We start from the raw sequence: 72,089 nt of genomic DNA, 5'->3' as shown, positions 1-72,089 counted from the left end.
CCAGCTTTGTTCTTTTCTCTCAAGATCACTTTACCTCTTCTGGTTATTGTGTGTGTGTGTGTGTAGGTTTCGATTCATAGATCATTTTTTCTATATCTGTAAAAAATGCCATTGGGATTTGGAAGGAAATAGCAGGGAATCCGCAGATCACTTTGGGCAGTATGGACATTTTTACAATATTCAATGAGATTATTTTCTTAATTTCCTTTTTTGATCATTTGCTGTCAGTACACAAAAACACAACTAATATTTGCATGTTGATTTCCTATTCTGTAAATTCACTGAATTTGTTGCTTATTTCTAACAGTTTTTTAGTGGAGACTTTATAGTTTTTTTACATATGATTTTGCAAAGAAGCCTTACAAATGGTCACCCTATATATATATATGAAAAGATGCTCAACATCACTAATCATGAGAGAAATGCAAATTAAAACCACAATTCTATATCACCTCACACCCATTAGGATGGATTCCATAACAACCAAAAGATAACAAGTGTTGGCAAGGATATACAGAAACTAGAACCCTTGTACACTCGTAGACTAGAAACGCCACCCTTGTAGTGGAATGTAAAAAGGTGCAGCCAGTATGAAAACCATAAGGAGGTTTCTCAAAAAATTAAAAATACAGTAATCATATAATGTAGTAATCTCACATCTGGATATCTATCCAAAGGAATTAAAGTCTTGAATAGATATCTGCACTCTCGTATTCACTGCAGCATTATTCACATTATCCAAGACATAAAAATAACCCAAATGTTCACTAATAGATGAATAATTTTTAAAATATGGCAAGTACATGCAATGGAATATTATTTAGCCTATAAAAGGAAGAAAATTCTGCTATAATACAACAATATAGATGAACCTGGGAGACATTATGCTAAGTGAAAAAAGCCACTCACAGAAGTGTCTTTCTGTGCATAGTACATGATTTCACTTAAATGAGGTATCTAAAATAGTCAAACTCCTGGAATCAGGGAATAGAATGGTAGTTGCCAGGGTATGGTGGGATGGGGACATGGAAAGTTGTTTCTCAATGAATATAAAGTTCCAATTATACAAGATGAATAAATTCAAGATATCTGCCATGTAACATAGCACATACCGTTAACAATACAGTATTGTGCACTTTTAAAAATTTGTTAAGAGGCCAAGCCAAGATATGAAATCAACCTAAGTGCCCACTGATAGATGAACAGAAGAAAATGTGGTATTAGCTGGGCTCAATTGCTATTGCCTCTAATCCCAGCACTTTGGGAAGCTGAGGTGGGAGGATTTCTTGAGGCCACAAGTTCAAGATCAGTCTGGGGAACATAGCAAGGCCCCTTCTCTACAATAAATAAATAAATGGAAAGTGTGATATGTAGATATATAATGAAATACTATTTAACCATAAAACAAAATGAAATCCTATCATCTGTGGCAAGATAGATGAACCCGGAGGGTACTATGTTAAGTGAAATAAACTGGACACAGAAAGACAAATACCACATGATCTCACTCACGTGGAATCTAAAAAAAGTTGACCTCATAGAAGTAGAGAGTAGACTAGTGGTTACCAGAGGGTGGGAGAGCATGTGGAAGAAGAGATGGGAAGAGGTTGATCAACAAGTACAAAGTTACAATTAGATAGAATAAATTCTGGTGTTCTAGAAGGGATACTATAGTTAATATTAATGTAGTGTATATCAACATAGTTAGAAGAGAGAATTTTGAATATTATTACCACAAAGAAATAATAAATTTTTTGTTTGTTTGTTGTTTTTTGTTGTTGTTGTTGTTGTTTGTTTGTTTTTTGAGACGGAGTCTCGCTCTGTCACCCAGGCTGGAGTGCAGTGGCGCGATCCTGGTTCACAGCAAGCTCCACCTCCTGGGTTCATGCCATTCTCCTGCCTCAGCCTCCCGAGTAGCTGGGACTACAGGCGCCCGCCACCGTGCCTGGCTAATTTTTTGTATTTTTAGTAGAGACGGGGTTTCACCATAGTCTTGATCTCCTGACCTCATGATCTGCCCACCTTGGCCTCCCAAAGTGGTGGGATTACAGGCGCGAGCCATGGCTTCCGGGCGAAATAATAAATGTTCGAAGTGATAGATACCCAACTACCCTGATTTGATCATTATACAATGTACACATGCATTGAAACATCACACTGTAGCCCACAAATATGTACAATTATAATATTATGTGTCAGTTATAAATAAAATAAAACTTAAAACGTAATTTGTTAAGAGGGTAGATCTCATATTGAGTATTCTTAACACACACCACCACCCCCACAAAAACACAAAGGGACATAAGGAAACTTTTGAAGGTGATACATACATTTTTTATCTTGATTTTGGCAATAGTATCATGGGTATATGCATATGTCCAGACTCCCTAGATTGTATATATGTGCAGTCTCTTTGTAAAATCATATATACCACAAATATGCTATACGTACAATTACATTAATCAGTAGTTTTCATATAATCTTTTTCTTTTTTTGAAACAGAATTTTGCTCTGTCGCCCAAGCTGGAGTGCAGTGGCATGATCTTGGCTTACTGCAAACCCTGCCCCACGGGTTCAAGCGATTCTCCTGCCTCAACCTCCCGAGTAGCTGGGATTATAGGCGCATGCCACCAAGCTTGGCTAATTTTTGTAATTTTAGTAGAGAAGGGGTTTCACCATGTTGGCCAGGCTGGTCTCGAACTCCTGACTTCAGTTGATCCACCCACCTCAGACTCCCAAAGTGCTGGGATTACAGGCATGAGCCACCATGCCCAGGATTTTTTTCAGTTGAAGAATTCAAGGTATATATTAAAAAACTTTGAATCAACAATTATAGAAAAAGGAAAAAAGGGCTGGGTTTGTCAGTTTCAATAGGAGATTCTATGTATTTAGTCTCCAAAGAACCCAGAATTATCTGTGGGGAGTTTTGAAGGAGTGAGCCATTTGTAAAAAACATAATATGTAGGGCATGGCAAACAAGAAGAAAAAGCAAAAAGGAGCATTAGAGTGACAAAAGGACAAACCCAAAACAGGATTTACATGGAAACCCATGCCAGCAACCTGCATCAGAGAAATGTATCTGCAGCCAGCAGTATCTCTGCTGCCATACAGAGGTCTAGAAATTTTGAAAGTTTATAAGGCAAAAAGAGAAAAGACAAATACCAAGCAAGGAATCACAGATGGAACAATCAGAAGGATTACTAAAACAAGAATCCAGTCCAAGGGGAATGTTAAATAAGAATTGTCAGAATTGAGATGCTCATGAGAATGTCAGACTCAGAATAAGAGAGGCCTGATATCAAACCCCAAATATTTGTGATGGAATTTTAACTCTTTCCTGCCTTAGTTTAGAGTAAGTATATTCTAGTGAATCTCAAACCTGCATGATTATCAAAATGACTGGGTGTTTCATATAATACAAATCCTAAATCCCACTTTTAGAGTCTTAGGACCAGTAACCTTGTATTACAACAAACAAAAACCAAACCAGCGAACAAACAAACAGAAACCAGCAGCATGGGCAACATTGTGAGACTCCATCTCTAAGAAAAAAAATACAAAAAAAATTAGCTGGATGTGGTGGCAAACACCTGTAGTCCCAGCTGCTTGGGAGGCTGAAGTGGGAAGATCACTTGAACCCAGGAGGTCAAGGCTTCAGTGAACAAAGTTCACACCACTACACTCCAGCCTAGGCACTACAGTGAGACCTTGTTCAACCAACCAACCAAACAACAACAAACAGATAAAGAAAGGTCATTCTAATGTTCAGTATGTTTGTTTTAGGGTGGAAACATGGTACAGGTAGAGTCAGCCTATGCTTGACTCAATTTTTTCCTCTTCATCTAGAGCTTTTAATTTCATTTTATCTGTTTTCTTATTAAAAACTTTTCTTATTTGTAGTGTCTCACCCTAATTCTTGTCACAATTCTGCCCCCTTGGATATCTTGCTTTGTGTGGTGGTTAATTTTGTTTCTGTTTCAAGGAAAGATCCCAGCTGTCTGTTGATGAGCTTTCTTCCACTCCCCCGGCAGGTCTCAGCCCTGAATCCCTACTGATAAATAAGCAAGCATCTTTGATTTTCCTTGCACTAATGTCAACAAGACCTATCTTGACTTAACAGCTTCTATCTGCACGTATCTGTCAACAGATTCATCAAGAATGTCTGTAATTAATATGCTTATCCTAGTGTTAATGGTACAATTGCAAACCTATAATTAACACTTCAGTATACAATTAATACTAACATTTCAACCATATATTACAGCTGACACATTTCTGATTAAATGAACAAACTGAATTCATCAAATATTTATCTGCAACTACAGTAATTAGATGAAGATTGTGGGACAATGACAAATCAATTCCAAAGACAAATTTGCAATCTCTTGAACAATGAAAAAAGCCCACAATTGAACCATGCTATGATTTTAATAATGTCAAAACACTAACAGGTATTTTCACACAAACCATGGATAATGAAATTTTTTTTTTAATATTCAATTATAGTTCAATACAAGAGTTGGAAATTTCCTTTCTACAAAGAGCAAGTTCATAATTATTTTCAGTTTTGTGGGCCATTCCATCTCTTCCACAGCCATTCAACTTTTTCAGAGTAGGTGTGCCTGTGTTCCAACAAACTTTATTTACAAAAAATAAAAAATAGCAGGTGGTTCAATTTTCCCCCCAGGTTGTACTTTACCAATTCCTGTTTTAGTGGACATAATTGGATCTGTGGTATATTATACATTAGGGCAATGTGATATGAAAAGATTGCTTTCATTTTCAAAATCCTTTGTATAACACATCTTGAAGACATGATAAACTTTGTATTATTTTCACAATATGAGAGTTCTAGAATTCACATTATCAAATATTTATTCCATACTCTGTGTTGTATGATACACGAGGGATAGGAAGAGGAAAACATGTATTGGTATGAAATTCTTTCTGACAAGCTTTGTTTCAAAGTGGCTGCACTATTTCCTAGGATTGCTGTAACAAATTACCATAAATCTGATGCCTTAACATAACAGACATGTATTTGCTCACAGTTCTGAAGACTAAAACCCTGAAATCAAGGTATCAGCAGTGCCAAGGTCCCTCAAAAAGCTCTAAGGAAGAATCTTGCCTTGCTTTTTTCTACTGCTGTTGGCTCTCAGCAATCCTTAGTGTCCCTGAGTTTGTAGCTGCATTACTTCAATCATCTTCAAATCGCCCTCTCCTTTTCTTTTAAGAACACCAGTCACCATAAACCTAGGTCGATTTTATCTTGAGATAAAATCTATCTTAACTATTAACATATGCAAAGACACTATATCCAAATAAGATCATATGCTGTGGTTCCAGATGGATATGAATTTTGGGAGGGGGCAGTATTTAATCCACTACACTAGTCACTATTTTTAAATTAAATATGATTTCATGACTCCTTTAATTTCTTTCAAGTAGTGCTATTTTGTTTTAACTCCTCAAAGAGCAGAGTTCAAAGCCTTTGTCAATTTGGTTTTGTTGAGCAATACACAACCACTACAGATTTTAGCAGAATCAGGGAATTAATTAAAAATTAGAGCTTAAATAAATGTGAAAGGGTTGATATGAATTTTCTGGAAGGCTGTAGCTGAAAAATAGGAGAAAAATTCATGGGAGTGACTGTAGAAGCCAAGACTGATGGAGAAGTCTGAGATGCCTCTACTCTGTTTCATTAAAACTACAAAATGAGAGCTAATGGAAACATCTCCAAACTGTCAAGTATGTCCACCATGACTGCAAAATGAGAACTTATGGAAGGTCTACAGAACGGCTGTTCATGACTTTCATAACCTTCTGAGAATAATAGCTTCTACTTCATATACACCTTTACAGAATTTCCTCTTATTGGCAACGTCAAACCCAAAACCGTACAAAGAAAGGGATTCTGGGCATATATTTTCCAGCCTTCATAGGGAGTGGTGGTAAATATATATATATATCCATCCAAGTGCCTTTATCAGCTTGGATATATACATATATCCAAGTGCCTAATCAACCATATATATATATATATATATATATATATATATATATATATATATCCAAGTGCCTTTATCAACTTGGCATCCATAATCACCATTTTAACCATATTTACTTTACATATAATATGTAAAGTGCCATCAGATTCTACAGTCAGTGCAGTATCCCTGCTATTTGCAGAGTAGTTCATTGGTATCAGGAGCCAAAATTGACATTGTAGACATCTCAGCTTTCATAGTTTTGAACTACGATGGAAAACATTACAAATCAGTAATGTTTTTGGGTTTTGTGGGGGGTTTTTGAGTGAAGTGGGGGTAAGGGAGTCAGTTTATGAGTACACAATTGCCTGACTCAGTCTGGTGGGCAGTGGTATGGTATGGTATGGTATGGTATGGTATGGTATGGTATGGTATCATATCATATCACAAAAATCAGCATTAGTATGTAACTGTTATCCAATAAAACCCTCAACTACTGAATATCATTGTTTCTTCAATACGCAATCACCAAAAAAAAATGCCACCATAGTGCATTTAGAGAGAGTTAGAAAAGCAATTGGCAGAATAAACTGTTGGCACAGTAAAAGAGTCCTTCATTAAGGGCCTAAACTTTCTTTCTATTAAAGATTCCTGGGCCTGTGAATTGACTCAATTTTGGGAATTACATGTGGGGCCATGAGTAATATAAAACCTCATTTATATAAATCCTTAAGAAGGCTACTGTATTAGTCCATTTTCATAGTGCTATAAAGAACTGCCCGAGACTGGGTAATTTATAAAGAAAAGAGATTGAATTGACTCACAATTCCACATGGCTGGGAAGGCCTCAGGAAACTTACAATCAAGGCAGAAGGTGAAGGGGCAGCAAGGCAATCCTGAGAATTTCATGATATGCTAGCAAAAGATTGTTCAAGATCTTTGTAGGTCAAACCATTCTTGGTACTGCTCTGGTCCTGCTACGGATTAGGCTTACTCTACATAGGCTGTCTATAGTGATTAAGTGGCACTGCATGGCCCCACCATTATAAAATTCCATCGTTTCATTATATTTAATAATCCCATTTTAATAGCACCATTTCCCACTACTATGCTTTGCTTGCAGAGAAAAAACACTACCATGCCTTTTGAAAGTGCTATTGCTTCTCTCATTGTGTGGGTTGAATTCCAAAAAATATGCTGAAGAGCTGTAAATGTGGCATTATTTGGAAATATAGACTTTGTAGACATTATTGAGTTAAGTTGAGGTCATAGTGGATTAGAGAGGGCCTTAAATTCAATGACTGGGGTACTTAGAGGAGAGAGATTTAGGGAAAAAATGACACAGAGGAGACATGCAGAGAAAAGAGCCATGTAAGACGGAGGCAGAGATTGGACTTACAATGCCAAAAATCAAGGAATGCCAGGGATTGACAGCAAACAGCAGAAAGAAGAGGAAAGAAAAAACTATTCCTTAGAGCCTTCGGAGGGAGCACAGTGCTACGATTGGCTTGATTTGGGGGTTTCTAGCCTCTAGAATTGTGAGAAATAAATTTCTGTTATTTAAGCAACCAAGTTTATGGTAACTTATTAAGGTAAAACTAAGAAACAAACTCACTCGCTAATATATCTCACAAGGCTGTGCTGAAGATGTTGTCCTCTGGATTATCTCAGGGGAACTAGTTAGGAATAAGAGAAAAAGTTATATAAAATAAATCCACTCAAGCTTTCCTACCTTCTTAAACTTTGAACACCAAAGATTTTCTAGCTTGTCAAGTGTACATATTTTTAAGATATTGGCCTTCATTGTATCCTAATTATCAGACAATTAGATTATTTATCCCTTTAAATCTAATCAGATCAGATGATCAATTCTAATTTCACAACCTAAGTCTGTACTCACCAAAGCACTTTTGGTACCAAAAATTTTATTAATCCTGGTGTATTCAAGGAAATAGAGCCACTACAATTTTTCAGGGAAGAATTTAATCAAGAAATTTGAGCTTAAACAAATGTAGAAGGACATGTTAGAGGGAAAGTCTGGGGTACCTTAGCCAAAGGCATGGAGAGACAGTTGCTAATGGCTTCAAACAGGAGCAGGTAGAGAAGGCAGAGCTTGCGGAGAAGACTAAGAAGTCATTACATTCATCTTCTAGTTTCAAAAAGGAGTTAGCTGGAGAGTGGCATGACTGCCATGTCTTGGTTGCCAAGAGTAATGGCTTCTAAATCTCACCTAAGCTCCTCTCATTGGCAAACCTTAAACCAACACCACATACTTAAGAGGATTCTAGGAAACCTAGTTCCCAGCTTTGACAGTGAGTGTTGTGTAGAAGAGTGTGGTGGCTCTGACACAGGGCCCCTCCACTCCAGACTAAAAATTTTTCTGTAATATTTCTATCTATATATTTCCATCTAAATATTTCTATATATGAGTTCTTCCTTAGAAATGGAGGTAAGACTATTCCTTGACAAATTACCTTAAATTCTAGTTCTACTTAAATGCTATGGACCCAATTCAGTTTCCAAGCCTTATTGTCTAGAAGTACGTAAGAAAATATTCTAATTTTCTCTAGAGTTTAATTTCAGTATAAAGACCAAAGACATTTTTAGCAACATCTTGATGAGATTTCAGTGAAACTGTCTGCCTGCATCATTAAAGCATCTGTCTTAAACTCTGTGACAAAGACAGGTAATATGTTTCAACTAAGATGTGTCATACTTGGAAGTATTACTAGTCCACATTCAATTTCTGACATCATATGAAAAGATGCTTTGAGTTTAAATACAGATTCTATTGAATTGTAGCCACTTACATTTCTAATATCATACTGAACTACACAGTGAGGTAATAGAGTGATGCTGTATTTTTACTTATACCATGAAAGGCAATACATTGCTTAGTCATTCTCATATTCACAAGACAATATCATAATGGCATAAGAAACAGATTGATGATTTCAAAAGTCTCTCTGAAACCATTCATTATTTTTTAGATGAATGAGATTATTTCATAAGGCAAGAGTGTTTAATATTTCTAAATTATCAGTGATGAAATTTTGTTGTTGTCATTCTTCTTCTTTATTATAACAAATATAACCCTGTATATGTGCTTGTACAAGCAAATTCCACTGAGCGAAATTCAGTTTGCTCAATTATTCATAAATAGTCCTTCCTTTCCTATTTCCCTCAAAAAAGATAAACAGACACCAAACAAATCTGGAATTTTAACTATAAGGAGTCATGTGGTCTCAGAAAACAGAAGCCAATATATTGAAAAAAAAAAGAAAAAAGAAAAACCCAAATCAGACTGCATAGACTTTGATTCTATGTTTGAAAGAATATGCACATTTGTAGATACCTATCTAACCTCTTCTGCTGATCCTTAGGGGTTATTGACACCTTTTCTGCAATATGTACCTTGTCTGCATTGTTAGTGGCAAAATAAAGAATAAAAGAATCAAGAGAAAATATTCTCTTAGGCTTGCATATTCTAAGTATATTTTGAGGGTACAAGCATGAAGCTAGAATTTAGGTTGCATAACTAAAAGTTTTTCAAATCCATTTATTTAATAACTATTATTTCATAAGTACTTGTGAGTCAGGACATTCTATTTGGCATCAAATTGATAATAGTTAAACTTAAATGCTATAATCATTTTGGAGAGCTAAATATCTGCCATGACATTATAGTGAAGTATATTCAGGATAATTTGGTGTGTAATGTTTTCAACACATCAGCTATTAGACTATCATTTATAGAAAAAGTAATTACACTTAAATTTTATCAAATTCTGAGTAGGTCATTGGTATATAGAGATACAGAGGTTACACGTGTGTGCCTAGAATAATGAGATATCAAAGTTGAAGATTTCAAATGAGCTTTTTAAGCTAAAAGGAACATATTTCTAAAATAATATCATAGTGGTAAAGAGCAGGACTATTGGAGTTAGACTACCCAGTTTGAAACCAGCTTCTAGCAAGCATCTAAAATTCCTCAGTAAGAACTTTGGGAAGTGATTTAATTTTGCTGAGATTGAGTTTCATTTTTGTGAAAATGAGGGTAAAAAATAATCCCAAGCTCTCACATAAAACACGTAAACATCTAAAGTGGTTGCAAACACATGGAAAAGGTGCAACAAGAGTAATGATTATTACTTATTAAAATGTCAAATGTATTTTGTCCAATTACATTGAAACATGGAATATATATTTTGGCCTGTAGATATCCAGCTCCACTCAAATGCAGAGTCAATTGCTATATGATTTATCTTTAGACGTTCCTGCAGTTGTAACCAAGATGTGCCATATTTTTTCACCATTTAAAACTAACACTTCCTTTAATGGCTTATCACAGGAAGTGTAGTTTTCAGTTATTTGAGTGGTTCATTTTATTCCTTTTATTCTTCCCTCCTTCTGTCCTGCCTTCTTTTCCTTCCTTTCTCTTTAAACCAGGTTTTCCTATCCAAGTATTTCTGAAAATTCTCAGGGAAGATCACGTAACCTCTACAGGCAGCTGATTTTAGACCTTAGCCTCAGTCTGAAGTTGTTAAAGGTGATAGTTATTAAAGCACTCCCATATTGATTCATTCTAAATGTAGATACAAGCTGCTCACTGAGAGGAGACAAGTATAGTTAGTAAAAATATCACTGTAACAAAAGAAAAGATAAAACCAAATTCTATTAATGGCTGCAAGCCTGAAGTAGATATGCCTTCCCTGACCCAACTCCCCAGGACTTGAAATTTCTGTGAAATGTAAAAACGAGTGAAGAAACAAAAAGTCTTCTGCAGAAGGTAATTTTGGCCTTCATGAATACATCTCTGGTGTCATGACTTTTTTCTTATATTCTGGTCATTCCAAAAAATTATATACATAGTTTAATGGATAAATTATTTTTGAAGATATTAATCTTTAAATTTCAAACGTCAAATTAACACTAAAGATATAACAACATAATAGGTAAAGACATGCTAATTTATTCATTTCTATTAAAGCACCAAAAATAAATGTGTTTTTTTTTAAATTTTTGAAACCAAAATTATACATGGCAAAAATGTTTGAAACATCTTACTGGCAGGTTTTAATGCTTTAAAAATTGAATAATATATCTTAAAAACAAAAATTACAAATAACACTAGAAATAAACAAATTAAATAGGTAAAAATGTACACTTTTCAATTTGATTGCACACACACTACCAATCTATTTGGGCTAAATAATTCTGATATATTAGATGTCTATGCAATGGTGTTTGAGGTTTGACCACAATGGGAGGTTGGCTTGACACCTGTATATTGGCATCATTAGTCCTGCCTGTTTCAGTGCTATTTTTACCCATGTCAAGTTGTGTGTTTACTTATTTATTCATTTGAACTGTTGATGCATGAAGCTAAGTAAATTCTATTTCTTAGTTTATGACATATCACCTTCATTACAAGATGTGACTCCTGTTTTAATTTATTTGATTGTGTTTCTCCTTCATCTTTTACCGTCGCTGACTTTCTTTTCCTTCTACAGGCACGCAGTCTTAAGATTTTGGTAAAATGTTGTTGATCTATTACTACTACTGCCTCTGGAGAAAATGTCTAGAACAAGATGCTAAAATAAAAATGATACCCAGTGAAAGACCTGTCACTATATTTTACAAAAGGCCCCGTGTTTTCAGCGTTTGAAACTAAAAACAACTAAATACAGAACTAAAAACAACAATAATAATATAGTCACATTGAAAGAAAACCACTCCTTTTGAATGTTTTGTATTTACCATTCTAGGACAATAGAAAAAAGTTTTATTTATTTATTTATTTCTAGAAATAACTATGTTCAAAACGAATACTTCCTACAAGGTTGACATTAACTAAACTTTCTTAATAGATTCTATAGTCATAAACTTTTATTTGTTTAAATGCCAATATAGATATGCAGAACTTATCTTTACTATACATGGGCTGTTGAGGATCTGAATCATAATTGTCTATTTTAAGAGGCACAGAGAAATAATATTGCTACTGATTTACAGCAGCTGCCTCCATAAGCCTCAATTTTTAATGAGATAGTAATCACACAAGGGGTAGAGAGGAATGTAGAGTAAGAAGTATTGATATTCTATATCAACTGTATTTGGTTGTATAAAACCATAGAGACCCTCTAAGTTTTCTGACATAACAAGATAGTGTCGGTTTTCTTAAAACAGTAGAGGGTGGGTAGGGGAAGGCAGCCTCAGAAACACACACTAACATTTACTACAAATTGTTGCCTTTTAATCAAATGACAAATGAGATCTATGACAACTTTATAGAATAACAGTTCTGTTTATCTAATAAGTACAGCATATTAACTATGCTATCCAAAGTACTTTTAAAAATCCTAATGATTGCATTGATGTTGATTGCTCTAGTGTTTAAATATCAGTAACACTGCAAATCTGACAGAGGATAGTAGAAACAATTGATCTAGTTTTTCCAACTTTTTGAAAGCAAACATCCAGCTTTTAGTTTGTTTTATATTCATAATGGCCTTTTGCATGATATTAGGCAAATTGAAGAGAAGTACATCACTATTATGCAATTATTTTTTTATTTTATTTTATTTTTTTTGTGTGTGATGGAGTCTTTCTCTGTCGCCCAGGCTGGAGTGCAGTGGCATGATCTGGGCTCACTGCAAGCTCCACCTCCTGGGTTCACGCCATTCTCCTGCCTCAGCCTCCCGAGTAGCAGGACTATAGGCGCCCGCCACCACGCCCTGCTAATTTTTTATATGCAGTTGTTGATAACCAAATCAATTTTCATGTTTTAATTTTAGGAAAAACTTTCTCTCATATATGACCACAACTCACTAGTTATAAGATAACCTGATGGGAGTTGGAGGCTGGACTTAGTGAATATCCATTTTCACCAGGAAGCAATAAAGAGAACATGCAAATGTACTGTACTGTACTAAAAAATAGGGCACTAAAATTTGAAATTAAAGAAGACAGAAAGTGAGGGCACAATGTAAATTTACAAGTATTTTCTTCCAGAGTTGCCTAAGTCCTCTTAAGAAAGGCAGTACGTGGACATTCATCTACTTTCATAAGGAGTCTACAAGCCAGAAAAGTATGTGTGACAATGAGATAGAGAAAGCAAAACAGCTACAAGTTGAAGAAGAAAAATCAGTGACTATTTTATAAGACGATTAAAAAGATAATATTTTAAAATAAAAATGATAGTGTATTAAAGTCAAATGGACAGAAACATTTGTTATAGATGTAGTGTTATTAGATATCTATGATACTAATCATCATCATCAATATCATAGCTAAAAATTACCAAGTACTTACTATTGGTCTAACACCATAATGTGTCTATCTACTTCTTCAGGCAGCTATTTTCTCCAATTTACAGATAAGTAAATTAAGACTCTCAGAGTTTCCTACAGCCTTACAATGAAATCAAATAATTTATCTTGAAGTCAGATGAAATTAGAAGTTAGACTAGAATCCTGGGTGATTTTTTTTTTTTTTTCCTAATCCATTAGTAGAATTTAATCCTTTTTTTTTTTTTTTTTTTTTTTTGAGACAGTCTTGCTCTGTTGCCAGGCTGGAGTGCAGCCGTGGGATCTTGGCTCACTGCAGTCTCCACCTCCTCCTAGTTTCAAGTGATTCTCCTGCCTCAGCCTCCCAAGTAGCTGGGATTACAGGCACGTGCCACCACGCCCGGCTAATTTTTGTGTTTTCAGTAGAGACAGGGTTTCATCACGTTGGCCAGGCTGATCTTGAACTCCTGACCTCAAGTGATCTGCCCGCCTCGGCCTCCCAGAGTGTTAGGGTTACAGGTATGAGCCACCGAGCCTGGCATTATCTTTTTAATCTCCTGTTTAACTGTGACTTATTTTATTAAATCAGTTTTGATTGTCTGAAAAAATGCACTGTATTTACAGTAGATCATTTCTAGCATTAATAACATATAGTAGTTCAAACCCTCAAATAAAAGAACATTGTTTTTGCTTATAAAACTTAAAAATATAATGTCTTTGAGTTAATTCTTTCTAGACATGTTCTTTATAAAATGGCACTAAGTTTATAGCTTCCATACAAAAATAGTTTTTCGTTCCTTCCTAAATACTAAATAATCTACCTCAAATTTAAACTAGCACATAAATTTCACTAAGAGATGTCTGTATACCAATCTATTGGCTTAAGTATAGGACAGAGTTGTTGGATTTTCTCTATGATGATTTCTAAAAATATTTTGGTGGCATAGCAATAATTTGGTGAGATGGCAGATTATACAACCCTGCCAAAAGTATAATTATATATTTTATTTGTCCATGCTAAAGACTGAAGTCCAGCATATCTTAGAGAAATGATAAGAACACAGAAAATATAATCAGGCTTCCATTGTAGCTTTACATTTCACTCCAAGGATTATGCTTGAATTTATAAAATACTCTCAGACTAGACTATATATTTTTTTAAATAGAGACAGTGATATGGAGAATTTAAAATTGTAAACAATTTTAAAATAGTTTCGTTGGTCTGTAGTATAAATTATTTTATTTTGGAGCTGATTTATCTTCCCAGGTGTGCTTGTCTTAGGCTAAAATTTTATTCCTATTTTTGAATATGTGATTGTTGAATAATCAATTAGGTCACAGGATGACCTAAAAGTGCATGGGAACAGGAAAAAAAATAAATCCTACCCTAGAACTCCATGGGATAGAATTGGAACAAAAGAAACGTCCTTAAATGTGGACATATATGTTAGATATTAACAAAGAGAAAACTTAGGCTATAGGGCATAAAAACCTTTATGTCGGTCAAGTAACTTTCATGAATACTGATGTTTTTTCCTTTCATTCCTGCCTTTCTTTACATATGAAAGGAATGATACATGGAAGCAAACAGGTTCCCCTGGTCTATTTGCCATGAACAACTTGATATTCTTCTAGGTGGTATTTACAATGAGGAAAGGAGGGAAAGATAAATTAGAGCTCTCATTTTGGTGAAATTTCATTTTAGTAATCATCCTAATTTTATAGCAAATTTCTTTTTTCACCTCGCATATGTTCCATTCAGCACATATATTTCAAAAATGTATGTTGATCCCCAATTTTGAATTTTGGTTGTCATTCTGATGAATAGAAAGATGCATTTTTAAAAGCTGTCATCTGGGAATGAGTCAATGTTCTGCAGATCATTGGCAGGTAGGCCAAAGAGTTATTCCACCAAATTATATTCCCAGCAGGAGAGGATGTAGACACTCTAACAAACTCTGGGCACGGTGACATCTGTATCTTTGGAAAGAGACCAATTTGCATACCATCTGGCACCAGACAGTTGAGCTCCTTGAAGTGGTAATGGAGAGACATTTTGGTTCTGGCAATCAGGGTTACAGCTATGTGGTGAGTTAAATGCTCCACACAGAGATGCTGACAGGAGTATTACAGCCCTGAAAAAGACAAACTGGGTGATGTCAATGGGCTGACTAGAATTATTGCAACAAAAGGAAGCCATCTAAATTGGAGATTTTTGTTATTTTGGAGAATTCAGAAAGGCTTATATTTCATATTAATTCACAGTATTGAAGTTAAGTTCATCCTTTGAACATAAGTTAGTTTTTAAGACATTATTCTTGAGACTCAATAAAAAAGCATAGGGATGTTCTTTCCTAGGTGCAGCATACTGTGTGTGTAAGTAACAGCTTGAGAGAAAATTACAGTCATTAGGGTGCAATGGTAAAGAGTTTTTATTTCTATTTAATTCAAATTAAATCTGATTCAAAATACATGGGGAACAGGGATGGTTGTTGCCAGGAATGCTATTAAAGCTTCTGTTCAGCATTTCTGAGGACGCTTTATTAAAATGGGAGTGACAGTATCATCCTATCCAGCGCTGTTCTGTTTGCTATCCCTTCACAACAGCCCTAAATACAATTACTTCTGGTTTAAAATCGGGGATCAGAGACAGCAGGCAAGGGAGTAGAGGCATGAATAGAAACATTTACATATTAGAGTTTATAAAAAAATTAAAACTTTTACTCACCATTTACAATATTTTGCTTATAAAATATTGTATAAACTCTGCACTTGGTTTGTGACACCTGCGTTTTTATAATGAATTAATTTTATTTCATTAATTTTATTGTTTCTTTATATAATGAATTGATTTTATTTTATTGCGTTGCCACGCTCATACTAAAGTAATTTTTATATAAACTTCTACTAACTTCTAGTAAAAAATACTTTATGTGCTTGTTTTAAATTGTTGTTTGCAACAATTCGTGCTATTTCCTGCCCATCATCAGTTGTGATAATTAATTCTGTCTTACAATTTATGGCACCTTTATTAACACCAACCAGAGATGTTACTTATAGCAAAGCACCCTATTTCTTCCAATCTTCTTTCTTTCTTTCTTTTCTTTCTTATTATCTTTTTGTTTTCATTTTCTTTTATTCCAGAAGCAGATTTTATAAATTTCCAATTGCTGCCGTAGAAACTTGCTATAAATTTAGTGGTGTGAAATAACACAAACGTAGCATACTAACGTTCTGGAGGTCAAAGATCTTAGAATCAGTGTGTGAGCAGGGGTGGGTTTTTTATGGAGATTCTAAGAGAGAATTTATTCCATTTTTTTTTTTTCCAGTCTATAGAGGCTGCCTGCATTCCCTGGCACATGTTCCTCATCAGCAATAGCACCTCTCTGACCCCTGCTTCCAATGTCTCCCTCTTATAAGGACCCTTATGATTATACTGGGCTCATATGGATAATCCGGGATGATCTCCCATCTCAAGGTTCTTAACTTAATCACATTTGCAAAGTCCTCTTTGTCATGTAAGGTAACATATCCATTGGTTCTAAAGATTAGGACACAGACAACTTTGTAGGCATATTATGTCACCTACCATATACATAGAAAGAACTAAATGATTATATCAGAAGGTATCAATTTCCACCAATGTTAACTGCCACTGTATTCTGACAGATGGTGTAAAACTGTCACAGTTAGCAATGTTCCCTCCCAGGAAAGGAAACAGAAGTCACACTCCTGCCTCTAGAGAGTCATTGATTCCCTTATGCATGAGTCTTATTGAGCAATATTCTGAGACTGTAGGAAAAAAAAAATACTCTCTCTTCTCAAGAAGCTTAAAACCTACCATAACAAAAAGGTATGTAAATAAGTAATTAAAAGGAAGGGTAATGTGGTAACGTCCATGAGTTTACTCCAATATATCAGAACACAGAAGACAGAGAGACTACTTCCACTCCGGGTCATCAGTGAAGACTTTATTTTTATTTATTTATTTAGCAAATATTTGTATCGCTCTTACTTTGTTCCAGACATAATTCCACATATTTTTCAGACATTACCATTTAATTATTCTACCAATCATCTGTGAAACTTTATTATTATCATCCCAATTTTACAGATGAAAATATCTGGGGTATAAATAGAAGAGTTAAACAAGGTCACATACCTATAAGGAGGTTTGAACCTAGGCAGTTTAGCTTAATAATTTTTTATAACTACTGCACTAAGCAGCCACGTTCAGGTGAATATCTGTGTCTCTAGAGTATCCATTTTACACCAACATGTTTATAGATGACCAAAACTCCAAATCACTGGGCCATGTCATCCAAGAGCTTCTTAAACTTTCAAATACTCTTAACATGAATCTTTGAATTTAGTACAAATGTACAGCTCAGAAAACCTTGATTTGAGGAATTTTAGCTTATTAACAATTACCTGTCAGGGTATTCAGTTAGTTTCATGTCTAGAACTTCCTCTCTCAGTTCTTGGAATATGTTTTGATTTGGTGATGTTTTGTTGTTTGTTTGTTTGTTTTGAGACAGGGTCTCACTCTGTTGCCCACACTACAGTGCAGTAGCATAATCATGGCCCACTGCAGCCTCGGCCTTCTGAGCCCAGATGATCCTTTGGTCTCAGTCTCCTAGGTAGCTGGGACTACAGGCACAGGCCACCATGCCTGGCTAATTTTTGTAGTTTTTGCAACCATGGAGTTTAGCCATATTGCCCAGGCTTGTCTTGAACTCCTGGGTTCAAGTGATCCACCTGCCTCAGCCTCCAAAAGGGAATATGTTTTTCTCTTTGTGAGAATTATTAAGCTATATATAACTTCACAATACCAACAGGCAAGAAAATAAAGTGGTAAATACTTACAGTCAGAAAGCTCTGGATATAAATCATATCTCTGCCGTTTGCTAGCCATGAATAATACATTCCCATCTTGAGGCTCAGTTTTTTCATCTGTAAAATGTGGATAAAAACCACTACCTACTTCTTCAAATGGTAATTAAAAGTATTAAGTTTTAAGAGTGCATATTAAATCACATAGTACAGAATCTGATACCTATTAATTATACAGTAAGTGGTAGATATTAGTACTGTTATTTTTATATTGAAATCATACGGTAAGAACTGAATTTTGAAGTATTAATAATACAGCACACTGAAGAGGTTCAATATTTTTAAAAGCTTATTTTTGAACACTGTTAAAGGGGGCATCAAGGCATAGTAGTTAGCATAATCGAGTTTTGAATAAAACAGAGCAGGTTGGAATTCTAGCTCCATGACTTACCATCACTTACCAACAACTGTGTGACTTTTAGCATGTCAGATAAAACACTGAGCCTATTCTCAGCATCTGAATAAAAATAATATGAATGATAATATGAACAATAATGTGGTTTGGCTATGTGTCCCCACCCAAATCTCATTTTGTAGCTCCCATGATTCCCACATGTTGTTAGAGGGACCTGGTGGGAGATGATTGAATCATGGGGGTGGGTCTTTCCCATGCTGTTCTCGTGATAGTGTATGGGCCTCATGAGATCTGATGGTTTTAAAAACAGGAGTTTCTCTGCACAAGTTCTCTCTTTGCCTTCTGCCACCCACGTAAGATGTGACTTTCTCCTCCTTGCTTTCTGCCATGATTGTGAGGCCTCCCCAGCCATATGGAACTATAAGTCAAATAAATCTCTTTGTTTTGTAAATTGCCCTGTCTCGGGTATATCTTTATCAGCAGCATGAAAACAGACTAGTACAGCAAATTGATACCAGGAGTGGGGTCTGTTTTTATGTTGCTGATAAAGACATACCCAAGACTGGGCAATTTACAAAAGAAAGAGTTGTATTGGACTTACAGCTCCACATGGCTGTGGAGGCCTCCCAATCATGAATCAGAAGGCAAGGAGGAGCAAGTCACATCTCACATGGATGGCAGCAGGCAAAGAGAGAGGTTGTGCAGAGAAACTCCTGTTTTTAAAACCAGATTTCATGATACCCATACACTATCATGAGAACAGCATGGGAAAGACCTTCCCCATGATTCCATCATCTCCCACCAGGTCCCTCCCACAATACATGGGAATTATGGGAGCTACAAGATGAGATTTGGGTGGGGACACAGAGCCAAACCACATCATTGTACCCCTGGCCCCTCCCAAATCTCATATATTCACATTTCAAAACCAATCATGCCTTCCCAACAGTCCCCCAAAGTCTCAACTCATTTCAGCGTTAACTCAAAAGTCTAAAGTTCAAAGTCTTATCTGAGTCACAGCACCATCTAATCAGCTGCCAGCATGGCCAGGATATAAAGCAGGCAGAAAAATGTGAAAAGGCTAAACTGGCTTAGCTTTCCAGCCTACATCTTTCTCCCATGTGGAATGCTTCCTGACCTTATACATCAGATTCCAAGTTCTTTAGCTTTGAGACTTGGACTGGCTTCCTTGCTCCTCAGCTTATAGATGGCCTATTGTGGGACCTTGTGATTCTGTGAATTAACACTACTTAATAAACTCCCCTTTATACATATATCTATCCTATTAGCTCCATCCCTCTAGAGAACCCTAATAAAGACAATATAATATATTCAAAATTATACACATAGAAATCTGCATTGCCAGAAACATAGTAGATAATAAATGCAATGTTTGGTTTAACACTTTAATTGAACTCCTATTATTCCCTACTAAAATGTTATTTGTGGTAAAACTTCAACAATGGTAACAGAAAGGTAGAAGATAACAAATTATTGGCATATCAGTGTTTGATCAAGAATTCTAACTGTTTCAAGATAACATCTAGTTATTTTACACTGGGCCACAATAATTATTTGACAAAAAAAGTTATAATTCATGAATTATTTTTTATTAGATAGGTTTGTGCCTTAATTTGCCCACTGGTTGTGATGAAAGCAGTTAAATTGATCGTTCTTTAGGGACAATTGTATCTTCAACAAAATATAAACTGAAAGTAGTATAATACCCAATTTCATTGAAATTACAGTTTTAGAATTTATATACATAATCTAATGAATAGTTGCTGGCTGAATCAAAGAAATTACTTTAGAAAATTTAAAACAGTTCCTGACATCTGCTCTTGGGCCATTATTTAATTAACTTTACAGCAGGAGGGGTAATTATTATAAAGTTAATTGATCAACTAGGCCTTTCTACCAGCAGGTAAGAGCTGATTTTCCAACTGCAAATAGGTATGAAAAATGTAAAGCACATGTTCAGACAGTCCCAGAATTATATACATAGCCTTTCTAATACCAATCATTTCATCTAGTATTTGTTTTTGAACTTTTAATGCAAAACACTTTACAAAAAGGACCACATTCAATTGACAGATTAAAATCTATGTTTGGCTTTTTAAAAATATTTCCCCTTTGCCTCATTTTCCAGATGAGTAAACTGAGGTTTAGATAAGTTTTTTTTTTTTTTAATTGCTCAATCATATAGTTAGATATTGGCAGATCCAGGACTTGAATTCAGGTATGGCCATTTCTAAAACTCATTTAAGGCTATTCAGTTTTTAATGTTTTTATGAATAAGCACAAAAAACATTATCTCTATAGATAATCACAGGAAATGTCTTTTCTGGTCTGCTATCTATAGGTGTTACTTTTGTCTCCCAAAGCTATCATACTGTGTCTGGAATTGGTTCCTTCCAGTGTGTTCTTGGTCTTGCTGACTTCAGGAGTGAAGCCGCAGACCTTCACAGTGAGTGTTACAGCTCTTAAAGGTGGCGTGTACGGAGTTGTTTGTTCCTTCTGGTGGGTTCATGGTCTCACTGACTTCAGGAGTGAAGCTGCAGATCTTCGCAGTGAGTGTTACAGCTCTTAAAAGTAGTGCAGATGCAAACAGTGAGCAGCAGCAAGATTTTATTGTGAAGAGTGAAAGAACAAAGCTTCCACAGTGTGGAAGGGGACCCAAGCAGGTTGCCACTGCTGGCTCGGGTGGCCAGCTTTTATTCCCTTATTTGGCCCCACCCACATCCTGCTGATTGGTCTATTTTACAGAGACCTAATTTGTCCATTTTACAGAGAGCTGATTGGTCCATTTTACAATCCTTTAGCTAGACACAGAGTGCTGACTGGTGCATTTTTACAGAGTGCTGATTGGTGCATTTACAATCCTTTAGCTAGACATAGAGCGCTGATTGGTGCATTTTTACAGAGTGCTGATTGGTGCGTTTACAATCCTCTAGCTAGACAGAAAAGTTCTCCAAGTCCCCACTCGACCCAGGGAGTCCAGCTGGCTTCACCTCTCATAATTAAACCTAAGATTTTTCTCAAAATACTATTACTAAAGTCAACCTCAAAATTAATTTCAAACTAATCTCAAAAGTATATTAGCTCCACAAATAAAAAAATAAGTATTTTGAATCAGATTTTTTAGATTGTAGTAGGAACACTATACATGAAATACACTCTCCTAACAAATTTTTAAGTGTGTAACACAGTTTTGTTAATTAAAGGTACAATGTTGTGCAGCAGATCTCTAGAATTTAACCACCTTAACTGAAATTTTATATCCATTGAATAGCAACTTCCCATAAACTGCATGATTGGATTTACCACAAAGATTACTTACGTTAGACTTCAGCACAGTCTAAAATGAGGTATCTAAAATAATCAAATAGACGGTGTATTATCATTTTGATGTGCCATTGAATTATTTTACTAGTATTTGGTCAAGGATTTTGTGTCTATATTCATCCAGGATATTGGTCTGCAGTTTGTTGTTGTGTCCTCATCTAGTTTTGGTATCGGGGTGATAACAGAACTCATAGAATGAGTTATGGAGAATTCCCTCCTCCTGTGTTTTTTTTTGGAACAATTCTGGGAGGATTGGTATCAGTTGTTTGTATATTTGGAAAAACTCAACTTTGAATCCATCTGCTCCTGGGCTTTTATTATTGTGTTGGAAGAATATTTATGATGGATTTAATCTAGTTACTTATTATTGGTCTGTTCAGGAGTTCTATTTCTTCGTGGTTCATGCTTAGAAAGTTGTGTTTTTCCAGTAACTTATTAATTTCCCCTACATTTTCTAGTTTGTGAGCCTGTAGTTGCTCATAGTAGTCTGTAATGTCTCCTTTTTCATTTTTGATTTTGTTTATTTGGATCTTCTATTCTTTTCTTGGTTGGTCTAGCTAGCAGTTAATCAATTTTATGTTTTTGAAAACCGACTTTTTGTTTTGTTGATCACTTGTACTCTATTTTTGGTCTCAATTTCATTTAGCTCTGCTCATTTTTGTTATTTCTTTTCTTCTGCCAACCTTGAGTTTAGTTTGTTCTTGTTTTACTAATTCCTTGAGGTGTGAGGTTAGGTTGATGACTTGTGATTTTTTTTCTTTTTTGATGTAAGCATTTAATGGTATAAACTTTTATCTTAGCGCTGCTTTTGCTATATCCCAGACATTTTGGTATGTTGTGTTTCCATTTTCATTCATTTCAAAAAAATTCTAAATTTTGTCTTAATTTTTTCATTGACTCAAAAATTGTTCAGAAGCATGTTATTTAATTTCCATGTATTTTTATAGTTTCTAACGTTCCTCTTGGTATTAATTTCTAGTATATTCTGCTGTGATCTGAAAAGATACTTAACATAATTTTGATTTTTTAACTTGTTGAGACTGATTTTGTATCCTTACCTATGATGTATCTTGGAGAATGTTACATGTTCGGATGATAAAAATTTATATTTTTCAGTTGCTGGATAAAATGAAATGTCTACCAGATACATTTGGTTTACAGCCAAAGAAATAGTCAATAGAGTGAACAGACAGCTCGCAGAATGAAAGAAAATGTTTGAAAAACTGTACCTTAGACAAGGGATTGATAGTCAAAATTGACGAGAAAAATCACACAACTCAACCAAATAAATAAATAAATAAATAATCCCATTAAAAAGTGGGTAAAGGACATGAACAGACATTTTGCTAAAAAAGATGTACAAATGGCCAACAAGCACAGGAAAAACAGGTCATCAACCCTAGTCATTAGAGAAATGCAAATTAAAACCATAATGAGATAACATTTTATACCAATCATAATTATTAAAAAAAAATTAACAGAGGTTTGCAAGAATGAAGATAAAAGGGAATACTTGTACACTGTTGGTGAGAATGTAAATTAGTACAACCTTTGAAAAAAACAGTGAGGTGATTTCTCAAAGAACTAAAGATAGGACTACTATATGATCCAGCAATCCCACTACTGGGTAATTACCCAAAGGGAAAGAAATTGTTACCTCAAAAGGATACATGAACTCATGTTTATTGCTGCACTATTCACAATAGCAAAAATATGAAATCACTGTATGTTTACATCAATGGATTACTAGATTTTAAAAAATATGTTGTACATATGCACAATAGAATGCTATTCAGCCATGAAAAAGAATGAAATCATGTCTTTTGCAGCAACATGGATGGAACTGGAGGCTATAAGAGAAATAACACAGAAGCAGCAAGTCAATTACCACATACGTGGAAACTAAATAATGGGTATTCATGGGCATAGAGTGTGGAACGATAACAATGTAGACTTGGAAGGGTTGGGGGCTGGGAACCGTATAAAACAAGAAACTACTTAACAGGTACAATGTGTGTTATTCTGATGATAGACACACTAAAATCTCTGAATTCACCATTATACAATATATCCATGTAACAGAATTACACTTCACTTCATAAATTCATACAAATAAAATAAAAAGTAAAAATAAAATGAATCAAACACAGAAAAGCAGAGAGTAAACAGTGGTTGTCAGGAGCTGGGGAGAAGATGAAGTAGGAAGTTGAATCACATGTTTTTAAAGTAAAAGTTGAATCCACAGCTAACACAACAGCAAAGTCATTTATTGTCTTTAACAAGAAATTGTTGAGTTGATAATAGGCTGATCATTTCTATCTGTCATCAGAATCAGAGGAGTGTGGAATGTAAGATATCAAGCATTATAAGTATATTTGAAAAAGCATCAAATTAATTGGGAAAAGAAAAGCCCAATTTTTATTTTACAGCAAAAAAATCAAAATAAGTTTATAATACAAAATACTTTTATGTAGGTAAATTCTAAAAATGCTCTCAACTGCACAGAATGATGCCTCAGAGTCAGTAAGAAAACTGGATCTGAAAAAGCCAAACTACATAAACATAAGTACTGGCATCTTAGCACGTAAATTTGAAATATGACACATATTTTATTAATTACATATATATTTTTCAAAAACCTATTTTTTTCAGTCTACCCTCAGATTTCAAATCGACTTGCATTAGCCTTTTAAGATGACTGACAAGGATAAGCCAATTATTTTTATTGTCCCATGTTGTCTCATATGAAAAATAAAATGAGATTTTTCAATGATATTTGTATGAGCTGTGTCATGCTATAGTTACAAAAGACAAAACAAAAGCCTTGAAATCTCAGTGGATTTAAGCCACAAAGTTTTCTTTCCTGCTCATTTTTGTTCATACCTCATGTCCAGTATAATTTAGCTAGGGGCACTTGCACCAAGCTACCCTCACACTTGAACCCAGAGTGATAAAACAGCTACTACCTGGAAAATCATTTCCATCTCAGAAGGAAGAGACAGTCTAGTGCATGATAACTTGGATAAACGTCCATCTAGAAGTGATTCATGTTCTCCCTGCATTAAGTTTTCTGGTCAAATCAAGAAATATGACCATTCCCAAATTCAAAGTAAAAAGCAAATGTGAGCCTATCAACTTGCCAAGGAAAAGAAGCAGAAGTGTTTTCAGGCAGCATCAGAGACTATAACAATTTACCTTCTGGGTTGCCAAATATGCAGTTTATGCTCCTTTCTACATTTCAGAACATAAAGAAAAACCAAAAATTATACTTAATCTCTGCCTCAGGCGCAAAGTCTAATGTCTGAGCATGATGACTGGCTGTGTCTTCATTTGATTTGGTTGCCATTCCTCTTGGTACAGAAATCTATAAACTTAAAATCCAATTTGTTTGCTTCCAGTGCTCTTAATATATGATGATGAAGCATCAAAAGGAAACTCACAGTAAATATTCCATTTGATAGAAAAATGATGGGAGAAGCAGCAGTTACTTATGCATAGAAAATCTATAACCTATTTGCATACTATGCAAGATCCTCTACACTAGATTATGAAATGTATCATTATTAGGTCCTAATTCTTCTCCACTGAAGGCCTCCCCAGTCTCTTATGCCCTAGCTCTACCTTTAGGTAATTCCTCCTTTCTGATTTGCCAGATGCCATCATCATTCTTCACAGAACTAGAAAAAAACAATCCTAAAATTGATACGGAACCAAAAAAGAGCCCTCATAGCCAAAGCAAAACTAAGCAAAAAGAACAAATCTGGAGGCATTACATTGCCCAACTTCAAACTATACTACACGGCTATAGTTACCAAAACAGCAGAGTACTGGTATAAATATCAGCACATAGTCCAATGGAAAGAATACAGAACCCATAAATAAACCCAAATACTTATAGGCAACTGATCTTTGACAAAGCAAACAAAAACATAAAGTGGTGGAAAGGGCATCCTATTCATCAAATGCTGCTGGGATAATTGGCAAGCCACATGTAGAATGAATCTGGATCCTCACCTCTCACCTTATACAAAAATCAACTCAAGATGCATCAAAGACTTAAATCTAAGACCTGAAACCATAAAAACTCTAGAATATAACATCAGAAAAACTCTCAGAGACATAGGCTTCGGCAAAGAATTCATGACCAAAAAGCAAGTGCAACAAAAACAAAGATAAATAAATGGGACTTAATTCAACTAAAAAGCTTGCACAACAAAAGAAATAATAAGCAGAGTAAACAGACAACCCATAGAATGGGAGAAAATAGTCATAAACTATGCATCTGACAAAGGACTAATATCCAGAATATACGAGGAACTCAAACAAACCCAGAAGAACAAAGCAAATAATACTATTAAGAAGTGGGCAAAGGACAGGAATAGAGAATTCTCAAAAAAAAAAAAAAAAAAAAAAAAAGATATACAAACAGCCCACAAATACATGAAAAAATGCTCAATCAACATCACTAATTATCAAGGAAATGCAAATTAAAACCACAATGAGATACCACCTTACTCCTGCAAGAATGGCCATAATTTAAAAATCCAAAAATAATAGATGCCGTGATGCATGTGGTTTTTTTACCACATCCTTAATATTTCGTTTTTAGGAAAAACTTTTACACTGCTGGTGGGAATGTAAGCTAGTACAACCACTACGGAAGACAATATGGAGAATCCTTAAAAAACTAAAAACTAACTTTTGATCCAATAGGAAATGAAAACCAATTTTCATACAAGAAGAGGGTGGCTGCTGTAAAAATACCTAACCTGTAGACATGGCTTTGGAATTGGGCAATGAACATAGGCTGGAAGAATTTTGAGGAGTATAATAGAACTGGCTCACTAGAAACATAGCCAAATTTTATTAAAAGGAATAGAATGATGAAGTAATGAAAAAAGGTGTTGACTTCCAAAATTCTAAGAGCAGGAAACAGGCTGGTAAAACTACTAACCTACTGTGCCGTCCTTCATGAAAAAAGAAGGACAATTATAAGGAAAGAGCCACTACTCTCAGGACTATTCTCAGGCCTTTAAATTCAATGGAGTTTTCCAGCTGAGATTTTGAAATTGGGATTGGTGACTCCTTTATTCTTCCCTTGTCTTCCTTTTTTAATGTGAATGTCTATAACTTGTGTCTTATTCCTGTCCCATCATTGTATTTTAGGAGCAGGAAACTTGTTTCCTAGTTTTATAAGTCTAAAAATAAAGGAACATTTTCCCTGTGGATGGATTTTACCCAGATTCTCACCCATACCTGAGTTAAATGTTTTAGGTAATGAGATCTGAAACTTTGAGCTAATAAAATTTAGATGAGTTTTTTTTTAACTTTTAGTTGATTCTGTAATTAGTTGAGACTTTTGAGAATATTGTAGTAAATAAGGTGAAAGTATTTTGCATGTGGATTGGACATGAATCTTTGGATACAAGGGGATCCTAATGCTGCAAATTGCAACCTCTTCCCCTAGGGCTACAAGTTCATTAGATACTGACCTGCTTTGTTATCATCTCAAAAACTTCACCAACATTTTCACCACTACATAAGATAGATGGCATGTTTTCCAACATCCATTCATCCTTTATTCACTAAGATAGGCAGAATAATGACTTCCAGAGATATCCACATCTTAATCCCACAAAACTCTGATTATGTTACCTTACATAACAGATGGGACTTTGTATATGTGATTAAGGATCTTGTGGCAGAAAGACTGTCCTGGATAATTCAGGGGGACCACTGTAATCACAAGATTCTGCAAAAGTAAAACAAAGGCAGGATAGGCAGAGTCAGAGAAAAAGATGTGAGAACAGAAGCAGAAGTCAGGATCCTGAGAAAGACCTAACTGGCCATTGTTGGTTTTTAAAAAGAGGACAATAAACCAAGGAATTTCGTCAGCTTCTAAAAGCTGGAGAAGTCAGGATATAGATTCTCCTCTAGAGCCTCTAAAAGAAACAGTTCTGCTGGTACCTTGATTTTATCCAGTAAGATCAATGCTATACTTCTGACCAAGAGAAATGTAAAATAATACATTTGTGCAGTTTTAAGCCATTAAGTTTGTAGTAGTTTGTTACAGCAGCAATAGAAAATGAATACAGTGAGAACTATACCTTTGGCCTTTTTTTTCCCTGTGCTATTTTGTCCAGTTGAATGGACCTAATACACATGACTTTAATCCATTTAACTTTTTCAAGTACCAATATTGTACTTATAACATTAATTGGATCTGAACAGAAAGGCTGAGGTTCAAATAGACTTCCCTGCTCAAATTTTTTATAATATTTTATTTTATATTATATTATTTTCAAATATGTTACTCTTAATCTCATTCATTTTGAAATAATATCCAATATTCAGTGACATCTCATTTTTTCAAATTATTTCAAATGTCTTCTATCACTTTTATTTTACTTTATTTACTCGGTAATTGACAAGCATCTACCTTTTGCAAACTTGCAGATACCTAATTTTGTGATTTTTCTCTATTCTCTTTCATTTCTAGTTGCAAACTGATCAATTCTTTCCTCCTTTCATCTCTTCCTTTTAATACATCACCAAATATAGCCAATAGCAATCAACATATGCTTCCAACCCTGCACATCCCAACTTCTTCCCTCAAAGCTGCAGGTTCATTAGTAATTGACCTGCCTTCCAAGCTATCATAGCAAAAATATTGCCAACATTTTCGCCATTACATAGCATAGATTGCTTGCTTTCCAACAGCCAATCATTATTTATTCACTATCTACCAGTCAGACCCTAAACAAATACCACATATTTAAGTGTTTCCCCTTATGGGAACATTCATTTATACTAGGTTAAGATGTACAACAAACAACTTAATGATGTAAGCACTGAAGGTTAGTTTTTTACTCAAATTTTATGTCCTATGAAGGTTAGCTAAGGCCTCTTCTCTAAGTCATTCTTATTTTGGGACCTAGGCTTAGAAAACAAGAAGATATTTTCTGGAATATTTCCTGGGTACTCTGTGTATCACTTCTTTCTCATGCTGCTAATAAAGACATACCCGAGACTGGATAATGTATAGGGAAAGAGGTTTAATTGACTCACAGTTCAGCATGGCTGGGGAGGCCTCAGGAAACTTAAAATCATGGTGGAATGGGAAGGAAACATGTCCTTCTTCACATGATGGCACGAAGGAGAAGTGCCGAGCAAAGGGGGAAATATCCCTTGTAAAACCATCAGATCTTGTGAAAACTCACTCATATAACAAGAACAGCATGAAGGTAACCACCCCCATGATTAAATTACCTCCCACCAGGTCCCTCCCATGACCTGTGGAGATTATGGGAACTACAGTTCAAGATGAAATTTGGGTGGGGACATAGCTAAACTATATCACTGTGGCAGAGAAAAAAAATGTAGTGGATTATTGCTGGTTTAAAAATCTCAGTTCATAAATGATACAAGTCACTTCTGTTCACATTTCATTGTCCAAAGCAACCTAGACCATACAGCTTCCCAATTGCAAGGTGGCAGGGAAGAAGGCCCAGACATAACTGATATGGACAGCAATCATGACTACCACATACATTATTTGAATGAAAGTTGTGATACTCATACATTTAGTTTTCTGGTTGAAAATGAAAAGCAGACTTTTTAAGAGAAAATTTAGGCATTATTCATAACTGCATACCACCAATATTCAACTGTGTGATGTTCTGAAATGCAAAACACAACAGAGTTTCTTTGTACTGTATGATACAGAATCTTAATGATAAAACCATTACTTTGTCTATGCTTGGATTACTTTTACATTGCAGTTAGTCTCATATTCCAAGAAATATAGAGGAAGTCATTAAAATATCATTTTTATACATTACAATATTTATATGAAATGACACTGTTTATCATGCAATATTGCTAATGCTTTAGAAAATGAGAGTGTAAACTACAGTTTACCACATTTATTTACATCTGTATGAAAAGATGCTGGACTATCTCATAAGGAGATCATTTTCATATAAAAATTAGTTGCATAATAACAACCTTATATGTGAAAGCAAAGTCAGTGAGTTTTCTTTTCAGAAAAGTGGAAAGGGAATATAATGGTGCATCAGGAAATTAGTTATTTTGTGGTTTTTATTTTAGGGTCAGTACTATTAGTGCCTGTCCCACTGGAATTCCCAAGCACTTGTCTGAGCCACAGTGGCATGGCCTTTGGTGAGGGGTAGAGAGAGTACCATGTTGGACAGTTTCCACATTGGTATACCATAGAAAGTATAGAAACTTTCCAGAATGAGCCTATGAATGGCCTTGTGGTTTACTATAAAGCTACATAATCTACCTATAATTTGGAAATTATAAGATGATAAAGAAAAGAAGGAAGGTAATTGTCACAGAAGAGACAAAGAATTCGTATTGTTAATAATTCATATTCTACAGTGTTAGCAATTTTATAGCATCTTTCAGGCCATTTTATGGACTTTCTTGTAGGAAGAACTTATCATTTTGTAAACAACAAGCTGTCAGAATCAAAAAGGAAACAAATTATATGAGCAACACCAAACCTGAGATCACCACAGAGTGCAAGACTTATTAAAAATCCATGATTCTATAAAGCTTGTAAGAGACAGAGAGAGTAATAAATGAACTAATGGCAAGAACCTATAGTGAGCAATTACTCCTGTAATGATGCCTTAGTGACCTCTAATAAATGCTTAATTTGTTTCTTGGCAGGAAAACACCCTTGGAAGGCCTAAGGTGATATGGTCAAAGTAATATGAACAAAAAATTACTTTTTAATAGCTACATAATGAAGATTGCAGGACTTTAAAACATTGAAATAAACTCTAATATTTCACATTGCTGTTTTCCTATTCTGTATTCCAAAACTACAATAACGGTGCAACTTTAGTATCTTTGCCATCTATATTTTTAAACAATATTCTTCTAACTCTTCATACTTATTGGAATATGTGAATAACTTTAAATTAAGATATACTACTTAATATGGCTTAATATTCCTAAACACAGTGACAAATTTTACTAAATTAATAATTCATAAATATTAGTTTTAGATACACTTAACATGTTTCTATGCCTAAATTATCTTCTATATCATATTCTACCATTCTTGTACTAATTATATTGTCAAAGAAACTGTCTGCTTAAGGAAATATAACTCTTGCTTTTTTTCTTAATATTTAACTAAGGAAAACTATGAAAAAGTTCTATATACACCTGTACACTTTTGATACTGCTTGTCCTGAAATCTTACTTATGTTCACTTCTTTATGTTGTGGCTTCTGAAGAACAAAACATTCTGCAAGTTAGAATTCATGCACAATTAGGTCTTGTTGGGTATATTAGAAGGGTCAGTGTTTAATAAAATCGTTTTCAAAGCCAGACCATATCTCTTCTTCCACTGTTCATGGGTAAAAGCCCAAGTGTCTTATGAGAGGATTCCTTTGTCAGGGAATCTCTGAATGAATGAGCTTCTTATGCACCCCTGATGCTTTCTGATCAATCTCACTGAACGTCATTGCAAGTCCTCTGTAGCTGTACCCAAGTCAGCTTTTAATCTTTATCCTGTGTCTTCATCTTTGATTTAGTTTTGCCATTTTCGAAAGTCCCTCTTGGTCCAAGAGCCCATAGTTTCCTGTCTGCCATTAGTTTCTAATTTCATGTCTTACTGATACAGGTTCATCTACCCCACTCAGATTAGCTCTGGATTCTGGGCTTCAGCTCAGGCCTGTGGTGCTCTTATTCCTGAGAAGGATGTTTAGGCAAGGAGATAAGAAAAGTCAGGTGATTCCACCAGTACCTACTGTCAGGCCTCTGAGCCCAAGCCAAGCCATCGCATCCCCTGTGACTTGCACGTATATGCCCAGATGGCCTGAAGTAACTGAAGAATCACAAAAGAAGTGAATATGCCCTGCCCCACCTTAAGTGATGACATTCCACCACAAAAGAAGTGTAAATGGCCGGTCCTTGCCTTAACTGATGACATTACCTTGTGAAAGTCCTTTTCCTGGCTCATCCTGGCTCAAAAAGCACCCCCACTGAGAACCTTGCGACCCCCACTCCTGCCCGCCAGAGAACAAACCCCCTTTGACTGTAATTTTCCTTTACCTACCCAAATCCTATAAAACGGCCCCATCCTTATCTCCCTTCGCTGGCTCTCTTTTCGGACTCAGCCGGCCTGCACCCAGGTGAAATAAGCAGCCATGTTGCTCACACAAAGCCTGTTTGGTGGTCTCTTCACACGGACGCGCATGAAATTTGGTGCCGTGACTCGGATAGGGGGACCTCCCTTGGGAGATCAATCCCCCGTCCTCCTGCTCTTTGCTCCATAAGAAAGATCCACCTACGACCTCACGTCCTCAGACCGACCAGCCCAAGAAACATCTCACCAATTTCAAATCCGGTAAGCGGCCTCTTTTTACTCTCTTCTCCAACCTCCCTCACTATCCCTCAACCTCTTTCTCCTTTCAATCTTGGTGCTACACTTCAATCTCTCCCTTCTCTTCATTTCAATTCCTTTCATTTTCTGGGAGAGACAAAGGAGACACGTTTTATCCATGGACCCAAAACTCTGGCGCCGGTCACGGACTGGGAAGGCAGCCTTCCCTTGGTGTTTAATCATTGCAGGGACACCTCTCTGATCATACATCCACGTTTCAAGGGTGTCAGACCACGCAGGGACGCCTGCCTTTGTCCTCCACCCTTAGCAGCAAGTCCCGCTTTTCTGGGGAAGGGGCAAGTACCTCAACCCCTTCTCTCCTTGTCTCTACCCCTTTTCTGCTTTTCTGGGAGAGGGGCAGGTACCCCTCAATCCCTTCTCCTTCACCCTTAGCAGCAAGTCCCGCTTTCCTAGGGGGCAAGAACCCCCCAATCGCTTATTTCCGCACCCCAACCTCTTATCTCCGTGCCCCAATCCCTTATTTCCGTGCCCCAACCCTTTCTTTGCTTTTCTGGAGGGCAAGAAACCCCTACCCCTTCTCCGTGTCTCTACTCTTTTCTCTGGGCTTGCTTCCTTCACTATGGGCAACCTTCCACCCTCCATTCCTCCTTCTACTCCCTTGGCCTGTGTTCTCAAAAACTTAAAACCTCTTTAACTCACACCTGACCTAAAACCTAAATGCCTTATTTTCTTCTGCAATGCCGCTTGACCCCAGTACAAACTCGACAGTAGTTCCAAATAGCCAGAAAATGGCACTTTGAATTTTTCCATCCTGCAAAATCTAAATAATTCTTGTCGTAAAATAGGCAAACGGTCTGAGGTGCCTGACGTCCAGGCATTCTTTTACACATCAGTCCGTTCCTAGTCTCTGTGCCCAGTGCAACTCGTCCCAAATCTTCCTTCTTTCCCTCCCGCCTGTCCCCTCAGTACCAACCCCAAGCGTCGCTGAGTCTTTCTAATCTTCCTTTTCTACAGACCCATCTGACCTCTCCTTTCCTCCCCAGGCTGCTCCTCACCAGGCCGAGCTAGATCCCAATTCTTCCTCAGCCTCTGCTCCTCCACCCTATAATCTTTTTATCACCTCCCCTCCTCACACCTGGTCCGGCTTACAGTTTCATTCCGTGACTAGCCCTCCCCCACCTGCCCAGCAATTTACTCTTAAAAAGTTGGCTGGAGCCAAAGGCACAGTCAAGCTTAATGCTCCTTTTTCTTTATCCCAAATCAGATAGCGTTTAGGCTCTTTTTCAACAAATACAGAAATCCAGCCCAGCTCATGACTTGTTTGGCAGCAACCCTGAGACACTTTACAGCCCTAGACCCTAAAAAGTCAAAAGGCCGTCTTATTCTTAAAATACATTTTATTACCCAATCTGCTCCCGACATTAAATAAAACTCCAAAAATTAAATTCTGGCCCTCAAACCCCACAACAGGATTTAATTAACCTCGCCTTCAAGGTGTACAATAATAGAAAAAAGTTGCAATTCCTTGCCTCCACTGTGAGACAAACCCCAGCCACATCTCCAGCACACAAAAGCTTCCAAACGCCTGAACCGCAGCAGCCAGGCATTCCTCCAGAACCTCCTCCCCCAGGAGCTTGCTACAAGTGCCAGGAATCTGGCCCCGGGGCCAAGGAATGCCCACAGCCCGGGATTCCTCCTAAGCCATGTCCCATCTGTGTGGGACCCCACTGAAAATCAGACTGTTCAACTCACCTGGCAGCCACTCCCAGAGCCCCTGGAACTCTGGCCCAAGGCTCTCTGACTCCTTCCCAGATCTTCTCAGCTTAGCGGCTGAAGACTGATGCTGCCTGATTGCCTCCGAAGCCCCCTAGACCATCACGCATGCCGAGCTTCGGGTAACTCACAGTGGAGGGTAAGTCTGTCCCCTTCTTAATCATACAGAGGCTACCCACTCCACATTACCTTCTTTTCAAGGGCCTGTTTCCCTTGCCTCCATAACTGTTGTGGGTATTGATGGCCAGGCTTCTAAACCTCTTAAAACTCTCCAACTCTGGTGCCAACTTAGTCAATACTCTTTTAAGCACTCCTTTTTAGTTATCTCCACCTGCCCAGTTCCCTTATTAGGCTGAGACACTTTAACTAAATTATCTGCTTCCCTGACTATTCCTGGATTACAGCTATATCTCATTGCCACCCTTCATCCCAATCCAAAGCCTCCTTTGCATCCTCCTCTTGTATCCCCCGACCTTAACCCACAAGTATAAGATATCTCTACTCCCTCCTTGGCAACCGATCATGCACCACTTACCATTTCATTAAAACCTATTCACCCTTACCCCACTCAATGCCAATATCCCATCCTGCAGCATGCTTTAAAAAGATTAAAGCCTGTTATCACTCGCCTGCTACAGCATGGCCTTTTAAAGCCTATAAATTCTCCTTACAATTCCCCCATTTTACCTGTCCTAAAACCAGACAAGCCTTACAAGTTACTTCAGGATCTGCGACTTATCAACCAAATTGTTTTGCCTATCCACCCCGTGGTGCCAAACCCATATACTCTCCTATCCTCAATACCTGCCTCTATAACCCATTATTATGTTCTAGATCTCAAACATGCTTTCTTTACTATTCCTTTGCACCCTTAATCCCAGCCTCTCTTCGCTTTCACTTGGACTGACCCTGACACCCATCAAGCTCAGCAAATTACCTTGTACTGCTGCAAACCTTCACAGTCAGCCCCCATTACTTCAATCAAGCCCAAATTTCTTCCTCATCTGTTACCTATCTCGGCATAATTCTCATAAAAACACACATGCTCTCCCTGCCAATCATGTCTGACTGATCTCTCAAACCCCAGCACCTTCTACAAAACAACAACTCCTTTCCTTCCTAGGCATGGTTAGTGTGGTCAGAAATCTTACACAAGAGCCAGGACCACACCCTGTAGCCTTTCTGTCCAAACAACTTGACCTTACTGTTTTAGCCTAGCCCTCATGTCTGCGTGCAGTGGCTGCCACTGCATTAATACTTTTAGAGGCCCTCAAAATCACAAACTATGCTCAACTCACTCTCTACAGTTCTCATAACTTCCAAAATCTATTTTCTTCCTCATACCTGATGCATATACTTTCTGCTTCCCGGCTCCTTCAGCTATACTCACTCTTTGTTGAGTCTCCCACAATTACCGTTGTTCCTGGCCCAGACTTCAATCCGGCCTCCCACATTATTCCTGATACCACACCTGACCCCCATGACTGTATCTCTCTGATCCACCTGGCATTCACCCCATTTCCCCAAATTTCCTTCTTTCCTGTTCCTCACCCTGATCATGCTTGATTTATTGATGGTGGTTCCACCAGGCCTAATCGCCACACACCAGCAAAGGCAGGTTACACTATAGTACAAGCCACTAGCCCGCCTCTTAGAACCTCTCATTTCCTTTCCATCGTGGAAATCTATCCTCAAGGAAATAACTTCTTAGTGTTCCATCTGCTATTCTACTACTCCTCAGGGATTATTCAGGCCCCCTCCCTTCCTTACACATCAAGCTGGAGGATTTGCCCCACCCAGGACTGGCAAATTAGCTTTACTCTACATGCCCTGAGTCAGATAACTAAAATACCTCTTAGTCTAGGTAGATACTTTCACTGGATAGGTACAGGCCTTTCCTACAGGGTCTGAGAAGGCCACCGCAGTCATTTCTTCCCTTCTGTCAGACATAATTCCTCAGTTTAGCCTTCCCACCTCAATACAGTCTGATAACAGATGAGACTTTATTAGTCAAATCAGCCAAGCAGTTTTTCAGGCTTAGTATTCAGTGAAATCTTTATATCCCTTACAGTCCTCCGTCTTCAAGAAAAGTAGAATGGACTGAAGGTCTTTTAAAAACACACCTCACCAAGTTCAGCCACCAAAAAGGACTGGACAATACTTTTACCACTTTCCCTTCTCAGAATTCAGGCCTGTCCTCGGAATGCTACAGGGTACAGCCCATTTAAGCTCCTGTACAGACGCTCCTTTTTATTAGGCCCCAGTCTCATTCCAGACACCAGACCAACTTAGACTGTGCCCCAAAAAACTTGTCATCCCTACTATCTTCTGTCTAGTCATACTCCTATTCACTGTTCTCAACTACTCATACTTGCCCTATTCTTGTTTACACTGCCGGTTTACACTGTTTCTCCAAGCCATCACAGCTGATGTGATGAAACCTACTATAATTGAAATGATGGTAAATTATAGACATGATAACTTCAGAATCCCATGAGGGAACAGGGTGGCTGAGGTGGGAACCCAATCGCCTAGATAAGCATTTTTAGAACACTAGATGCTATATGGAAATATATGCCCCCCGGATTTACAGACTCAAGAAACAGACTTGGTAAAACTCATTAAATATAGCCATGTTATATGAGGAGCATGGATAATGTAAAAGAAAGGGAAGAGGATGAGCAATAATTCTAAAGTAAGTTATAAGTAATTCAAAGATGGGAGGGTTATAAAACCCTTGACCAAGGATTATGAGTAAATTTCACTTTTAACTGACTCAATGGCATAACGCCTTTCCAAAGAAAACCATAACAAAGACCAAATTGGAATTCAACCTTGGTTTAAAATCCAAAACAATCTTAGACCCATAGCATTCGAATATATTTAAATTTTCATGCCTGTCGGTGTGAAGAGACTACTAAACAGACTTTGTGTGAGCGATAAAGCTTTTAATCACCTGGATGCGGGCAGGCTGAGTCCGAAAAGAGAGTCAGTGAAGGGAGATAAGGGTGGGGCCGTTTTATAGGATTTGGGTAGATACAGGAAAATTACAGTCAAAGGGGGGTTGTTCTCTGGTGGGCAGGAGTGGGCATCGCAAGGTGCTCAGTGGGGGAGATTTGAAGCCAGGATGAGCCAGGAAAAGGACTTTCACAAGGTAATGTCATCACTTAAGGCAAGGACCGGCCATTTTCACTTCTTTTGTGGTGGAACATCATCAGTTAAGGCAAGGACCAGACATTTACACTTCTTTTGTAGTGGAATGTCATCAGTTAAGGCGGGGCAGGGCATTTTTACTTTTATGATTCTTCAGTTACTTCAGGCCATCTAGGCGTATACGTGCAAGTCACAGGGGATGCGATGGCTTGGCTTAGGCTCAGAGGCCTGACATAAATGACATACTAAAAAAGCTCAGAGTTATTTTAATTTAAACTTAATTATGAATCATCTCAGTATTGGTCTGGGTTCTCCAGAGGAATAGAATCATAAAAATATACATACACACATAGAAACACACACACACACACCTATCTATGTACATCTTGTCACATACACACACACACACATATATATGCATACACATACACACACACAGAGATTTATTTTTATAAGGAATTGGCTTATGCAGTTATGGAGACTTAAGTCCCACAACTTGAGATCAGCAATCTGAAGGCTTAGGAGAGCCAATGCCATTGTACTAGTCTGGAGCCTAAAGGTCTGAGAAAAGGAAAGCTAATGGCGTGAATTCCAGTCTTAGTCTAAGTCTGATTCTGAGTTTGATAGCAAGAGAAGACTATTGTCTCTGCTTGAAGATAGTCAGGCAGAGAGAACTGTGAAAGGAAAATAAATCTTGGGGCCCCCAAATCACTAAGCAAAAGGGAAAAGTCAAGCTGGGAACTGCTTAGGGCAAACCTGCCTCCCATTCTATTCAAAGTCACCCCTCCTCTCACTGAGATAAACGCATGGTTGATTGCCTCCTTTGGAGAGGCTAATCAGAAACTCAAAAGAATGTAACCATTTGTCCCTTATCTACCCATGACCTGGAAGCCCCCTCCCTGCTGTGAGTTGTCCCCTCCTTTGCTTTGAGTTGTCCCAGCTTTCCAGACTGAACCAATGTTCATCTTACATATTTTAATTGATGTTTCATGTCTCCCTCAAGTGTATAAAACCAAGCTATGCTCTGACCACCTTGGGCACATGTCATCAGGACGTGCTGAGCCTGTGTCACAGGCACGCATCTTCAATCTTGGCAAAATAAACAATCTAAATTAACTGAGACCTCTCTCAGATATTTGGGGTTCACAGAGTAAATTCTCCTTTCTCAGACTTTTTCTTCTATTAACGCCTTCAGTGGATTGCATGAGGGTCACACACGTGTGGGAGGGTAATCTGCTTTACTCAGTCTACCAATTCAAATGTTAATCCTATCCAGAAACACCTTCACCCTCACCCACCCACCCAGAATAATGCTCAGCCAAATATCTGGAGCCTCCTATGTCCCAGGCCACACAAAATTAAGGATCACAACCTCCATACAGAGATGAGGTCTTAAATTGGAAATTGTGTCTTACTTTTTTCTGAATGTATAGCGCAATCACTTATACTCACACACTGATCTATCCAAAAACAATTTCGTAAGTATTTCCTTTGTCCTTAGAATTTATCTAAGTGAAGGAGAGAAAATAATTCTGCTCTGCCTGAGAGTTTTTGTCTGTGGAATAGGAAACACTAAAAGGTTGAGGGACTGCAATAAAGTTAATTTTCTTTCTGTGAATGAAAGACATTGTGCTCTCTCCAGCACAATAATGGTGGCCCTTGAGGATCATACTATAGATTACACAGAGACACTCACTCAACGATATTTATTTTTGGTCTTCAACTATCATAGTGTTGATAGTGATGTGTGAGAAAGAAATGTAGAGTGGCAGTTGGAATGTTTGGGCTGTAACTACTTACTAGGCATTATTTTTGTGGCAATCTTTATAAACTTCTTGAATACACATTTAAAAACTTATGCTAGTCACACATGCATGAAACGTAAATTTGAAAACATTCCACATTATAATAATAAAATAAGTACAAAATATGCTGATCAGAACTATCTTCTTATTTTGGGGGATAAAAGGAGACTATTTTGGTGTGTAATTTTTTAGATCTTTTCTTTTCGAATAATTTCAGATTTACCAAAGAGATGAAAAGACAGCATAGCTTTCACTCAGCTACCCCTAAAGTTAACACTTTACATAACTATGGTACATATATTTTGGAAATATCCTCATATAAACAAGTAAATCTGTAATAAAAATGAACTTATAAACATTGGCATAATAAGTGTGAAATCAGCAGCCTGCCTGGAAGCTTAAAAAAAAAAGTCTCCTAGACTAAGGAATGGATTATATGAGTGAAATTTCATTAACAAGAGAAAGCATTTTAGTACCCTTTAAGGCTTTCAGTAGAGTATAAAAAGTTATTTAGAAACCAGGAGCCACTTCCGCATCTCATTTACCTAACTGATGAGAGATAAATGAGCTCAGCATTTAAAGCACAGCCTGGAGGTATTGTTTTACACATGAACTACAGTCTAACTCCACTAAAAGACAAGAGAATCATTAACTTTCTGCTACCACAGTGCCAGCAGCAGTCACTAACCTTTCCTACCATAAATAGTTTCAGAAATAATAATAGAACAATTATAAATCCTGATTTTCATCACTGATTTAGTGCATTTTTATAAATCTAAGCCAAAACGCTATAAATGTAATACTTTATTATGTGTAAACAGGATATTGTTATTTATTTAAAATGTCATTACATCTCACTGTGATAGTGTGAAAATCATTTTTACCACCTCTTGGGAGCTCTTTTTGGTGAAGCAACTGAAAGATAAATATTCTGTAGATTGCTTTAAAAACAGATGAAAGTTTCATTTGCTGAGAAGAGTGAACATCACCATCATTTGGGTAATGTTGAAATCAGACTTGAGGCTATTGCCAAGACTAGAATCTCCCTTGCTGATACAAAAGCTGGTGATAAAATGTCTACATTTAAAATGAGATAGAATTAACATTAATTTGAAAATACGAGAATGCACTCCAGTCCTGTCAGCCCTGTAAAGAATCATGTTGCACTCACACGGCAGTGAGATGGGTGGCATTAACATTGCACACCAGCACAGTTTACATGAACTACTGATTTAAGTCTTACCTTCAGGAAGTCTCATGACAGCTAAATGCTGCCAAATGCTGACACAGAGTTTTATCTGTGTATTCGCTGTTTTCACCTTTCTTAGTAAAGCATCTGTAAGCACTGTGCAAAACAGTATGTAAAGCAATCTTATTAAATTTATTATAATTCATAGATTTTTTATTTTCTAACTATATAACCATTGATAGGCAAATTATAAGAATTTTCTTTCTCCTTTTCTATGCACATGATCTCTACTTTTGTTTTTTCTTTTTTTCTTTTCTCTATTTTGTATTTGTTTTTGTTTTATTTTGTTTCTTTTGTTATATTGTCCTGGCTAAACCCTATAGTGAGATGTAGAACAAAAGTAATGATAGGGGTGATTTTTCCTTTGTGCACTATCTGAAGTAGTGGGAAAAGAAACAGGGCAGAAGGGAAGAAAGTTTTAATATTTTAACATCAAATATGAATGCTCTTAGATTTTTGCAGACAGTCTTTATTTCATAAAAGACAATTCTTTGTACACCTAACATACTATTAATTGCTTTTAAATTATGAATGGGTATTGAATTCAGCAAAGGCATCTTAAAAACTTATTTCGAGATAATCATTTTTAATCTTTTTTGTAGTTATTATGGTACATAGCATTGACATATTTTTTGTGTTAAATCATTCTGTGAGTTTGCTTTGTTATCTTGTTTAGGATTTTTATAACTATATCATGAGAGAAACTTTTGTAATTACAGAGAGGGTGATATCCTTGTCAGATTTTATAATCAAGATTGTGGTGACCTCATAAAAAAAGAGCCATTTTCCTATAATTCAGAAGAGTTTGTTTAAGATCAGGGTAATTTATTCAGAAATAAATGGAAGAATACACCAGTGGAGGCATCTGGTATCAGGATTTCATTTGTGAGAGTTTTTTAAAATGCATTGAATATATGTTAGGAATTTAATATAGTTAACATGATTCTGTTTTCACATTTATTCTTCTACGTCTTTGGGCCCAATTGCACCCTTTCTTGGGTATTGAGTAAATAACTAGGAGTGTGATTTCTGGATTGTATGGTAAGTCTATGTTCAGCTTCATATAACACACAACCAAACCGTCTTTCAAATGATTACATTTTCCCCCTCCACCTCATCAGTTTGGATGATACAATTACATTTTCATGCAGAAATTCTCCTACCTGATTCTCTCTGGCCATAAAAAATGAGATTTTTTTTTTTTTTTTTGAAATAATGATCAGATTCCTGGGTAATGCTCAATGAGATGTTGTGCTTTCCAAACCAAAGAGGATCCTAGCCTAGTTAAAGCCCGAGGCCATTTAAAAGCAATCTCCTTATAATTGTCAGCTTATAAAATTGAGTAAGACTATTCAAATTATGTAATGCTGAATGTAAAATGACACTATGCAATTAAAGGTTAACTTCTAACTCTAGAGTTTTTTTTTTAGTAAAAAAGAAAAAATAATAAAGTTTTGATATTAGAATACTTTTTCCAAGAAGATTAATCGGAATTTTTTTATTTTACTTTTTGGCTTTCTTAAAAGAATTTGTTCTGTTTTGCTGAAATTGTTGGATAAATTTCCTATTCTAAGTGTGTGTGTGAGTAAATATATTAGTGAAAAATACACTCCTCTAATGTAAAGGACCTTTTTTTTTTTTTTCAGTTACCATGATTTTTTTTCTCTTTCTTCCTATCTCTAAAAATGTTTACAGTTCTTTTTGTTGCTAGGGTTACTTTTTTTTTCTGCTCTAATTTCCTTCTCTAAAAGTATCATTATGACTTCTAATTCTTTCTGCCACTATGCATCTCTTATTTGTCAGTGTTCATTCTCTTGTTTCTTTTACTAGACTCACATTCTTAAGAATCCATTTTGCAGTTCCAGTTTCTAAAGCCAAGCAATATATTCACCTGAATCATCTTCAGTTTTAATTGCTCCCCCACACAATGAGTATTACGGTATTTGAGCATGCTACTGTAGATGATATCATCTATTTGAGAATAACTTAAAACTTCAGATGAACTGTACCTGAAAATATTTTGGTTGAGACTAGCCAGAGCTAACTTATGTGAGAACAGGCTGTCATTACGAGACTAACGGGAACAAAAGTAATCACTCTTTGCCCTCAAATATTTTTCATATTCATAGACTATTTCTTGCATGAATTGCTTATTAATCATACTTGAGACATGTCAATACCTGAATTCCTATTACAACATAGAGAAAGGGAAAGAAGAGGAAGTTTTCAGAAATAGCAATGTCAGTTGTAAAAATGTGGAGTAACTATTTTTTTTCCACTGTTGCCAGTGGTTAGCCCTTTCTGAGCCACTATTAGTGCTGTCAAATGTTTACGACCATGCCTCTGGAGTGTCACAGATTCAGCCAGCCTCTTGCTACTGCCTGTACTCAAGTGCTATGTCCATTAGAGCTTCTTTCCAGCATTTACAGTTGTGGTACACTGCCTGAACTCGTGCGTTTGTGTGCCTTTAGAAAGCTTTTTAATGATATTTGAATAGTGGTACCCCTCAGCTCTGCATATGTTTAAAAAATAAGTTAGTATAGTTAAAAATGAGATGTGGCTTGGCAAATTAAGAAAAGGAATTTGTGGTTGTATTAATTTTCTCAGGCTGATATAATAAGATACCATAGACTGGGTAACTTAAACTACGAATGTTTATTTCTCAGTGGTCTGGAGACTGGAAGTCCAAGACCAGGGTGCCAGAATGGTCAGGTTCTGCTAAAGGCCCTCTTCCTGGCTTATACACAGTCACCTTCTCACTACATCTTCACATCTCCCAGAGAGAGTTCTGGTCTCCTCATGCGCTTATAATGCACCAATCCCATTACAGGAGCACTATCCCCATGACTTCATCCAAATCCAATCAACCTCTCCAAGGTCCCACCTTCAAACATTATCACATCGGGAATTAGGACCACAACATAAAAATTGGGAAAAGGGGGACACAAATATTTAATCCATATCAGTGGCCATATTGTAAAGGTCTTATGTATCATTCTTTTCTGTCCAATATTTGAAATAAGTGTTAAAGTAGAGAATATTGTGCTCAAATCTATGGAAAGGAAGACATAGAGGATGAGACATTACAAGAGATCTCTCAGTTCAGGGATAACTGAGACAATTGGGAAAAAAAGCCTGCACTGATAGAGCTATGGAGTGGAGGAAAGGAATTTCATATTTAACATAGGCAGAATAATAAGAATGACTTGGTAACAACTGATACGAGGTTGAAGGAAGGCATTTCAAAAATGTTTGAGCATTTGTGTTTGGACACCTCATGAATAATAATGTCATTGGCTTCATTTAATGAAACAGGAAACACAGGAAACTTTAGGGACAAATTTACTTTGGCCTTTTTACTTTTGCTTATTTAAGAATGTCTATTGTTGTTAAGAAAATCTGCATAAGAGAATAATAGCACACACAAATCATGTCTATATGAGTTAAGGAGCAAAGATGAAACCATGGGATGCACCAACTATTGAGATACGGCTGGAAGAAAGCCAGAAAGACAATGATCAGTGAGCTGAAGGGTGGGTAATAAAATAATGTGTTACAGTGAAGGAAGAAAAGCATGATCAATGTTTTCATTCTATAGAGCAACCTAACTAAATAAAAGGCAATCACTGGATTTAATGATTGCAGGTGCATGTCTATCATATTAAAAACAGAAATCATATCCAAGTGAGTTTACTAGAAAATAGGAAATGAAAGAAAATAAGTGGTTTTGTAGGTTCTCTAACAAAGTTTGTTTATAGAAGGGAGAAAATGAGGGTAGCTGCTTACAAGGAAACATGGTTGTGTGTTTAGAGGACATGTTTGTAGATTGAAGGTGAGATTAATATTTCTGAACAGTTGGAAAAAGTGAATGTAAACAGAGGAAGGGTCAGTTTCTCTGTTCAGAAAAAAAGATATAGGGAATGATAAAGATTGCTGGAGGAGAAGACAGATGGACTGCAAATGGTTTGATGAGTATGAATGACATGCAATGGGTTTATGAGACTTGAAGAGAATATAACATATCCACTGGATGATGTATAATTCAAACAAAAATGAAGCCCCACATGCCAGCCCAAGCATGGAGTTGGATGGGACAAAATAATATCTAGCAAATGAAAGTAATGAAAAAAACATTGCTGTTTACTGTCATCTCTCAGATCATGTCAAAGGGTAAGAAACATATTCTCTTTGTTCTGAACAGCTTTACCAAATTTTATACTTCTGTCATTAGCAATATCTTTCCCTTGAATCACAACCGATTTCCTCAAAATCTCTCCCCTACAACCCGACTACAACTCTGAATTCCTACTGGTTTTTTTTTAGCCATGATTCTTTCTACTCTTTTTGGAGTATGCAGGCCCTTTTCAGTGATGCTCAATTTGTGTGTTTGTCTCTTTCTTTTTTTAAATGGAGTCTTGCTCTGCTGCCCAGGCTGGAGTGTAGTGGCATGATCTCGGCTTACTGCAACCCCAGCCTCCTGGGTTCAAACGATTCTTCTGCCTCAACCTCCCAAGTAGCTGGGACTACAGGCACGTGCCACCATGCCCAGCTAATTTTTGTATTTTTAGTAGAGATGGGGTTTTACTCTGTTGTCCAGGCTGGTCTCGAACTTCTGACCTCATGATCTGCCCACCTCGGCCTCCGAAAGTGCTGGGATTACAGGCATGAGCCACTGCGCCCAGCTGGGTGTGTCTCTTTCTATTTGTTGTCCTAAATTCATGATGCTCTCCTTGTTTCTATCTCTATTTGTTATCTTAAAACTACATCACAGGACAGGCGCAGTGGCTCACACCTGTAATCCCAGCACTTTGGGAAGCTTAGGTGGGTGAATCACTTGGGGTCAGGAGTTCAAGACCAGCCTGGTCAGAAGGGTGAAAACCCGTCTCTACTAAAAATACAAAAATTAGCCAGGCGTGGTGGCAGTCACCTGTAACCCCAGCTACTCAGGAGGCTGAGGCAGAAGAATCACTTGAACCCGAGAGGTGGAGGTTGCAGTAAGCCAAGATCAAACCACTGCACTTCAGACTGGGTGACAGAGACTCCATCTTACAAAAAAAATAAATCTACATTACAAAAAGCCCAAAGGCATAGCTGACACAAAGCAGGTACTCACTAGATGTGGATGAGGATATAGAATCACAATAGAAAAACATAAGAATCTTCTTGATCATAGAGAAAAAAAGTAGACTAAAAATATGCAAATGTAGATATCTTTACCTTGTCAAAGATGGGAAAATAAGTTAATGTTCCAAAAAACATGTTCATCATTTTCTTCTAGAGTTGCTAAAATATTAATGACTCTTCAAGGGTAATTCAAAAACTATATCATTCATAATTTGGGTATATATGTATCTAGAATAAATTACTATGGTATTATATCTTATTAAATTCTCATATATTGCCTCATAAGTCCTACCACATTCCATCAATATACGTGGGTCGTGTAATTTTTAACTCCATGAGGGTATTTGTAAAATTATATTATTCGCTGCAATAATAATAGCTTCTTAAGTATCTGATATGTGCCAGAACCTTCAAAGCATTTACTCTTCAGAACAAACCTAAGTTGTTGTAGAACTCTTATTACCTTTTACAGATGAGGAAATGACAGCATAAAATTAAAAGAAATAAGCTCCCCGTTGAATTGATTCGATTGATGATACAGAACCATAGTAGGCAGAATAATAACTTCCCCCACCCAATTAAGATGTTCATGGCTTAATTCTCACAACCTGTAAATATGTTATATTCCATCTAAAAAGGGATTTTGCACATGTGACTAAGTCAAGAGTCTTGAGACAGGTAGATTATACTAGATTTTCCAGGTGGTTTCAGTGTAATCACAAGAGATTTTATAAGAGGGAGACAGGAGAGTCAGGGTCAGAAAAGGAGATGTGATTAATGACCCAGAGGTCAGAGGGACTTTAGAATTCCCTGCCTCTCCCAACCTACAGGTTCCAAAGCTTATGAATCTACTGTAGCTGATCAAGATATACTTCAGGTCTCAGCTGAGAACTCACATCCTTCTGAAGGTAAGCATTCTCTGACCCACCAAAAAGGAGAAAGTGTTTGTGTCTCTTGTCTGTCCCCACAGCACTCAACACTGTCTCCATATTGTGCTCCATTCCACATTTCGGAAGTGCAGAAAAATATGAGTGCCAAAATTCCTCTTTGGGAGAGTACTGTTTTTTGCTTTTTGCTTTTTTTTACTATTGGCAAAAACTACATTGACAAACTATGCAGAGTGATTCCAAGGAAATTATCACCAGACTGTTATACATGAGTCTCTGAGGGAAATTTATTTTATTTTGCTAAAGGGAAAAGAGGGAAGAATATAAGGAAGATTATAAAACAGGGGTGCAGTTAGATGATTCCAGCTGCTATACATTTACTTGTCTGTGCCCTAACATACACCAACAAGTGTACAATGAGTACCTCCAGATAAAGTCATTATTGATAATTTTGAATTCTCTTTTTACTTCTTTATATTATTAAAAATTCTAAAATGAGCATTTTTACTTTTGAAACTTAAAAAAATTACAGGTGTATTTATTTAAAAAACACATTGGATCTTTACTAAGTGTCAGGCATTTTCCCAGGTTCCGGGAATAAAACAGTGAACAAGAGAGACAACGTCAGACATCGAGAGTAGAATGATGGTTACCTGAGGCTGGGAAGGGTAGTGGGCAAGTGGGGAGGAAATGGGGATCGTTAATGGGTACAAAAAGTAGAGTAAATAAGATCTAGTATTCAACAGCGCAACAGAGTGACTATAGACAATAATGATTTAATTATACATTTTAAAATAAATGTATAATTGGATTGGGTAACACAAAGGACAAATGCTTGAGGTGATGAATATTCCATTTACCCTGATGTGATTATTATGCATCATACGCCTGTATCAAAATATCTCTCATGTAACCCAGAAATACATACACCTACCACCTACTATGTAATAAAAAAATAAAAAATTAACATAGACTATGTCCCTGCTTTCAAGAAGCTTGCATTTTAGTAGGAAGTGTAAAAAAAAAAAAAACCTAAAAATAAGTAAGGTGGTATCAGATAGTGAGAAGTTAATAAGTAGTATACTAGAAAATACAAAGTGATATACTAGAAAGTAAGTCTAGTATATCACTATACTAAATATAGTGGTTACAAAAGGACCTTTTCGGTGAAAAGAAGGCATCATTCAGGTGAAGACATAGGGAGGTGCGTTCCAGGCATGGAGAACAGCTAATGTGAAGTTCTGACAGCAGAAAACTCAGGGTATGTTCTAGAAGTAAAACAAAGACCAGTGTGGATAAATTGTGATATGGAAGGAGACAGATGGGTAAGATAGGAAGTAGAGTTAAGCAGGGGACAGATTATGTAGGACCTTAGAGTCCAGAATGATGAATGTAGATTTTATTCTCCATGTAGTAATCATAAATTTATTATAAGCATTTCCCAATTTTACTAAGCACTCTTCTAAAATACCATTTTAATGGCTTCACATTATTCTGTCATATGGATGTGCTGAGATTCAATTAATCATTCCCTTATTATTGGATATTTAGCTTATAAGACTTGAGCAAAATCCAACTTGAATCAATTAGTGAAACAGAATGAATCCACCTTTTCACCACTTCAATCAAATGCCAGTTAGTAGCAATTAGTACTCACTGAAGATGATATACGATCCTGAAAATTCTAATCAGGTAAGAAATATGCATTATTTTCCCCGATATAACTTATTTTGACATGTGTGAAAAATAGTAGATGCTTAAATTAATCTCATGCATGTTTGCGACCATCTCTGGAGAGCTATTACAAATCTAATAAGTCAATATGCTAGTATAAATAACGTGATAATTTTAAAAGAGTTTTATTTGAAATAAATAGAATATTCATTTCACAAAAGAGAGCCTCAGGAGATATAAATGTAAGCATAGCATATGGATTATTTGAAAGAATAGTAGAGAAGATGTTTATATTTAGAGTGAGGGCCAGCCATCATTTTAAAGGGAGCTATGTTACCATGGGACATGTCTACCATGGTCAGGGATCCTGTCCTGCCTATCAGTTCCGGATTTCTGAGGTTTGAATTGCATCTGCAATAGCTGCCAATTTCTCTTCCTCTGTTCACATATTTATTGCTATTACCTTGTGATAGTTGGGCAAAGCCTACTGACCCTGTCTCACAATATTGATTTTAGCTGTATTAAATTAAATACACAGGATTATAAAGGAAATCAATCATATTGAAATGTAGTTTCATCTGTCTTCTCAGGACTCTGATGTAGACCTACATTATCAGCACTTCATGGATGATTTCTAAATTGTAGTAGAAGACTCCTCTGACCCTTGGCTCAAGTAGATATATATTGTAAAGAATATTTATGACCATATTGTGCAGTGTGTTTATAAAAATTGGTCCCTCAGGCTACAAAAGCCTGGATGTATAGTCAGTGTACAAGCAAATTTAAAATGCCTTACTTTGTATCTGGGCTCAAGGAATCCCAACCCAATCCAGCCCATTCATTTACTTTGATTCAGTGGTTGATATTGTGGGTCACAGAAAGTCCTTATATTTTTGTAAAAGCTGTCATTCTCTGGGTCTCATATGTATTGGAATGCAGCACCAAATGAGCTGTCATGTTAGTTCTGCAAGGATGCTGGTTATAAGGAGGGATAATTTCTGTTATGGTCACTGCAGGTGCTGAATTCCTACAGCTGTATCTGTTTCACTGATCCTAAGGCTAGCAAACCCTGTGTTCTGCTGGACTGGAGTTGCTAGAATGGTTCACACACCACTCCTCACATAGAGGTGCTGTGCCCTTTACCACATTTCCTTTCTCCTCACCCCAAGTCAAAAACTCACTCAAAGAAGTCACATTGCACACACCTAGACTCCAGGTCAGACCATATCTGCCCACAGACTTGAGCTTTTTTTGTTATTGTAGACTTGATTCTGTTTTCTGGGGTCTTGTTTTTGTTGTTGTTGTTGTTGTTTAACTTCTGGCACCTTCACAGATCAGGAAGCAATGTTTGTTCTTCTTCCCCACTGTCGTCCACGGAACTCCTCCATACTGTCTCCCAGAAGCCAGTTTTTATGCTTACTCATTGTAGTTATTGGTCAGCTCCTTCTCTCAACACTCAAGCAGCAAACTAGATTCAAAACTAATTTTTCATGACATTTGAAACTAAATAGCTAAGTTTGAGTTGCATAATCTCACATACTATGATAAACTCTTGCTTTATCTGCCAGTTCTCCTCACACCAAGTCTTTTTTTTCTTTCTTTTTTTTTTTTTTTTTTTTTGAGGCAAGGTCTCACTCTGTCACCCAGGCTGGAGTCTGTCACAGGATCACAGTTCACTGCAGCCTTTACCTACTGGGCTTAAATGATCCTCCCACCACAGCCTCCTGAGTAACTGAGACCACAGGCATCTGCCACCACACCTGTTTTTTTGTTTGGTTGGTTGTTTGTAGAGATGGCATTTCACCATGTTGCCTGGGTTGGCCTCAAACTCCTGAGCCGAAAGTGATCCTCCCACCTTTGCCTCTCAGTGTTGGGATTACAGAAATGAGCCACCGCACCTGGCCCACAGACACCTTCTAATAGGCTTATGTGCATGTCCACATTAGTGAATGGAAGAATGCTTTCTTCTATCTCTATGTGAGTATCTACTATTGGAATTGTAAAGATTGGAATATATATGTGTATTTGTAAGGATTTTTTTCTTTATAGATATATGAGATTATAAAGAAGACATGCGCATCTTTTTCTGGGTAATTGTGTCTCTGCTAGAGTGCCTCTGGGCACGCACATAAAAACTAGCATGCTTTAAAATCATTCTCATTGGGAAATGAAACAGAAAACTGAAGGAAGAACAGAGCTTCTGAACATAGAATAAGAAAGCAAGCCAGTACTTTGGAGTCAGATGATCCTGAGATTTCCTTCATCTACTAAGTGCTATGTAGCCTCAAAAGGTTATTCAGGGCTTCAAATTACCTGCAAATACAGTATACATATTTGAGGATGAAATACTTGGCACAGTGTAGGGAATCAATCTATGTAATCAATAAATGGAAACTTCCTACCTCAGTCAGCAAGTGTTGCTTTTTAAGATCTTAAATGCTTAGTGATCAAATTTGTATAAGTCCATAAAGATAGCAACTTTTATTGAGTTCTTAATATATAGGAGGTGTTCTCCTCAGTGCTCCAAATCTTTTATATTGTTTGATATATGTAAAAATCTATAAGATAGGTATTTCTGTTATTTGTACTTTGCAAGTGAGTAACCTGAGGCCCAGAGACAGTAACACGATGAAGATGACAGAATAACAAGCAGAGGAGCTGGGTTTGAGCCACAGCAGTTTGGATCCAGAGCACATGCACTCTTAACACTCTTACTCTATATACCAAACTACCTCTTACAAAGGAGGCAGAATTGACACGACTTGGCAGGATGCAGAAGATAGAGATGCTTTCCTACAGACCCAGTTTTGGTGAATTAAGGAGTAAAATAGTCTCTTCTGAGAGAATAGTGAGTCTGTATCACACAAGAATCAGGACTGTTTGAGTAAGATCTTAGGGGCTCACTCTGTGTTCCTTAAACAAAGGGCTAGCTGGATTTCAGGAGACTTATTTTCTCAGCTAGAGGGCAAACCAAACCCAGTTTTTCATAGGATCAGTGGTGCCCTCCTTTTGGCATGTAGCATCCCAAGGACTTTGTTTCTCAGCTGTCCCTTGATCAACAGGTGCAGGTTACCTGGCTTTCCCAGACACTCTGTTAGCAAGCAACACCCCTTAAAAGAAATTATCTATGCAAAACAGCCTATTTATTTTCTCCTGTGCAGATCTGTTCTTTGAATGTCTTCTATATGAAGAGATCCACAGGTGGAAGTAGTATTAGAATGAATCTCACACTCCGTGGTATGACGGGAAACTTGGGACTGCTTCTATTCTCTGCCTTGTTGATTCCAACCACAGAGATGATCCCTTAGACCACACCTGGCCACATCCTATGCACTACAGGTGACACTTCTGAAAATATCCACAATGCATAAGAGTTTATCAGCAATATAAGAAAAGAGGAGACAGTTCTCGTTAGCCACTGAGTGGCTGAAATGACCTGCTTATGTGAGCAGGTTGTTGATGATGATAGGACCACATATTTGTACATCACTTTGCAGTGTAAAAACCATTTCCCCATCTATTATGATATTTTATCTTCAGGGAATGCAATGCAAATTATTCACATATAACAGCTGAGAGAACTAGGACACTAAGAAATAGACACATTTCCAAGTTTGACTGCTAGTAAATTCAAGAATCAGCACAAGCCTTCTGATTATATTATATCATGATGCCTGAGAAATATCAGGCAATTAATTCAAAACTATCAACTCAAAATATCAGTTTAGAGATGGGTCCCAGATAAATGGGAATCCTGTGTGCAATGAATTATAATATTAGCTAAACATAAACAAGATATACATAAATTATAACTAGTCAGGGCAAATTGCAACTTAAATGCTGTATGTTTCCTCTGTACCAGTAAAAATATGAAGGTCAGCTGAACTGAGAAACCTTTCCATTAGAGTGTATTTGAATGCTGTTTAGCATAATTCTGCTACCAGCATTATTTTTCTTTCCTGTCAGATTGACTACTATTTTTTAGTTACCAAGATAATTTGATAGTCATCTAATTAAATAAAAGGAACAAACACAGTACTGTTTTCCCCAAAACCAGTGTTCTTTAATTGCTCATTGTTCTTTCTCTTTGTAGTCAATGTAAAGAGTTGCCTCTAAGTGGACTTTTTATAGGTACATATCTTCTCAGCCAGGTTCTCCATCTTGGCACAAAAAGGCTGCATACACAAATTGAACATGAAGTTAATGCCAATGGTGTGGACAGTAGTTTTATAAAAACTGAAGTACTTTATCATGCCGTTGTTCCTTGTGTCATTCTCTTTGCCACACAGACTTTTTTTTTTTTTTTTTTTTTTTTGAGATGGAGTCTCTGTCACCCAGGCTGGAGTGCAGTGGCGCGATCTTGGCTCACTGCAAGCTCCACCTTCCGGGTTCACGCCATTCTCCTGCTTCAGCCTCCCAAGTAGCTGGGACTACAGGCACCCGCCACCACGCCCGGCTAATTTTTCGTTTTTTGTTTTTTGTTTTTTTTAGTAGAGATGGGGTTTCACCGTGTTAGCCAGGATGGTCTTGATCTCCTGACCTCGTGATCCGCCCGCCTCGGCCTCCCAAAGTGCTGGGATTACAGGTGTGAGCCACCGCACCCATCCTCACAAAGACTTTTAGTCAGTATTGAAACAATTGCCAAAAACTGCTAAAACTCACATCTGAGTACTTTTGATCCCTTGGACACTAACATTTTAACTGGACATCAGTGAGGACCACTGACTTTTTAAGGTTCATCACAAGGGACTGAGTCTGATATCATCTAGCCTTTAAGCCTTCACCACATGTAAATAACGACTCTCCTTGTGTGCATTTCTCTACTGGATTTGAAGGGGTCAACACATTTTCACAGGAATAACTAGTCAGGAAAGTAAAAAGTGATGCATTTCTAACACAGATTAGTTTACTCTTGAAATCCTGCGATGATACTTTCTCTGCCATCAGCGAAATACTATACGATCTTTTACACTGACATAGAAAAAATGTTATTTAGTAACTCATTTATTCATTGAGCTACCCTTTATATATAACACTATGTATATTGTTTATATGTATGTTATTTATATTTTATATCTATATTATATGCCACTTTTGTTGAAAGAGTTTGAATTCTGGATATTCTATAACTGGTTCACTGGATTCTACTGATGATCCAACAACATATATTTTGAAATAAATAGCATTAGTCCCAGATTGACATTATTATCTTTTAAAGAGGAAATAACAATAAAATATTAGTATGTTATGGCCAGGCATGGTGGCTCATGCCTGTAATCCCAGCACTTTGGGAGACCAAGGCAGGCAGATCACCTGAGGTCAGAAGTTCGAGACCAGCCTGGCCAACATGGCGAAACACCATCTCTACTTAAAATACAAAAATTAGCTGGGCATGGTGGTGGGTGCCTGTAATCCCAGCTATTCGGGAGGCTGAGGCAGGGAGAATTGCTGGAACCCAGGAGGCGGAGGTTGCAGTGAGCCGAGATCGCACCACTGCACTCCAGCCTGGGTGACAGAGCGAGATTCTGTCTCAACAACAACAACAACAACAACAAAAGAATTGGTTTCTAGTATAAAGTTTTCCACCCTGCCTTTCAACGTTAGAGTTATCCATATTGATATATCCAAATGAGTTTTTTTAATAATATGGGAATAATCAGTTAATATTTATCAAAGTCTTCTTGGGTAAATAAAATATACGACTGAATTTGATTGAAGCAGTACATTATTATTTGAACTCTTTTTTATATTCTGATATTTGTAATTCTACTGTATCTGATGTATAGTCAGCCTTCTGTTGCCTTAAATCCAGAGACAGCAAATAACCATCTTGTATCAGATAAATATACTATCCTAGGTATTAAAATTCAGTGATGATTTAAGACTCTTCATTGATAAATAAAAATAGCTGATGACTGTGCATTTCATTTGATTTTGCATATATTCAGCTTATTGTTTTTGTTTTTAAGGCAAAAACAGATTCAAGGTAAGTGGTTTAGTGTAGGAGTCCTTTTAAATTGGATTAGTCAGAATGAGGAAATTTCCCAAATGTCATATTTCTAAAAGCATCATCCTCTTTCTCTTTTATACACTACTTTTTCTTAAAGAGCCCTCCTCCAACTGATTTAAAAGTGCTAAAATTTCACTATTATTATTGCTTTACTCCTTTAACCTCTGTTAAAGCAAATTTCCTTTGATAGAATAATAATTAAAGTGATTAATGTTAATAAGCTCCTCAAAGTGTTTCCACAGTGATGGTTTTCATAAGAGAAAAAGAGAAAATATAAATCAAGAAATAAGTATAAAATGAAGACAGACTTCACTTATTTGACTTTTCCCCGGGGTCATCTCTAGAAACTCAGAAAGTAAAATACACAGCACAATACAGTAGAGCTTGTGAGCAAAAGGGATGACTCCCAATCATGGACATAAACATGTAGTGGACTTTCTGTCCTACGGAATTGCAAATCATCTGTGTAACATATAGAACAGTATAGTAACCTGAAAGAACACATACTTTTAGAAACTCAGAAAATCCTACTTTGAGAACTGAAAGTGAAACAAATGAAAATTGATGGACATTAATATTGAAACTACACACACAAACACTGAAAATCCTCAACAAACATTCTGAAAGATTACTAACATAAAGTGTAATCTGATGTTCAGTTGGGATTTATCTGCCATGAGATCGTTTTAAAGAGAGCCTCTGACAATCAAAAAATAATATAGAAAAATAAAGAGAGTCCAGCAAATAAGTATATATTTATCCAACACCCTTGGATGGTGTTGGATGAATAAGGAAAATGAGAATTTTTCCTTAAATGACATGAAAGTGGGACAACTATCTCAATTCTAAGGGTGCTTTACAGCTTAAATAATCTGGCATCTCCATGATGCACCTACAATTCTGAAATAATTATCCATGGGGGCTCAAAGCTCATTAACTAGACTATACCAGCATGTGGTGAAATACCCCAGGGCTAAATGAATTTCTTCAGACTAAAAGAAAATGACTATTAGGAAGAAAAATCATATGGTCAGGAATAATTAATTTCAGAAATCATAAATATGTGAGAGAGTATGAAACAGCATTTTTCTTTATGCAAAATACATATAATGGCTTAAAAATTATAACTTTGACTCTGGGTTTCTAATATATGTAATTATTACATGAATATGCCTTAGAGATATCACAGGTTTGGTTCCAGACCATCACAATGAAGCAAGTCACATAAACCTTTTGGTTTCCTAGTGTATATAAAAATTATGTTTATATTAGAGTGTAGTCTATTAAGTGTGCAATAGCATTGTGTCTAAAAACAATGTACATACCTTAATTAAAGAATAATTTAGGGGCTGGGTGCAGTGGCTCATGCCCGTAATCCCAGCACTTTGGGAGGCCTAGGCGGGCGGATCACGAGGTCAGGAGTTCGAGACCAGCTTGGCCAATATGGTAAAACCTCATCTCTAATAAAAATACAAAAATTAGCTGGGTGTGGTGGCGTGCACCTGTAGTCCCAGCTACTTGGGAGGCTGAGGCAGTAGAATTGCTTCAACCTGGCAGGCGGAGGTTGTAGGGAGCTGAGATCACGCCACTGCACTCCAGCCTGGGCAACAGAGCAAGACTCTGTCTCAAAATAATAATAATAATTATAAAAATAATAATAATTTATTGCTAAAAATGCTAAGCATCACCCGAGTCTTCAGTGAGTTAAAATATTTTTGCTGGTGGAGGGTATTGCCTCAAGTTAATGACAGCTGATGAATCAGGGTGATGGTTGCAGAAAGTTGAGGTGGCTGTAGAAATTTCTTAAAATAAAACAATAAAATTAGCTGCATTGATTGACTCATCATTTCACAAAAGATTTCTCTAAGCATGTGATGCTCTTTAATAGCAGTTTACCTACAGTATTAACTTCTTTCAAAATTAGAGTAAATCCTCTCAAACCTTGCTGCTGCTTTATCAACTAAATTAATCTAAAATTCTGAATTATTTGTCGTCATTTTAACAATGCTACAGCATCTTCATTAGAAGTAGTTTCTATCTCAAGAAACTACTTTTTTTGCCCATCCATAAGAAATAATTCATCATCCATTAAGTTTTTTCAGGAGATTGTGGTAATTCAGTCACATCATCAACTCGATTTCTAATTTTAGTTCTCTTGCTATTTCTACCATATCAGCGGTTACTTCCTCCACTGAAGTTTTGAATGCTTCAAAGTCAACTAGGAAGGTTAGAATCAACTTCTTCCAAACTTCTGTTAATGTTGATACTTTGACCTCCTCACACAAATAGTGAATGTTCTTGAAGGCATCTAGAATAGTACATTCTTTCTAATGGATTTTCAATTTATTCTACCCAGATTGACTGCAGGAATAACTATCTATGACAACTGTAGCCTTACAAAATGTATTTCTTAAATCATAAGATTTGAAAGTCAAAATTACTCTTTGATCCATGGACTACAGAATAAATGTTTTGTTAGCTTACATGAAAATTGATTGCCTTGTAAATATCCATCAAAGCTCTTGGGTGACTAGGCACATTGTTAATGAGCAGTAATATTTTGAAAGGAGTCTTTTTTACAGAGTAGTAGGTTTCAACAGTGCGATTAAAATATTTAGAAAACCATCCTGTAAACCAATGTGCTGACATCCAGGCTTTGTTGTTCTATTTACTGAGCACAGGTAGTGTCAATTTAGTGTAATTCTTATCAGCCTTAGGGTTTTTCAGAATGGTAAATGAATGTTAGCTTCAACTTAAAGTTACCAGCTTCATTATACTCTAACAAGAGTACCAGTGCCCTTTGAAGGTTTGAAGCCAATCATTGTCTTCTCCTCTCTAGCTATGAAAGTCCCAGAAGGCATCTTCTTTCAATGGAAGGCTGTTTGACTGCATTGAAAATCTGTTATTTAGTGTGTCCAGCATCATTATTGCTGTTAGCTGGATCTTCTGGGTAACTTGCTCTAGCTTTTACATCAGCACTTGCTGCTTTACCTTGTGCTTTTATGTTATTGAGACAACTTCTTTCCTTAAACCTCATGAATCAACTTTTGGTCACTTCATACTCTTATTCTCCAACTTCCTCGCCTCTCTCAGCCTTCACAGAATTGAAAAGAGTTACGGCCTTGTTCTAGAATAGGCTTTGTCTTAAGGAAATGATGGTTTGATCTTCTATTCAGTCCACTCAAACTTTCTCCATATCAACAATAAGGCTACTTCACCTCCTTATCATTTGTTTGTTCACTGAAGTAGCATACTTTTAATTTGCTTCTATAACTTTTTTTTGTATTCATAACTTGGCTAACCATAGGGTGCAAAAGGCCTAGATTTCAGCCTTTCTCACGTTTCGACATGCCTTTCTCCCTATGCTTAATCATTTTTCGCTTTTGATTTAAAGTAAGAGACATGCAGCTCTTCACTTCAACGCCTGGAGGACATTGTAAAGTTATTAATTGGTTTAATTTCAATATTTCTGTGTCTCAAGGAATAGGTGATGTAGAAGCAACTATAGTTTGTACATCTACAAGGAGACGTAGAAGTAACTTGTTGATAGAGCAGTCAGAACACACACAATATTTATTAAATTTGCCATCTGTTATGGATGTAGTTTGTGGAACCTCAAAACAATACAGTGATAAGATCAAAGATCGCTGATTATAGATTACTACAACAGGCATAATGATAGAAATATTGTGAAAATTATCAAAATGTGACATAAAGACACAAAGTGAACATATGCTGTTGAAAATATAGCACAGATAGAATTGCTCCATGCAGGGTTGCCGTAAACTTTCAATTTGTAAAAAAATGCATTATCTGCAAAGCACAATAAAGGAAAGCCCAATAAAATGAGACATGCCTCTCTATATATATAACAAACGACATTAAAAATGAAGAAGCAGGCCAGGCCCAGTGGCTCACGCCTGTAATCCCAGCACTTTGGGAGGCTGAGGAGGGCGTACATGAGATTAGGAGATCGAGACCATCCTGGCCAACATGGTGAAACCTCGTCTGTACTAAAAATACAAAAACAAAATTAGCTGGCCGTGGTGGCGGGCGCCTATAGTCCCAGCTACTAGGGAGGCTGAAGCAGGAGAATGGCGTGAACCCGGGAGGCAGAGCCTGCAGTGAGCCGCGATCGTGCTACTGCACTCCAGCATGGGCAATAGAGCGAGACTCCGTCTCAAAAAAAAAAAAAAAAAAGAAGAAGCAGCAGAAATGAATGAATCTGTATGATTGCAAAGTTTCTATACTTTCTGAAAAATAATATAATATGAAATTTCAGTAGATGATTAAAATTTAAGGATACATTTTGTAATCCCTAAAGGAAGTTGGATATTCTAAAGAATATCTACTATACATTGAAAGAAAGATACATACTTAAAAAGTCAATACATTAATTGAGATGTAACTGCTAAAAATTCAAAATCAGAATAAAAAAGGAAAGATGGGAACAGAAGAGAGAAAAAAAGAGAACACACTGAAGATAAAAATAAAATAATAGATACAAATCCAGCCATACTTATGATTATATCATAAATGTAAATGAAATAAATAATTAGGTAAACAAAAAGGAAATAAAGGTAAATAACATTCTATTTATGGGAAATGCAACTAAATATACTGATACATTGTAGAGGAGGAGATGGATAAAGATAAAACATGCAAAGAATAAAAATACAAAGCTGGAGATAAAATTGACTTCAAGAAAAAGTGTATTGGCAAAGATAACAAGAAACATTTTTAATGATGAAAAGTTCAATTCAGTAGGAACACATAACAATTGTGAAAGTATAAACATCTAAGAACAGAGCCTCAACGTGCATGTAGCATAATTTGAATTAAAGGCATAGAGAATTCTACTATTAAGAAAGATTTTAATACCCTTCTCTGAAATACAGTAGAATAAGGAAACAAAAAATTAATACAGAAATAAGTAATCTGAATAGTACTACCCACCACGATCTAATTAATATTTATATAACACTGTACCCTAAATTTGCAGAATAAATATTATTTTCTTCTGCACATGGCAGATGCACCAAAATATATATGTTAGACATAAACAAAATTAATTAAGATTAGAAAGGTTGTGATTATGCAGAATATATTTTAGGGCCATAAAATATTTAAAATAGAAATTAACCACAATAGGTTATCTGTCAAACCCCTAAATATTAAAAAATTAAACAAACATTTCTAAATAATTCATGTGTCAGAGTAACATGTTACTATGAAAATTAGAAAGCACTTTAAACTTAATGAAAACCAAATCGAACTGTGGGATATAGTTAAAGCAATACTTATCAGACAACTTACATTATTAAATGCTAATACTAGAATATAACTTTTATAAAAGTTAACAACAAATAACTAAGATTCTACCACACCATACTAGAGAAAAAAAAATGGAAAAAAGAAACATGGAAATAACAGCATAAATCAATAAACATCAGAACAGGAAAAAAAAAAAAAATAGAGAAAGTCAAAGCCAAAAGCTGGCAACATGAAATGATCAACAAACAGTGAGAGAACAATAATAATCAATTTGAGGACAGAAAAAAGAAATATCCCAGGACATCCTATAGATGTTATAGTTCTTGACTTAACGTCTGTTCTATATAATTATTTTCCATCTTAGTTCATTTTCACTTTAAGAAAACGATCCAAAATCTGTTTTCTATCCATGACCTTGACTTGACCTTATATTTTTATCTTTAATTTCTTTCTCCATGGCTTTACTTGAAACACTCTTGCTCAGCCATAGTTTTCTACCTAGGCAATATTCAGATTCTCTATTCTTTTTTTTGAGATGAAGTCTTGCTCTTGTTCCCCTGGCTGGAGTGCGATGGCACGATCTCGGCTCACTGCAACCTCCGCCTCCCAGGTTCAAGCAATTCTCCTACCTCAGCCTCCCGAGTAGCTGGGATTACAGGCACCTGCCACCATGCCCAGCTAATTTTTTTAAATATATATTTTTAGTAGAGATGAGTTTCACCATGTTGGCCAGGCTGGTCTTGAACTCCTGACCTCCGGTGATCCCCCCCACCTTGGCCTCCCAAAGTGCTGGAATTACAGGCATGAGCCACAGTGCCCGGGTGAGATTCTCTATTCTTTATCCTATAAATATAGCTATGGTCATTGAAGTGGTAAAAGGGTGATGAAAGACGTTGCACTGTCTATCACTAATTACCAGTAATGTTTGAAACACTGAGCAATTTTCTGGAAATATTCAAAACATACCTCATATTATAAGTATCCCAGTAGAAAGAAAGAGGGGATTTAAAAAGTCCTTTTGAGGGTGATTCACTTATAAAAAATGCATAAATATGGGTTGTAGTTGTTCTAAAAAATATCAGTCCTATAAATTTCAATTTAATAGAAGAAATTGGGACTGCTATTTATTTTTACCTCTTTATCCTTGAAATTCTGTATCTGGTATATAACAGAAGAGCTTCACAATTACAACCAATGTATTTGTGCAATGAGTAAAATAAAGGGGGTCTAAATGCCAGAGGGATTGTGTACTGTGTTGATCATAACATTATGAATTAGGTTTTAAATCTGTAAAAGTTTTAAGCACACAAATGCTATTCATTATGAAAAGCGGAGGGATTTTAGAAATATATTATATTCAGATGTGTCTTTTTTAGGTCAGGCTTTTATTTAAAACATGGAGAGGTAGAGGGTTTATAGTGGAATGTCCTATGTACAAATAGTACTGCATTTGAAAATACATTATTTTTGAGGAAATTCTCCAAAAACATTTTAAAATTAAAAAATAAGATTTGTTTTTTGAAAGCAACATAAAATTTCATGAATTAGAAAATGTTCGAGGGGGAAGTACTCTTAAATCTTCCTATTTGTTCGATGAACAGAATCAGATAATGTTTCACAGAAAATATTACTCACTAATGCTAAAATTAATTAGCTTTTAAAAAACACACAAAGAGTAGTATCTAGATATAAGGAATCATTTATTTATAATAACTGCTAAAGAGCATAAAGGGAAAAAATGTTAGAAACTTTTTATCATGACAATAACCCTTCATCATACAATTTCTCTGATATGAAGAGTCAGTAATGGAAATGAAACACTCATTGGCTTTGCATAAAAATAGTAATTTATTCTAAAACAGGGAAGTATAAAATGAAATTAGAGGTATGTAGGTGAACTGCTAAGTGGCTGAACTGATCAAGGTTTAATTATAAAGTACTAATATGGATTTATAGATTCAATCTAATTTATTCCTGTAACAGAAGTATTTTCCATGACAGAGGCACTTTGCAACATGGGTTATACTAAAACTAGTAAGTATGGTTTCTGCTTTAATATGAAATAGTATAAAAAGTAATTTGTAGGTGATCCCAAGGAAATAAGAAAAAGCCTTTGCATTACATTGAATAATAGAATGGAGAAAGGCTGAAATCTTGGCAATAATAATTCTAACAATAATAATGAATATGGACCAGAGTTTGGACCTATTTGCCTTCAGATCCATTCTTTGCCCTTCTCTCTGAACACTCTGTACAACTGGCAAGCTGATTTCATGAGCTGGATTTTTAAGGTTCTCTTATCACTTGACTTCTAGTTAGGTTCCTTGAATGGGAGGATAGAAGGTGAAAAGATGAGAGAAAGCAGGGTATTTGTGGTCCATCTTGTCATCAAGATCAGGCAGTGCCTCCATCTCCTTCAAGGCAGCAGCTTCCAATCATGTGACTTTGCCCCTGAGCTCTCATGTTGCCTGATCTCTTTGTCCAGAATGCCTAGAGGTGGTAGCGGCATCCTGCTGTTGCTCATTTATGGATTGCCTCACCACAGTTTTTTTCAGCTTTTCCACCACTTGTGTAAAAAGCTGTGTACATCAAAACAGAGGGTTTACTGTCTTTCTCATTAGACACTGAGGATATAAACACCATAGTTATGAACCAAATATTTGTGTTCCCCTAAAATTCACATGTTGAAATCTTAATCCCCAATGTGATGGTATGTGGGAGTTAATGAGTTCATGAGGGTGGAGCCCTTATGAATGGGATTAGCGCCCTTATAAGAACAGACAAGAAAGCTCTCTCTCTCTTTCTCTCTCTCTCTCTCTCTCTCTCTTTCTCTCCTCTCCACCATATGAGGACACAAAGAGAAGAAGGTGTTATACATATCAGAAATACTTCCTAATCAGACACCATGTCTGTTGGCATCTTCTCTCGGACTTCTCAGTCTCCAAAACCATAAGAAATAAATTTATGTTGTTTAAGCCACCTCATCTATGGTAGTTTCTTATAGCACCTTGAACTGATTAAAATGACTAGCAAGTTTTACTGGGTGCTAGGCACCATAAAAATGATTTATATATGATGTTGCATACATTGATTACAACAACCATAAATATAGATAATATTAGTAGAATCATTTGGTAGATGAGAAAACAACTTTAAAGTTATTCAATAATTTTCACCATGTCACACAACTATAAGTGTCAGAGTGAGAATGTGAATTCAGACAGACTCTAAATTTAATGCTCCTGACCACCAGAATACTAGATAAAAATCACCCCTGTCACCTGTAATTATCTCCAATATGAATAAGTCCAAGCTGACCAAATCTCTGAAAGATGAATCTGGTTCAAATACGTATTAATATCCAAGAAGGTAGGGCAAAGCACTAAGGCTGCAATTCATTAATATCCTATGAAAAAATTCACTGCCTTCATGAATTAGCTTACAAACTATTAGAGAGTAAAAGATTACAAATAAATAAATCATATAAATATAGTATCATGGTATTATCTAGAATTAAGTCCTATCATATAAAGTAAAAAAATGGGAAGAAATATGAGAAGTCTCAGAAAAGGGTTTGGAATTTTAAATGAAAAGGTTCTATGTTAGGAATATTCTTCCAACTAGTTCCTTACCTCTTTCTCCTGGTCCATATCCCACCTCTCAGAACTTCATTTCCATCCCACTTTTAGACATGGATGAAATATCATACTACAGGTTATAGGATATGGCTTACTGACCAGTCACCCAGAGGCTGGACATCATCACACAGAAGTGAAAGAGGTGATTATTTCCAAATGTTCTGCATCATGTGATCTCATGGGAAGCAGGAGGCAGGAAAGCACTAGACAAATAGCCTCCCTCCGTTTCCTCTCTAGTGAACTACTCTGATGTAAAATTTCTCCATTCCATGTTTTCAAAAATTGTTACGTGGCAAGTGAAAAACTGTACTGTCTCTTGTGTTACTATGCCTCGTGGTGAGCAGATACGCAGAGAGAGATACATTGCATTATTTTACTTGGCATCTTCCTTTCCTTTGTTGCCGTGTTTTCATCACCCACATACTCTATGTGTGTTTCTCTTAAGTAAAGTATTAGCGCTTAGGTGTTTCCATGGACTCAGTTGAAAGAAACCGAGGTTACACTATCACATAATTAAAAATTTGGAGGGAGGCAGCTAACAATCACCAGATCTCTGTCTCGGAGATGTCACAGATGCATCCCTGATGTTATCTTGACCTTTTACTAAAATCCAAATGAAGGCTAAAGCTCTTCTCATTGTATTTAAGTTTGTAGCAGGAAGACGAGGAATGGAAACACCACCAATTGGGTTTCTCTTTTCATCATGAAAGAAAGAACTTCCCACAAGTTCCAACAACACAATTCCAGTTAACATTTCATCTTTAAAACTGTACTTGGCAAGTCTTGCCTTTAAAAGAGGCTAGAAAAGTAAATATTTAGCAGCGCTGGTCTTTTTAATGAAAGGGTGTAAGGAAGAAGAGGTCTGGGAATATACTGGCCAGTGGTAGAATCCACCACATTCATTAGTAGGAGCTCCAACAGCATAGTATAGAAGGAATGTCACAGAACCGATTCTTGTAAAAATAATGACTGAAATCATTCAGCACTTAGTAAAGATATGAATTATCACATTAAAATATGCCATTTATTCCCAAGCAAAATGAATAAAAAGAGTTCATATATAATTAATAGTTAAAATAACCCTCACAAAAGCAAATAAAAAGTATTGAAGCCCGTCACGGTGGCTCACACCTGTAATCCCAACACTTTTGGAGGCTGAGGCAGGCAGGTCACTTTAGTCCAGAAGTTCAAGACCAGCCTGGGCAACATGATGATACAAAAATGAGCCAGGCGTGATGATATGTGCCTGTAGTCCCAGCTACTTGAAGGGCTGAGGCCGCTTGAGCCTGGGAGGGTGAGGCTGCAGTGAGCCGCATTTGCACCACCACACTCCATGGTGGGTGACAAAGTAAGACCTCTCTCAAAAAAAAAAAAAAAAGGAAAGAAAGAAAAGATGTTGAAAATAACCATAAAGATGAATTACTTATAAAGAATAACCATTAGACTGACAGTTGTTGACAGCAACAAGAGGCTCAAAGACAGCAGAAAGATATCTTAAAAGTGCTAAGAGAAAATGAATATCACCTAAGAATTCTATACTCAGTTCAATTATCATTCAGGAGCATAGATGATATAAACACATTTTCTTTCAAATACTGGAACAGTTTAGCCCTAACACATACTTGCTAAAAGAATTACAAATAACATACCTGGATAAGAAAGAAATTGAATTAGAGGAGAGAAGTAAAATGCAAGAGGCAGTAATATAATCTGTAACCAAGTTACCAGATCCTGGTTGAGAACAATTGCAAAGAAAAGAAAGAATATTCAATTCAATATTAGGTGACCAGATAGCTTACTGATCCAAATTGGGAAATTTTTGCTGTGAATGGGGTTACTAAAATAATTATAAAATATAATTTTATAAAAAATTTTATTGACTAGCCATTGGTTTCATTATATTGGTAGACCTTAACAGAATTATGTTTTAAAATATTTTTGAAATTAATATATTTCTTAAAAATGTTTAAATATATCCACATATTTATTTACATTAAAGAAAATTTTTGAAAGTGTTTAATTTTCTAAGCCTTTAAAAATACTACAAATTCACCTGGGCATAAATTTATATACTTTATTCAGTTTCTTAGTCGTATCTGTTTCTAGTACAATGCCAATGATGCTAATATAAATACATTTTAAATATGTTCTTAATATTTTTAATATTTTTTATAAAACTGCCTATATTTGTTCTGAAAATAGTATTTTATAGTTAACAAATAGGAAAATGCTAACAAATTATATTGAAGAGTCTTCACATATTTTTAAATTATGAAAATCTCTCTACATGCTGAAGTCCCTGGGAGGCTGAGAAAAAAAAAAATTTCTACTAAGCATAAGACATTTCAGTTATTGTCTTTTCATCTCCAATCAGAGTACATTCCTTCAATAAATATTTTCACAAAATAAAACTCATAAAACAAGTTGTAACTACTTCTGAAACATGAAGTATTATAGAAAGTAAAAAGAAAGGCTGCACGTATCACCATACTGAGCTTTCGTATATGGGTTCATTCAACATCAGTTTTGCTATAAGTTTTTTAGTTTATTCACTCTAGTGGTATCTATATACCACTAGAAAAATTGTAAATGTTTACAACTTCATGCTTCTATGTCCATTAGTAGAACATTCATCTTATTTGAGTATAATTATAACTTATGTGTGTCCAAAAACCAATTCCAGCTACACTTCTGCTCTATAGGTTTAATTTATTTATTCCTTTTACTACAAAGGAATTTAAAATATTCCTTTTACTACAAAGCTTTGCCTTGCCAATTGGCTAAAATATTTGTATCATTCCCGGTCAGTTTTTACTGATATTCCAATAGCATGGTAACTGTTTCACTTTTAACAAATTGAACTTCTACATCCATATTTTCAGTCAATGAATATATAGGAAAAAGAAGCATTTGAAAACACTATTAAAAAAAAACTAGAATAATTTATTTTTGAAGTTTCTCTTGCACCAATGGAGCCAAGACATTTCACATCTATCATATCATTCTTCATGAAAATGGACTAATACAAGAAATTGGTACAAGGAGAGGGGCACTGCTATAAAGATAGCCTGAAAATGTATAAGCAACTTTGGAAATGGGTAACAGGCAGAGGTTGGAACAGTTTGGAAGGCTCAGAAGACAGCAATATGTGGGAAAGTTTGGAACTTCCTGGAGGCTTGTTGAGTGGTTTTGACCAAAATGCTGATGATGATATAGACAAGGCTGAGGTGGTCTCAGATGGAGATGAGAAACTTATTGAGAACTAAAGCAAAGGTCACTCTTGCTATGCTTTAGCTGGAGGTATTTTGCCCCTGCCCTAGAGATCTGTGGAACTTTCAACTTGAGAGAGATGATTTAGGGTATGTGGAAGAAGAAATATCCAAGGAGCAAAGCATTCAAGAGGTGATCTGGCTTTTCCTGAAAGCATAGTCATATGTGTTCACAAAGAGATGTTTTGGAATTAGAAATTATGTTTTAAAGTAGAGCATAAAAGTTTGGAAACTTTGCAGTCTGACCATTTGGTTTAGGTTGATGCAAAAGTAATTGTGGTTTTTGCCATTATATTTAATAGGGAAAAAAAATCCTGGGGAGAAATTCAAGCTAGCTGAAGAAATTTGCATAAGTAATGGGGAACCAAATGTTAATCACCAAGACAATGGGGAAAATGTCTCCAGGGCATTTCAGAGATCCTAGAGGCAGCTTTTCCCATCACAGACCTGGAGGCCTAAGAGGGAAAAAGTGGTTTCTTGGGTTAACCTTGGGATGTGGCATCCTGCATCCCAGTCACTCCAGCTCCAGCCACGGATACAAGGGCCAAGGTACAGCTCAGCCCATTGCTTCAAAGGGTGGAAGCCCTAAACGTTGACAGCTTCCATGTGGTGTTGAGCCTGCGAATGCACAGAAGACAAGAGTTGAGGTTTGAGTACCTCCACCTAGATTTCAGAGGATATATGGAAATACCCGGATGTCTAGGCAGAAGTGTGCTGCAGGGGCAGAGCCCTCATGGAGAACCTTTGCTAAGGCAGTGTGGAAGGGAAATGTGTGGGTTGGATACCCCACAGAGAGTCCCCACTGGGGCACTGCCTAATGGAGCTGTGAGAAGAGATCCAATATCCTCCAGACCCCAGAATGGTAGATCCACCTACAGCTTGCACCATGCACCTGGAAAAGCCACAGACACTCAACACCAGCCCATAAAAGCAGCCAGGAGGGGGACTGTACGCTGCAGAGCCACAGGATGGAGCTGTCCACAACTGTGGGAGCCCACTCCTTGCATCAGCATGCCCTGGATGTGAGACATGGAGTCAAAGGAGATTTTGGACCTTTAAAATTTAATGACTGCCCAGCAGGGTTTCAGACTTGCATGGGGCCTGTTGCCCCTTTGTTTTGGCCAGTTTCTTCCATTTTGAATGGGAACATTTACCCAATGACTCTACCCTCACTGTGTCTTGGAAGTAACTAACACCTGCTTATTGATTTTACAGGCTCATAGGTGGAAGGGACTTGTCTTTTCTCAGGTGAAACTTTGGACTTGGACTTTTGAGTTAATGCTGGATGAGATAAAACTTTGGGGGCTTTTGGGAAGGCAATGACTGGTTTTGAAATGTCAAGACATGAGATTTGGGAGGTGCCAGGGGTGGAATGATATGATTTGGCTCTGTGCCCCCACCCAAATCTCACTTCAAATTTTAATCCCCATGTGATGTGAGAGGGACCAGGTGAGAGGTGATTGGACCATGGGGGTGGTTTTCCCCATGCTGTTCTCATGATAGTGGGGAGTTCTCATGCGATCCGATGGTTTAAAAGTGAAAGTTTCCCCTGTGCTCTTTCTCTTTCCTACCACCTTGTGAAGAAGGTGCTTGCTTCCCTTTCACATTCTGCCATAATTATAAGTTTCCTAAGGTCTTTCAAGCTATGCTGAACTATAAGTCAATTAAACCTGTTTTGTTTATAAATTACCCAGTCTCAGGTAGTATCTTTATAGCATGTGAAAATGGAATAATACAATACATAAATGCATAAATGGAGCCTTTGCAGCTTTGTGTCCAATCTTCTTAAATAACCAAAATTTAGAAGTAGACAATGAGACCATGACAAAAGCTAGAAATAAGATGCTTTGAGTTTTCCCACACCTATCCTGATTTATTCTAAAGCAACTATTTACTTTAAAAAAAATCTTGATTAATAAATGAAAATCTGGGACAAATGCTAAACTAGATGGATGCCAGGACGATAGACAGAAACCAGACCTGTCCCAAGCAAACCAAAATGTGCAGTTGCCCATAACAAACAGCACATTACACTTGGTCATTTACATATAGTATAGTGGCATTTTGGATAATGTGCTTTAAAAATCTGACTTCAATTTTGTATAGCCAGCATTATGGACTTAATCTATAAGGTTTAGAGTAATGTATATAGGGCATTGAAGAGGATTTTACAAGGCTTAAAAACTTACTTAAAAATATTGAATGCTTTTATTCAATAAAAGGAAGCATGTTATAAAATTGTTTGAATCTACGGTTGTCATGACATTTTATTTTTTTTCATGAATAATATGACAAAGTGCTATGGTTAAATGTTGGTCTTCACTTAAGGCCAACTGCTTCATTTTCCCCACTGCTAAAAAATGAGGAACTATCTTTTTTATTGATTTATTTTTATATAAAAAACTGTTAGAACTGGTAGGTGAATCCAGTAAAGTTGTAGGGTATGAAATCAACATACCAAATCAGTAGCATTTTTATACACAAATAATGACCTAACTGAAAAAGAATTCAAGACAATTATCCCATTTATGATAGTGTCAAAAAATAAGATATGAAGGAATATATTTAACTAAGGAGATTAAAGATCTGTACACTGAAAACCATATAATATTGATTAAAGAAATTGAAGAAGACACAAATAAATAGAAAGCTATCCCATGATCGTGGATCAGAGGAGTTGATTTTCTTCATGTATTCATGCTACCCAAGGCATGTATATTGCCATATACAGATTCAGTGTAATTCCCATCAAATGGTATTCTTCACAGAAAGTTTCAAAAACCTTAAAATTTGGCCAGGCACACTGGCTCACGCCTGTAATCCCAGCACTTTGGGAGGCCGAGGCAGGCAGATCACGAGGTCAGGAGATCGAGATCATCCTGGTTAACACAGTGAAACCTGTCTCTACTAAAAATACTAAAAATTAGCCAGGCGTGGTGGCGGGCGCCTGTAGTCCCAGCTACTCAGGAGGCTGAGGCAGGAGAATGGTGTGAACCCAGGAGGCAGAGCTTTCAGTGAGCTGCTGAGATCGCGCCACTGTGCTCCAACCAGGAGGACAGAACGAAAGGCTTTCCAAAAAAAAAAAAAAAAACACTTAATATTTGTGTGGAACCATGAAAGGCCTGAATAGCCAAAACAATTTTGAGAAAGAAAAACACAATTGGAGGCATCAGACTCCCTGGTTTAAAATTACTGTGTATTCCAAAGCTAAAGGAATCAAAAGAGTATTGTACTGGCATAAAAACAGACACATAGACAAGTGGAACAGAATACATTCAAACTCCAGAAGCAGATTCAAACTCCAGAAATAGAAACATATAAGGTCAACTCATTTTTGATAGGGACACCAAGAGGACACAATGGGGAGAGGAGAGTTCTTCTTCAAGCAAAGGTGCTGGGAAAACTGGAGGTCCACATGCAAAAGAATGAAATTAAATCTTTATCTTAAATCATAAACAAATATCAACTCAAAATGGATGAAAGACCCAAATATTTAAGATAAGAAACTAGGAAACTCCTGGAAAATAACATAGGGGAAAAGCTCCTGGGTATTGGCTTTGGCAACAGTTTTTTGGCTATTACACCAAAAACTCAGACCACAAAAGCAAAAATAAATATAGGAGACTACATCAAACCAAACACTTCTGTATGGCAAAGGAAACAATCAACAAGATGAATGAATGACCTACAGATTGGGAAAAATATTTGCAAACCATATATGTGGTTGATATTCAAAATTTATAACAATTTATATAACTAAATAGTGAAGAAACAAATCGCCTGATTAAAAATGGGCAAAAGACATGAATAGACATTTCTCTAAGGAAGACATAAAATAGCCAACCATTATACGAAAAGGTCCTCATCATTATTAACCATCAAGAATGTGCAAGTCAAAACCACTGTCAGATACTATCTCACACCCATTAGAAAAATCCTAAAGACAACAAATGTTGGCAAGAGTGTAAAGAAAAGGGAACTCTTACACACTATTGGTAGGAATATAGATTGGCATAGCCATTATGGAAAACAGTATGGAGACTTCTAAAGGAATTAAAAAGAGAACTACCATATGGCCCAGCAATCTCCCTTTGGTCATATGCCCAAAAGAAATGAAATAACTACCTCATAAATATACCTTCACTTCCATGTTCATTGCAACATTATTCGCAGTAGTGAAGATATGTAAACAACCTAAGTTTTCATCAGTGGATGAATGGATAAAGAAACCATGGTACATATATGCAATGTAATATTATTCACACCTAATAAAGAATGAGATCTTGCCATTTGCCACAACTGGATAAGTCTGGAGAATATTATGCTAAGTGAAATAAGCAAGATGCAGTAAGAAAAATAGTGCATGGTCTCACTTAGATGTAGAATCCAAAAAAAATTAAATATACAAAGAAAACAAAATAAGTCTAGACAGCTAATGTATAGCATGAGGACCATAGGTAATAAAATTGTACCATGTAAGAGATTGATGTTAAATGAGTAGATTTAAGTGGTTCTTGCCACAAAAGCAAAACTGTGGGTAAATATTTGAGATGATAGATGTGCTAATTTGCTTCATTATAGTAATTTCTTTACTATCTTTATTTATACCACAACGTGTTTATACCTTAAATATGCACAATAAAATTTATTTTTAAAAGTCAATGTATAGCCATTTTTCAACACAGAAACTATAATTTACGTTTGAACAATCACAAAGAGTATTGCTATACAAATTATATCGTTTCTTCGTCTTTACCTGTAGTGCAGCAGAAGTCTGGATAAATTTCAGAATATATAACATGAGTTAAGGAATACACTTTATTGAGAAAATCTGTGTATGCCCAAGGTCAGCAAGTGAAGTTTTAGGAGCCCCTTATCCTCTTATCATTCCACAGAGAAATGTGCTCAATCTCTGAGCCTGTTAAATCATTGAGTCCCCTCTAATATGAGTCTCCTTTTTCATATAACAAGTATAGGGAAACAGTATCATCACTGAAGGAATAAACGAATGGATGGATTTAGGGTCCATCTATTTCCAAAGGTGTTCTGGAAATACTAGCATTTCAAAACCTAGAGATCTTGGATCTCAAGAAATCCTTCTGTTGGGGGAGGAAGCCTCAGGCCTATGGGAAGATGATTTGGTAAGGGAATCCCTACCTTCAAGTGGCTAATATACAGGCAACACAAGGTGAGCATGTGAGGTCACTTTCAGCAATTCTTGTGGCAGCACAAGTCTTATAAAAACTCATATAAAAAGTATCTTTATTATTTAGTTATAACCATTACCATAATATTATCTTACACCAATGGTAATTTAAGACTAACAAGTACTACATCATACCATTGCAAATTTACCTGAACTTTCTATACATGGTATAATTTTAAGCTTCATATTTGCAAGAATAATAAGGTCACCTGGTGCCAAACAATCTTAACTGTCATAACCATTACTATACTTTGGTACTTCAAGATGACGGACCTGAATGAAAACGGATTCAAGGCTGCAGTCTATACTTGCCTCATGCAAGCAGGATATGGCTGTCACTGCCTTGAACCACAGAAAATCTGCAAAGTAATTATATAAAAAGTTGCTGGTTTTCACATCAGGAACATATAGTGTTTGGAGTCTAACTAGCTATTAAGATATATATATATATATATATATATATATATATATATATATATATATCTTGACCAATTAAGTATTAAATTGAATGAAGTCAAAAATGCTAACTAAATAACTGATTAGGATTCCAAAAAGCTGAATTAGAAATCACTGAAATTGTATGACTTAAAATTCAGCTCTGCAATACACATAGAGAAAATTTTACCATCAGATTGTCGATTAGGTTAGAGAGTATGAATTATAACACCTGCTTTTATGTAAATTTTCTATGCAAAACCGCCACAGATTAATCACATTCCCTAATTTATGGTATGAAAAGGACGAATTTTGACAATTGCAGGGGACACATAAACC

General features: G+C 36.4%; 1 long non-coding RNA gene across 2 annotated transcripts; it reads left to right on the top strand.

Moving 5' to 3' along the window:
- Window positions 1-31,665: 31,665 nt before the first annotated feature.
- Window positions 31,666-67,674, top strand: LOC104007386 (uncharacterized). Of its 2 annotated transcripts, none has more exons than XR_681605.2 (4): window positions 31,666-32,256; window positions 46,188-46,265; window positions 47,796-47,936; window positions 66,412-67,674. It is a non-coding gene; the product is annotated as an uncharacterized LOC104007386 (long non-coding RNA). The 2 variants fall into 2 exon arrangements; XR_681604.3 differs by lacking the exon at window positions 66,412-67,674 and adding an exon at window positions 48,509-48,594.
- The last annotated feature ends 4,415 nt before the right edge of the window (window positions 67,675-72,089 follow it).

Source organism: Pan troglodytes, chromosome 6, assembly GCF_028858775.2.
Source record: "Pan troglodytes isolate AG18354 chromosome 6, NHGRI_mPanTro3-v2.0_pri, whole genome shotgun sequence".
In the NCBI taxonomy this organism is placed as follows: Eukaryota; Metazoa; Chordata; class Mammalia; order Primates; family Hominidae; genus Pan; species Pan troglodytes.
Note: the sequence above shows the minus strand (reverse complement) of the source record. Positions and strands in the feature narration are given on the sequence as shown.